Source organism: Molossus molossus, unplaced genomic scaffold, assembly GCF_014108415.1.
Source record: "Molossus molossus isolate mMolMol1 unplaced genomic scaffold, mMolMol1.p scaffold_m16_p_8, whole genome shotgun sequence".
NCBI classification, from domain to species: Eukaryota; Metazoa; Chordata; class Mammalia; order Chiroptera; family Molossidae; genus Molossus; species Molossus molossus.
The window spans coordinates 7,609,042-7,680,165 of NW_023425402.1; the positions used below are offsets into that span (position 1 = coordinate 7,609,042).

Here is a 71,124-nt window from a genome sequence, read left to right on the forward strand (position 1 = left end):
ACCTAAAGCAGAGTAGTCCACAGTGAGTGGAGTCTTGAAGATACACCCTAATACACACCAAACACACACACCTCTTGGCAAAGGCTGGAAGATTTAATTCAAGGCATATAAGGAAATATCTGTCCGTTCATTACCTGATCAAGCTAATCAAGGAGAGACTGTAGTGGCCTCACGACAACATAGGCTACAAAAATCAGTTTAGGAGAGTCACTAAATAAAAAAATAGCAGCAGCAGCAATAACAATAAACAGCAACATCAACAAACTCTGGACAAACAAAAGAAGAAAAAAATAAATGAGACTACATCAAACTAAAAGGGTTTTACACAGCAAATGAAACCATCAACAAAATAAAAAGACAACCTACTAATTAGGAGAAGATATTCACCAATGATACATCCAATAAAGGGCCAGTATCTGAAATTTATAAAGAACTCATAGAACTTAACACCAAAAAACAAACGAACAAACAAAAAACCCCAAACAATCCAATTTTAAAAATGGGCAGAGGACCTGAACAGACATTTCTTTAAAGAGGACATACAGATGGCCAATAGACATATAAAAAGATGCTCAATGTTACTGATCATTAGAGAGATGCAAATGAAAACCTCAATGAGATATACCTTACACCTGTCAGACTGGTCATCATCAATAAGTTAACAAATGACAAGTGTTGGTGAGTATGTGGAGAAAACTGAACACTTCTGCATTGTTGGTGGGATGGCAAACTGGTGCAGCCACTATGAAAAAAAATTTTTTAAAGCCCTGGCTGGTTTGGCTCAGCAGTAGAGCATCAGCTTGTGGACCAAAGAGTCCTGGGCATGTACCTCGGTTGGAGTTCAGTCCTGGGCCCTGGTCAAGATCATGCAGGAGGCAACCAAAGAGTCCTGGGCATGTACCTCGGTTGGAGTTCAGGCCTGGGCCCTGGTCAAGATCATGCAGGAGGCAACCAATCGATGTACCTCTCTCACATGGATGTTTCTCTCTTTCTCTCTCTCTCTCTCTCTCTCTCTCTCTCTCTCTCTCTTTCTCTCTCTCTCTCTCTCTCTCTCTCTCTCTCTCCCTGCCCCTCCTTCCCACTTTATCTGAAGATAAAAATGGAAAAAAGTATCCTCGGGTGAGGATTTAAAAAAAAAAATTAGCCCAGCTGGTGTGGCTCAGCGGTTGAGCATTGACCCATGCTCCAAGAGGTCGCCGGTTTGATTCCCAGTCAAGGCACAAGCCCAAGTTGCGGGCCTAGTCCCCAGTGGGGCTCATGCAGGAGGCGGCCAGTTGGTGTTCTCTCTCATTGATGTTTCTGTCTCTCCCTCTCCCTTCTTCTCGCTCTAAAAAAATTAGATAGAATTACCTTATGACTCAGCAATAACACTTCTGGGTATTTATCTGAAAAAAATCGAAAACAATAATTTGAAAAGATATATGCACCCCTATGTTCATTGCAGCACTACTTAACAATAGCCAGGATTTGGAAGCAACCTAAGAACCCATCAATAGATGACTGGATAAAGAAGATGTGGTACATATGTATGCCAGGAACTTTTACTCTGCCATAAAAAAGAATGAAATTGTAGATGACATAATATTGTATATAGAAAACCCTAAAGCCCTGGCCGGTTTGGCTCAGCGGTTAGAGCGTCGGCCTGCGGTCCTGAGAGACCTGGGTTCGGTTCCCGCTAGGGGCGCGTACCTCGGTTGCAGTTTGTCCCCGGCCCTGGTCAGTTGTGCGAGTGGCAGCCACTCGATGTGTTCCTTTCACGTCGATGTTTCTCTCTCTCTCTCTGTTCCTCTCTCTCCCTCCCACTCTACCTGAACAAAAAATGGAAAAATGTCCTCGGGTGAGGATAAAAAAAAAAAAAACCCTAAAGATTCCACCAAAAAACTATTAGAACTAATGAATGAATTCAGTCAAGTAGCAGGACACAAAGTAAATATCTAGAAATCAGTTGTATTTTTATAATCCAATAATGAATTATCAGAAAGGGAAACTAAAAAAAATCCCATTTACAATTGCATCAAAAAATAAAGAAATAAGCTCTGGCCGGTTTGGGTCAGCAATTAGAGCTTCGGCCTGTGGACCAATGAGTCATGGGTTCAATTCCGGTCAAGGGCACATACTTTGGTTGCAGTTCGTCCTTGTCCCTCATTGGGGTCATGCAGGAGGCAATTGGTCTATGTCTCTCTCTCATATTGCTGCTTCTCTCACTCTCTCTTGTTCCCTCCCACTCTATCTGAAGATAAACGGAAAAATATCCTCAGGTGAGGATTTAAAAATAAAAATAAATAAATAAATAAATAAATAAATAAATACAACCCTGGCCAGTGTCGCTCAGTGGTTTGAGCGTCAACCCAAGCACAGAGGGGTGGTGTGTTCGATTCCCAGTCAAGGGCATGTACCTGGGGAACAGGTTCAATCCCTGGCCCTGGTCCAGGTACATGTGTGCGGAAAGCAAATAAATGATCAATGTGTCTCTTTCTTTCTATTTAAAAAAATCCTCACCCAAAGATACTTTCCATTTATCTTCAGATAGAGAGGGAGGGAGGGAGAGAGACAGACAGACAGACAGACAGACATCCATGTGAAAAAGACACATCGATTGGTTGCCTTCTGCACGACCCTGACCAGGGTCAGGGACTGAACCACAACCAACTTATGTGCCCTTGACCAGAATTGAACCCATGACTCTTTGGTCCACGGGCTGTTGCTCTAACCACTGAGCAAACTGGCCAGGGCTCAATGTCTTTTTCACATCCATGTTTTTCTCTCTCTCTTCCCATCCCTTTCCTCTCTGCCTTCCACTCTCTATTAATCAATAGAAAAAATATCCTAGGGTGAACATTAACAACAACAAAAATAAATAAAATAAAATGAAATACCTAGCCCTGGCCAGGTGGCTCAGTTGGTTGGAGTGTCATCTCATACACCAAAAAGTTGTGGGTTCAAGTTCTGGTCAGGGCACATAATATAACTAGGTTGTGGGTTCAGGGCATGTATGGAAGGCAACTGATAAATGTTTTTCTCTCGCATTGGTATTTATGTTCCCCTCTCTCTTTCCCTCTCCCCCCACTTCCTCTCTCTAAAATCAATAAACATATCATCCTCCAGTAAGGATTAAAATAAATAATAAAATAATAAATAAAATACCTTACCTAGGATAAATTTAACCAAGGATGTAAAAGACCTATACTCGGAAAATTATAAGACACTGAAGAAAGAAATTGAAGAAGATACAAATAAGTGAAAGCATATATGGTGTTCATGGACAGGAAGAATTAACGTTAAAGTATCCACACTACCCAAAGCAATCTATAGATGCAATGCAATTCCTATCAAGATGCCAATGGTAGATTTCACAGAACTAGAACAAATATTCCAAAAAATTTATATGGGACCACAAAAGACCCCAAATAGCCAAAGCCAACTTGAGACGAAGAACAAAGTTGGAGGCATCACACTACCTGATATCAAACTATACTACAAGGCCATAGTAATCAAAACAGCATGGTACTGGCATAAAAACAGACATATAGATCAATGGAACAGAAGAGAGAGCCCAGAAGTAAACCCATGCCTTTATGGTCAATTAATATTTGACAAAAGAGGCAAGAACATACAATGAAGTAAAGACAGTTTATTCAATAAATGCTTTTGGGAAAATTGGACAGATACATGCAAAAAAATAAAAATTAAATCACCTTCTTATACCATACACAAGAATAAACTAAAAATGGATTAAAGACTTAAATGTTAGATTCGAAACCATAAAACTCCTAGATGAAAACATAGGCAGCGGCCGGTGTGGCTCAGTGGTTGAGCATAGGCACATGCATCAAGAGGTCGCCAGTTTGATTCCCAATCAGGGCACATGCCCAGGTTGTGGGGGGCATGTGGGAGGTGGACAATCGATGTTCTCTCTCATGAATGTTTCTATCTCTCTCTCCTTCTCCCTCAATCACTAAATCAAAGAAAAAAAATTAAAAATTAAAAAAAAGAGAAAACATAGGCAGTAAAATCTCAACTATTTCTTGTAGCAATATATTTTCTGATATATCTCAGGCAAGGAAAACAAAAGGAAACATGAACAAATGGAACTATATCAAACTGAAGAGTTTTTGCACAGCAAAGGAAACCATCAACAAAATGAAAAGTCAACCTACTGAATGGGAGAACATACTGGTCAATGATACATAATAAAGGGCTAATATCCAAAATTTACACAGAACTTATAAAATTCAACACCAAAAGAACAAACAATCCAATTTAAAAAATGAGCAAAAGACCTGAATAGACATTTCTCCAAAGAGGACATACAGATGGCCAACAGACATATGAAAAGATGGCCAATATCACTAATGATCAGAGAGATGCAAACTGAAACCACAATTAGATATCACCTCACACCTGTCAGAATAGCTATCATCAATAAATCAACAAACAACAAGTGTTGGTAAGGATGTGGAGAAAAGGAATCCCTCATGCACTGTTGGTGGGAAAGCAAATTGGTACAACCACTGTGCAAAATAAAGCAGTATGGAGTTACCTCAAAAAATTAAAAATGGAACTGCCTTTTGACCCAGCAATTCCTCTTCTGGGAATATATCCGAAGAAACCCAAACCATTAATTTGAAAGCCTATATACACTCCTATAATCATTGCAGCATTATTTACAATAACTAAGATGTGGAAGCAGCCCAAGTGTCCATCAGTAGATGAGTGGATAAAAAAGCTGTGGTGCCCTGACACAGTGGAAGGAAGGTAAGAAGGAAGTCTTACCTTTTGCAACAGCATGGATGGACCTGGAGAATATTATGCTAAGTGAAATAAGCCAGTCAAAGAAAGACAAGTACCATATGATTTCACTTATATGTGGAATTAAAAAAAAAAACAACTTATAAAATAGAAACAGATTCACAGAGACCAGACTGACAGCTGTTGGAGGAGAGGGGTTTAGGGCACCGGGTAAAAAAGTGAAGGTGCCTTGGCTAGTTTGTGTCAACAGTTAGACCATCAGCCTGAGGACCAAAGAGTCTCAGGTTCGATTCCTGTCAAGGGCATGTACCTTGGTTGTGATTTGATCCCCAGCCCTAGTTGGAGTTGTGGGGGTGGGCAGCCAATCAATGTGTCTCTCTCACATTTATGTTTCTCTCTCTCTCTCTCTCTCTCTCTCTCTCTCTCTCTCTCTCCCTCCCTCCCTCCCTCCCTCCCTATCTGTAAATCAATGGAAAAAAATATCCTTCAGTGAGGATTTAAAAAAATGTGAAGGAAGCCTGGTCAGTGTAGTTCAATGGATTGAACATTGTCCCATGGACTGAGGGGTCCCTGTTTGATTCCCAGTCAGGGTACATGCCCAGGTTATGGGCTCAGTTGCCAGTACGGTGCGTATAGGAGGCAGCCAATCAATGTTTCTCTCTCACATTGATGTTTCTATCTTTCTCTCCCTTCCTGTCTCTCTAAAAAATCAATAAAAACATATTTTTTTAAAGTGAAGGAATTAAGAAAAAAAAAGAAACTTGTAGGCACACACCAGAGGGAGAAGGGTGGGGGGACGTAAAAGAGGATAAAGGGAAGATAAATGGTGATGGAGAGAGACTTGACTTAGGATGGCGAACACACAATATAATATACAGATGATGTATTATAGAATTGTACACCTGAAACCTATATAATTTTATTAACCAATGTCACTCCAATAAATTCAGTAAAAAAAAAAAAAATCTCGACATTTGCAACAATGTGGATGGACTTAGAGGGCATTATGCTAAGTGAAATAAGACAGAGAAAGACATACAATATGATTTCACCTATATGTGGAATCTAAAGAACAAAATAAAGAAACAAACAAAATAGAAACACTCACAGATACAGAGAACAGACTGATAGTTGCCAGATTAGGAGAGGGGGCCTGGGAGACTGGTTGAGAAAGCTAAAAGGATTAAAAAGTACAAATTGGTAGTTATAAAATAGTCACAGGGATGTAAAGTACAGCATAGAGAATATAGTCAATAATATTGTAATAACTATATACTTTATTGTGCCAGATAGGTACTAGATTTACGGGGGATCACTTCGTAAGTTATATAATAGTAACCACTATGCTATATAACTGAAACTAATATAAAATAATAATGTCAACTGTAATTGAAAAAAAAAAAAAAACCCTTGGAAGTGAGGGAATTTTGATTTCCAGAGTTGTCACATTATATTGTTTAATATGTCTAGTTTTCAGCAAAAACTATGAGACATGCAAAGAGGGGGGCGGGGGGGGGGTAACATACACAGGGTGGGGGGAAGGAAGCAGTTAACAGAAACTGTCTCCCGGGAGCCCAGGTGAATAGACTTTATTAGACAAAGACTTTAAATGAGCTATTATATATATATATATATATATATATATATATATATATATATATATATATTTATGTTCAAAGAACTGTTAAAAAGTAACAACTGGCTCATAATGAAGTCACTTGTTCTAAACCCCACATCAGCAAACCAAGACTTAATACCTACCCTAACTGTAGTTTCAGCCTCTCTCAGAAATGTAACCTTTAACCAATCATCCTAGAATTACCTGGTCAGCATTAGACAGGTAATCCCCAATAAGACCCCTTCTGTCCCCCATAGGTAGGTCACCTAAGCCTGAAACAATGTACTCTTTGTTAATAAACTTCCTTTTCCTGCCTCCTGCCTGCCATTAAAAACCTTTCCTTTGCTGTAGTCCTCTGGAGTACCTCTCTATTTGCTAGATGGGGTTCTGCCTGATTTAGGAATCATTGACTAAAGCCAATTTAATCTTTAAATATACTTAGTTGAATTTTGGATATTTAACAGAACTAAAGGAAATAGTGTTCAAATAACTAAAAGAAAGCATGAGAATGTTCACCAACTATCAGTAAAGAGAAAGAATTATAAAGGAGAACCAAATAGATACTCTGGTGTTGAAGGGTATAGTAACTGAAATTTTTAAAAAACTACTAGGGAGGCACAACTGTCGATTCAAGCTGGCAGAGAGAAGAATCAGCAAACTTGACAGGCCAGTTGAAATTCTTCAGTTTGAGGAATAGAAAGAAAAAAAGAAGAAAAAGGAACAGAGCCTCAGAGAACTGTGAAACACCATGAAGTGTACCAACATATACATAATGGAACTCCCAGAAGGAGAGGAGACAGAGAAAGGAATAAAAAGAATATTTAAATAAATAATGGCAAAAAATCTTCCAAACTGGGCAAAAACCATTCATCTACACAGTCAAGAAGCTCAACATGCTCCAAATAAGATAAACTCAAAGTGATCCATATCTAGACACATCATAACCAAACTGACAAAAGCAAGGACAAAGAGAGAATCTTAAAAGCAGCAAGAGAGAAGTGAATCATCATATATAGGGGATTCTCAGTCAGATGAATAGTTGAGTTCTCATCAATATCAATATCCTGGTTGTAATATTTTCTATCATTTTGCAAGATGTTACTACTGGGGAAACTAGATAAAGTGTACATGGAATCTCTTTGTATTATTTCTTACATTTGCATGTGAATCTACAATTATCTCAAAATAAAAAAATTAATTAAACACACAGTTCAAAAGCAGTACTTGGGTCCAAGATAAAATCATAATAAAAATGCAAAAGATATTTAGAACTGAATAATAATAATAATAATACATATCAAGACTTGCGAAACAAACAATAGTGGTAAATGCAATGTAAACTTATAGATCTAAATGCTTATATTAGAAATAAAGTCTGAAAATTAAAGAACTAAACACCCAACTTGAATTAGAAAAGTAATAGAATAATATCAAAAACAGTGGAAGGAAGCAGACAAAATGATTAGAACAACAATCAAGAAAATATAATAGAGAGGATCAACAAATAAAAAAAAAAAAGAAGCTGTTTTATGGGAGTGGGGGGATGGATAATAAAATAGACAGGGATGAAGAAAGAGGAGAGAAAAGAGAGAGTGAGAAGAAAATATATTAGTCATAAGAAGGACATAACTACAGATGCAGCAGAGATTTAAAAGATAATATTTTATAAAATTTAGGTGAATAGATCCTAGAAAAATATAACTCAGTAAAGATCTCATATAATCCTATGCCCATTAAAGAAACTGAAGATAGTTAAAATTTCTTCTAAAGAAACCATCAGGATTAAATAATTTACTAGGTGAATTCTACCAACTTTTCAAGAAAACAGTTTATTTCAATCTTATATGAACTCTTCCAGAAAATAGAAAAAGGGGAAATGTTCTTAATTCATTACATAAGATTAAAACTTAATTCCCAAAGCAATAACATTACAGTCAATCTCACTTGTGAACTTCTATGCAAATATATTAAAGTATTAGCAAACCAAATCAGTGATGTATAAAAGAGGCAATAAATCATGACAAAGTCAGGCTAATTCCAGGGATACAAGAATGCTTTAATATTAGAGAACCAATTATCTAAGAGTAAAGGAGAAAATCAATTATCATCTTAATAGATGCAGAAAAAGCATTTGATACAATTCAAAACTCATCATGATGAAACAACTTTCAGCAGAGTAAGAATAGAAATGATCTTTCTCAATCTGTTAAAGGGTATCTAAATATTCCTAAAGCAAATATCATTCTTAATAGGGAAATGTGAGAAGCATTCCTTTTATTTATTTATTTATTTTTATCCTCACCCGAGGACATTTTTCCATTTTTTGTTCAGGTAGAGTTGGGGGGGGGGGGGGAGAGGAACAGAGAGAGAGAGAGAAACATCGATGTGAAAGGGACACATCGAGTGGCTGCCACCCGCACAACCGACCAGGGCCGAGGACAAACTGCAACCGAGGTACATGCCCTTAGCGGGAACCGAACCCGGGTCTCTCAGGACCGCAGGCCGACGCTCTAACCACTGAGCCAAACCGGCCAGGGCGAGAAGCATTCCTTTTAAACAAGACAAGGATGGCTACTATAACTACTATCCAACATTATGCTGTGTGAGAGAGAGAAAGAGAAAGAGAGAGAAGAGGGGGGAGAAAGAAAGAGAATAGAGGCAGGGAGGGGTCTAATGCTTGAAAAGGGAAGATCAAAATTATTATTCACACAGATATAATTATCTACAGAGAAAACCCTTAAGAACCTCAAAATTATTAGAAATAAGAAAGTTTAGCAGGTTGGCTAAATATAAGATGAATATACAACAATAAAGAATATTTCCAATACTAACAACTAACAGAAAATGTTAAGATACTATTTACAATATAGGCTCTAGTGGCAATGATCTGGCTACATTATATTTGATTTCTAGCTTGCTCCTTCAGTCTCCTGTCAATCTGTGAGCCCTCTAAACCCTTCCAATAAATGCTTTTTTTTTTTTTGCCTGAGACAGCTAGAATTGGGTTTTGTTGCTTGCAAACACATATTTTGTAATTACACTATCATTTTAATTGACTATTTGGAGTAAGGTGTGTGTCAGGGTCCTCAAGATCACCCCCAAATCCAATGATTCCCTAGGAGGAATCACAGGACTCAGCATGCAGCCACATTTATGGTTATGATTTATTACAGTGAAAGAATACAGAACAAAATCAAAGAGAAAAGGCACATGGGATGCTGTCTAGAGGATGTCTGGTAATCTATCCATTCCAATTGTTCTAATATAAACTTGGCTCTCAGTGTTCTGAAATGTGAGGGGTGAGGAGAACAAGGGCAACTGAGGATTTTGATCTCATGAAAATTTTTTTTTGAATTCCCTACTGAAAGGATGGATTGGCTAAAAATGTTTTAATTGGATTTTCTCTCACCCATCTCTGGACCACCAGATTCTAGCAATTTGTACCAACCTCCCCATTCCTCCTCTTCAGCCCTGAGAAGGAAAATGGTATCTCTCTTTTTAGTATGTAGAATTTTGTTTTAATTCCCATTTTCAACTTGGTCTCTGACATCCCCAAGTCCAAGATCTCCTTAGTTCTATTTCTTGAGATGGTAAATCCCCAAGGAAGGAATAGTGAGGTGATCTGACAAGATCCAACTGCCCTTTTTACAGATTTTTCAGCCAATCCAACTTTCAGATCCACTCTCCATGTCCCACCCTCCTTTTCAGAAGTACCTGCAGCCTCCTACTTTTAAGCCTTTTTAGCTGTCTAATGTGAATCAGCTGGCTCTTAATGGTCTTTTTTGCAGACTCATTTTAGCTTTCTCTGACTTGTTCATCTATCTAATTTCATTCTCCAATTTGACTGACAAATCTCATCGGCTGTTGTTTCTTTCCTCCATTCTCTTTGTTCCTGTGGATTTTATTAGTTTGTGTTTTTAATCCTTTACTAACATGTTAGTGAAGCTTAGGGGATAAATGCATGCTCAATCAACATATTTTAACCATCTATCATAAAAATTTCCCATTATATGTAGATTGAGTTTAAATCTACTATCATTTCATTGCTTATTTGTTCCACCTTTACTAGGTTCCTTTTTCTTTCCTCGTCTTATTTCTTTGTCCTCTCTGTGAGTTATATCTTTTTTTTTTTCTCATTGTCTTATTGATCAGTCTAAAAATAACAACAGGTATTCTCTTTTTATCAACTTAACTGTGGTTTAATTTATGTAAAACAAATTACAGTTATCCAGTAGTTCAATGAGTTTCGACAAATGTATATACCTTTGTTTCTCCATACCAGAATCAACTGACAGAATATTTCCATCATCCCGAAAAGTTCCCTTATGCCCCTTAAGTAAGTTTTCTCCTCCACCTCCAGGCAACCACCAATCTGTTTTCTGTCACTATAGATTAGTTTGCATTTTCAGGAATTTCATATAAATGGAATCATAAATTATGTAACAATGGGTATTCTTGACTAATCAAAACCTAATGTTATCCCTAGAACTTTACCCTTTTCCCAGACAATGCAAGGATCTTAAAACACATTAGTCCTGGAATTCTCTAATTATTCTCTAATCTACCCCTTCTTAACTTTAATATGCATGTTGTATTAGTCAGGGTTCTCCAAAGAAACATGTATTATAGATAAAATGTGTGGACTGAGCACATGTAATTATCCCTCAAACTTCATTATATCTATAATGAAGATATTTATTATAGGAATTGATTCATCCAATCATGGAGGCCAAGAAGTCCCACGACCTGTCATCTGCAAACTGGAGGACCAGAAAAGTAGGTGGTATAATTCATTCAGTCCAAATCTAAAGGCCTGGGAAACAGGAGCACCAATGTCCAAGAGTAGGAAAAGATGCATGTCCCTGTTCAAACAGAGAGCAAATTCGACCTTCTTCTACCTTTTTGTTCTATTCAGGCTCTTGATGGATTAAATGGTGCCCATCCACATTGGTGAGGACCACCTTCTTTATCCAATCTACCATGCAAATGCTAATCTCTTTCTGAAACACCCTCACAGACACACCCAGAACTGTTTTACCAGCTATTTGGGTAGCTTCTAGTTCAGTCAAGTTGGCATATAAAATTAACCATCATATACATGGATCACTTAGGGGGGAGGATCTTGTTAAAATGCAGGTTCTGTTTTAGGAGGTGCTATTCTTTTTTTTTTAATCCTCACCTGAGGACTTTTTTTTTTTTTTTTTTTTGCATTTATCTTCAGATAGAGCGGGAGGGACAGAGGGGGCAAGAGAGAGAGAGAAAGATCGATGTGAGAGAGACACATCAACTGGTCACCACCCACACGACCCCAACTGGGGCTGGGTATAAACTTCAACTGAGGTACATATGTGCCCTTAGTGGGAACCAAACCTGGGACTCTCAGGTCTGCGGGCTGATGCTCTAAGCACTGAACCAAACTGTCCAGGACTGGGAGGTGCTATTCTTTTTGTGGTTTTTTTCTCTCTTTAGTCAAATTACTCCAAATAGATGGCTACTTACAGGGTCAGTTCTTTTGCCAAAACATGGAAATAACATATTTTATAGTGTTCTAAATTCAATCATAATTAAGAGTTTAGGATTTAATAGAAGTGCTAATTAAAAGTTAAAATGAAAGTCATCAACTCAGGTTGAACAATTTACACTTGCCACAAACTATTTACAGTGATACCTCGGTTCTCGAACATAATTCGTTCCAGGAGGACGGTCGAGAACCAAATTGTTCGAGAACCGAAGCAATGAAACCAATAGGAAAGCGTGACTCCACGAAGCGTGACTCTCTCTCTGCACTCACACTGATGACGCAAGCAAGGCGCGCTGGGCCGAATGAACGCCATTCGGCTCAACTCGGCTCATTTCGGAAGTTCGAGTTCCAAATATTTGTTCGGATTCCAAGACAAAAGTTTCTCGAATCTTCATTTGGTCGAAAACCGAGGCGTTCGAGAACCGAGGTATCACTGCTTTCAGGCGTGTGGCGTGTTCTAGCTAGAATTCAAGTCCAAAGAGGATAATGCAAGCCATACTAGATGGATACTTTAAATCATGTTGTGTCACAGTCTCTTGCCTGACTAAATCTTAGACCAAGGAACTATGCAAAGCATTTCCCTATTCCAAAAATCATCAGTGACTACAGCCTCTGTGCTCTGATTTTATTTTACTTTTCCAGGCTTTTCTCTCACATCTCCCTTTTCTGGGGGTTAGGGGGTCAAATGGGGTTAGCCACTGTTCCCTGAATCTATCTTAAATAGTGTTACACCTTTCTCTGCTCATGGTGGGTCATCTAGCTCTGGGTTTTTTGTTTCCCCTCAAAACTTTAGCCAACTCCCCTGCATCTGACTCCTCAGATGTTTCTTGCCTTGGAGAATAAGATAATAGTGAAGTATTGACAAAGATACCGTGAGATGCTAACAAAAAAAAATTAATAATAAAATGTGGGGGGAGGTACTTTTTGTATTTATGTTTCCACTTTTAGTTCTAAATGGCAAAACATTCCCCTACTCCAGTTAAGTTAGTTTCTACTTAGAAATGCAGGACTTTAAAACTACCATTTGGAATCAAAGGTCACTAAACTCTGTTTGTTGAACTTAATTATTGTATGGTTTAATGGAAAGGCCAGGGACTAGTGGGTTTAAACTCTTTATAGTAGCTAAAGATTAAAGTGAATTAAATTTAGTGCCTCTGGGATTTTGGATACATGTTTCGAATTTGTTTTTAATAACATAATTGTCCCATGTTACCTTTAAGATTACATCATAGTGAACTGGTTATCTGTGCAGTTACACTAATAGAAAACAATCTCAAATTTCAAAAATAAAAGTGAGGACAACTGTAATGTTACCATTAAAAAATGGAAGTTGGAAATGAAAAACACTTAGATTGAATGTCTTTCTATGAAACCTTTGAATAGAAAAAACTAGGAGTTACATGTATCAGGTTAACTTAATGCATTTTCAATAATATTAAAATCATTATGTTACTTACTGTTACAAGTGGAAACTGATGCATTTTCTCAAGGTATTTATTCATTAATTTTAGTGGGAAAATCTAGCTCCCAATCATACAAATGAAACTGTGTTAAATAAAATTTGAGAAAATACATCAAGAAATAAGTTACTAACCATATGTATTAATGGTTATATTTCGCATTGTAAAAGAAGAAGAAGTAAAATATCCTTGTTTTCACTAGTCTTCAGTGTTTTTTGTTTGTTTTTAACTAAAAGTAATTGTAATATTCTCTTGCCTCTGGGGCTTTTTCCTTCACAATTAGTCCTCTTTTCTTCCTCACCCTCCCTCCAAATGATTATTCCCCTTAGCCCTAGAACACGTGACATTAATTCATACTATTTCATCTTCAGTTTTCAAAACATTGCCCTGCCCTTGCTTAGCTCCACAAGCCCCTCCCTTAAAAAAAAAAAAAAAAAGTTAACAGAAGTATTTTTGCTATCACTTTGCCAGGAGGTGAGACCATGTAATCAGAACAACATCTTTGTAATACAAATTAGTTTCCTTTTATCCAACCTTCAGATTCAAAACACAGTGTATTTACATTCCTTAAGGTGATGAACATCTATACTTCAAAAGGAGTAATACGGTTCAGTTTAAACATTTGGAAGACCTGGGTGCTAAGACTTCATCCTTGGACTCCAGAATCTGTGTCCTTGATCATCAGAACCAAGCAAGTTGTGAAAATTTCACCAAGCTACACCACCGGCGTGGGCAGAGGAAACTTTCAAAATATGTCATTCATCTTCACACTTAAAGGCAGTTTATCTATACATCCTTTATAAACATCCCTAAATATTGGTGCTAAAGACTTCAGTCATAGGAGGTAAGCTTTCTAATTTACAGTTAAAAAGGGGGTGGACAGGAGCCGTCTTCTTAAATTGATCCAAACAAAAGCCAGTCTGAGTACATCTGAAAGCTTAAAGTTGCCATTTGTCAAGCATCTTTTAGAAAGCCGCTTATCGCATTCAGCTAACCGACTCCTAACCCAATGGGGTTTAAGGAGAGCGCGTTTCCCGTCTACAAGTGATCAGCGAGTTACCAGACGTCCACAAGCAGACTGACAAACTTTTGTTGACTCTTTTTACACACAGAGGGGAGACGAGGCACAACGAAGTCAGGTCTGTTTCTACAGGACTTCCCGTGGAGCCAGACGCTCACCTGTACACAACAGGTCTTTCCCGGCTGTCCCCACTGGGGGAGGGGATGGACATCGCTAGATCTTTGTCCTCCCGACCTGGGGGGCAGGACGACGGCGACTTTCTGGGAGGAGTGCAGGCACCTGCACCCCAAGAAACTACAGCCCAGCTTTGACTTAACTGACCGGCTTAACCTTTGGAGGGGCCCTCGAGCTCCGCAAGGGGTTGTTGCCCCAAACCTTAGCCAACACCCGCAGGGGAAGGGAAGGCTGACGACTCTGGAGTGAGGGACCCCGTCTCTCCCAGCGAGACCCGAACATCCCGGCTCTCGGGTTGGGCTCGCCCGCGGCGGGCTGGGCCTGAGTGGCGGGGCCGCGGCGGGCGTAGACCCCGTCTCGGCTCCGCGCCCCCGCCGCGTCCGCACCGCCACCGTGAGGCCGAGCAAGGGACGGTGCCCCGTGGCGGCGGCGGCTCCGCGCTCCTCTCCGCGCCGCCGCCGCGCTCGACGCGGGCGGGGGGTATTTTCCCGTTTCCCCCTCTTTCGCACTCTCGCTCCCCGTGCAGCGGGAGAGCCCGCGGAGCCTGGGAGGGAACGAGGGAAGGGGTGGAGGTGGCGAGGGGAGGCCGGAGGGGCGGATCCTGCCTGGGGGCTGATCCCTCCCTCCCCTCGGCCGGGCTCCGTGGCGGTAGCGGCGGCGGCGGCGGCTCCATTCCCCCTCCTCCCCCGGGAGCGGCGGTGGCGGCCGGGCTGGGGCCCCAGCGCGGGCCGGGAGGGGGCACGCTGTGGCCGCGGAGGCCAGCGCGGGAGGAGGCCGCGCTCCGCTTCCCGGGCCGCGCCGACCTGCTCGACGGCCGGCCAGCCCGCGCCCAGGGTACCCCGAACGTTGGGGTCGGGCCGGCGGCTGAGGTAATGGGGGCGGCAGCGGGGCCGGACAGAGCGGGGCAGGGGCAGCGGGGCCTACGGGGACCAGGGACTGCGCGGGTGGGGGCGGGAAGGGGGGGTCTTTCCGAGAGGGGCGCGGGGGTTTGAAAGCCCTCTCCCAGAGCGAGGGCGGCGGCGGGGAAAAGGAAGGCGGGTGTGGGGGGAGCAGAGAAGCGAGGACCCCCCTCCCACAGCCGCCATCTTGTTTTCCCCCCGGCACTGGAAGCCGAGCCGCCGAGCCCCGCCCCCGCCACGCTCTCCAATTGGTCAGGCCTGCGGAGAGTTCCACCCCCTGAGTGTCCCTGGGCCCTCCGGTTTCTCCTAACCGGCAGCTGAGGCGGCCAATGGGCGCTCGCCTCTCTGACCCACTGGTTCGCTGGTGCTAGCTTTCTGTCCGAGGGTCGGACTTCGCGTCAGTCCGTCTGGCGCGCTCGCCCCCTCCCCTCTGGGGAAGAGATATTATTTCCCTCCTTTCTCCTCTGAAGGGTCAAGATTCTTCTGGAAATGGTGCCCTTTTAAAGGGGCAGGAGCCTTGGCTGCGGTCCTCGTCTCATGAGTATCTCGTGTGGGGCGCAGGGGTACAGTCTAATTGCAGAAACTCCTCATTCTTTGGGACCTGGGTGACGTGGGCCAGTCGGGTTTCGGGGGATTCCGAGAAGACCTCTGGGGGTGGGGGTTAAGAGACATTTGGAGGTGTGTGTGTGGGAAGGGTTGTGTGGGATGAGAAACTCCCGCCAAAAAACTAGACTGTAAGCTTCTTGTGGGCGAAACTCATTTCATTTTCCTCAGGCGCAGCCCTTTCCCCGCTAGAGCTTGCCCCTCCCCCCCCGCCCCCCGCCCCCGAGTCTAGAGGCTGGGGTGGGACGGAAGAGAGGACTCCCCAGATACTTGCTTTTCGGTGGGGAGATACCTGAGCCTGCGGGGGAGGTAGCAGGGAGGGAGGGAGGGAGGATAGAGTTGCATCAAGGGGCCCCAGCCTTTGGAAACTAGCATTTCAAGCTGGTATCGAGGTAGATTTTCACACCTGTGTAAGGGCTCCCATGCCCTTGAGGGGGAGGAGGCAGTAACGCAGGATATTGGCCCAGGCTCCCCCCGGGGAGTTGGCGTTTATGAGGCGTGTGGTGGCCAAGGGCCTCTGGAACCCGGACAGAATTGCTGTGATGATTGTTTCCTTTGGCTCCAAATAGGATGTGTGCCTGCTTGGCACTGTTCCTCAGCCACGTTGTTTTTTATTGTTTCAGTCACACTTTGGGGTTGAAAGGCCTTTTAAATGAGGATCTTAATAATACCATACCAACAAATAGCAACCATTAAGCGGTAGATTTTATTGATTTCGTTTTACTGATGGAGTCTAGAGGCACTGAGAGATGAAGTGACTTTCTTCAGGTCATTCAGGGCCAAGATCAGAACCTAGATTGCCCCAGAGCCTCTTTTTTTACCAGACCAGGGCATCTCGTGGTGTTCTTACATCCCAATAAGTAAGATAAGTTGAGTAGGTCAAAGATCTGGGTTTGAATTGTAGCTTTATCACTTGGGTTGAGTGACACCTTTCTGAGCTTTTGTTTATTCATCTGTAAAATGGAGGTATCTATTCTGCCTCCCAAACATTTGTGGGAAATATTAAAAGTAAAAGGGCTTTGTAGTTTGGTAAAGTATGCTAATCATCACCGCCACTATCTGTGCTTTATCCTTCAACCAAGGTGACAAACTGTTTTTCTCCTTGAAATGCTCTCCCTTGTTCATATCCTTTCAAGTCTGTACCCACACCTCAGGGCAACGTATTCCCAAAGATCCTTCCTGGTAGTGATGGCCTCAGTAATTGCTTACCACAGGTCTTTTGAGCTTGTCATAGTTCTCTCCATCCAGAGAATGATGTAGAAAACTTCAGGGCTTTCTCTTTGCTGCACAAAGGTAGACTAGATGTGAATGTTTTGGGAGACTGGGACTTTTGAAACAGAATGCATTGAGAGTTTACCTCAGATTTTGCTCCAGTCACCTTGGCCTTGGGTCTAATGAGGGTCCCACATAGGTCAGCTTACAACTTCAGTGCCACTTGGGGCCACTTCCAGAGTTTCTGCTTAGAGATGTACGAGCCAGTGCATCCTGAATGCTGCCTTTTGCAGATAAAACCCTGAATACTGTAGTTTGAAATCCTTACTGCATTTCATGTGCCTTCACCCTTTCATCCCTGGGCATGATCAGGGTGATCAGGCTTTTTTTTGTTTTTTTGTTTTTGTTTTTTGAGAGTATGTGCCCTTAGCAGGAATCGAACCTGGGTCTCTCTGGTTTGTGGGCCAACACTTGAACTGCTGAGCCAAACTGGCCAGGGCTGGATAGGGTTTTGATCACAGTAAGATGACTTGGGAGAGGGCTCTAGACCTGTGAATATTTTGATCCTTTGATGGGACCTCTGTGCATGTCCAGAGCTTATAAATGGATGCTGTTCTTGCTTTCTTCTTTTCTAAAGCCATAACCACCCCTCCTTTTCCATAGTTTGCTGTCCCACAGCCTTATGTTGCATTGTAATAATGTTTACTTTTCTGTCCCTTTGAGCACAGCTTCTAGAGGGCAGGGATTATGCATGTTTGATTTCTCCTTTCATTCAACTAATACTGAGTGCTTATTAGGAGCCAGGCACCATTCTAGGTGTTAGATATAGTGAACAAGACAGGCAAAAATCCCTCCCTTCATGGAGCTTACATTCTAGCAGAAGGAAGCAAACATACATGATAAAGAGGTAAATTCCATGGCACAGTTAAAAGATGATGAGTGTTACAGTGAAAAATAAAGGAGGCTGAAGAGTGCGGTAGGGGAAGGGATTTGCTATTTTATTTATTTTAATTTAATTTAATTTTTCTTTATTGATTTTTAGAGAGAGAGGAAGGGAGAGGGAGAGAGAGATAGAAACATCAATAAGAGAACATCAACTGGCTGCCTCCTGCATTCCCTCCACGGGGGATTTGGTCCACAACTGGGGCATGTGCTCTGACCAAGAATCAAACCAGCGACCTCTTGGTACATGGGTCAGTGCTCAACCACTGAGCTACACTGCCCGGGCAGGAATTTGTTATTTTAGATAGAGTTGTCAGGAAAGGTCTCACTGAGAAGTGATGTTTGTGGCAAGACTTGAAGGAGGTGAAGGAGCAAGCCATGGGGATATCTGAGGGGCAGAATGTTTAGATGGGGAATATTCAGTCCTTTTTCTTGGTGGCTGCTTGATCAGATGGTGAATAAGTGCATCCACCTCATGGTATCTTGGCCTTCTCTCTTTAGGCCTGTCCCCTAGTTTCCCAGGTGCCATGAGGAAGCCTCGCCAGAAGTCACGGCAGAATGCCGAGGGCCGGCGTTCTCCATCCCCCTACAGTCTCAAGTGCTCACCTACCCGGGAGACCTTGACATATGCCCAGGCCCAACGGATTGTTGAGGTGGACATTGATGGACGCCTGCATCGCATCAGCATCTATGACCCACTCAAGATCATCACGGAGGATGAGCTGACCGCCCAGGATATCACTGAATGTAATAGTAACAAGGAAAACAGTGAGCAGCCCCAGTTTCCTGGCAAGTCCAAGAAACCCTCATCCAAGGGCAAGAAGAAGGAGTCCTGTTCCAAGCATGCATCTGGCACTTCCTTCCACCTCCCACAGCCCAGCTTCCGCTTGGTGGACTCAGGCAGTCAGCCAGAAGCACCTCCATTGCCTGCTGCCTACTACCGCTACATTGAGAAACCACCTGAAGACCTGGATGCAGAGGTAGAGTACGACATGGATGAGGAGGACCTTGCCTGGCTAGACATGGTGAATGAGAAGCGGCGAGATGATGGGCACAGTTTGGTGTCAGCAGACATCTTTGAGCTGCTGGTAGACCGGCTTGAGAAGGAGTCATACTTGGAGAGTCGTAGCAGTGGGGCCCAACAGTCACTCATTGATGAAGACGCCTTCTGCTGTGTGTGCCTGGATGATGAATGCCATAATAGCAATGTCATTCTCTTCTGTGACATCTGCAACCTGGCTGTACACCAGGAGTGCTACGGAGTCCCCTACATCCCTGAGGGTCAGTGGCTATGCCGCTGCTGCTTGCAGTCTCCCTCCCGGCCTGTGGATTGCGTCCTCTGCCCCAATAAAGGTGGCGCCTTCAAACAGACCAGTGATGGGCACTGGGCTCACGTGGTGTGTGCCATCTGGATCCCCGAAGTCTGCTTTGCTAACACCGTGTTCCTGGAGCCCATTGAGGGCATTGACAACATCCCACCTGCCCGCTGGAAACTGACCTGCTATATCTGTAAGCAGAAGGGGCTGGGTGCAGCCATCCAGTGCCATAAGGTGAACTGCTACACAGCCTTTCATGTGACATGTGCACAGCGGGCTGGGCTCTTCATGAAGATTGAGCCCATGCGTGAGACCAGTCTCAATGGTACCATCTTCACAGTGCGCAAAACCGCCTACTGTGAGGCCCACTCACCGCCAGGTGCTGCCACTGCTCGAAGGAAGGGTGACTCCCCTGGAAGCCTAAGTGAGGCTGGGGATGAGGAAGGGCTAAAGGAAGGCTGTGGGGAGGAGGAAGAGAAGGAAGAGGTGGAAGAGGAGGAAGAAGATGAAGGCAAAGGTGGAGTAAGTGGCCCCCTCAAGGGAGTGCCCAAGAAGAACAAGATTACTTTGAAGCAAAAGATCAAGAGGGAGCCAGAGGAAGTGGGTCGAGACACGCCCTCCACTGTCCCCTTAGTCACCATCCCACAGATACCCTCTTACAGGTAAGCCTGCCCAGGAAGGCGCCCTAGAGACTCATGGTTTCTTCTTGGGCTCATGTTGGCCCTGGGCCAGCCCTTCTTCCCCTTGCACTGTTGGCGAACGTCTGTTCTCTTCCGTGCCCTCAAATTTCTCCTTTGGGCCCTGGGTTTGCCTATTCTGGTTTGTGGTTTTGATTGTGTTCTCAGAACAATATATTTCCTTTGGTTCAAGGTGAGACAAACACTTAAGTTGCTTAGAAGCTCAGGCGACAGGATGTCTAAGGCAGTATTTTTCAGTAGGGTCACAAGTGGCATTTTGGAAAGGATAATTCATTATTAGGACTGTCCCATGTGTTTCTAGATGTTTAGTGTCTGTAGTCTTTGTAAATGCCAGTTGAATCCCCTCCTTCATTGCCTGGTCTTTGTCACAACTTCAAACCCTCCCCACGTTTCCACAGACTCCTACAGTGATACAACTAATTCCAGTTGAGGGGGTCAGTGTGGGTTTCTGCTGTCCAGAAATCTTGGTCCTGGGTATAATGGGGATTTTCTGGGAGGGGGTGGTGGTAGGGGGAGTATGTACTATTTCTCCTCTTGAGAAACTTTTAGATTTAGGATCACTCAGTTCATCTGTGTAACTAAGCCCACTAAATGTGTGAAGAGACCAGTGTACAGTGTACCTGTTAAGCTATCAGAGAGGTCACTGGAGCTGTTGGAGGGATGGGAGGTTGGCAGAGAACAAGAGACAGGAGATTTTCCAGTGGAGGCTCATCTCAAGGGTGATATTCATGAATAAGTATACAGTGTTAGAGCAGGAAGGAATCTTGGAGAGTATTCATCTAATGTAGTCCTTGCACCTTCTCCCACACCCCCAGATGAAGAAACCGCGGCCACAGGAGGTAAAGTTGTTCACTCCTTTATTCATTCAATGAGATATTTATTGAGCACTTACTATATGCCAAGTCCTGTTCTAAGGGCTGGAACCAGGTGGAAAGTGGCAGACTCTGGACCACAGCTGGGGCTCATGACGCCTGTAGGTTCTGTACCTGCTCTTTCTCACTTGATGAGAAGAATAGGGAGAAAAGAGTTTTGGAGGGTAGTTGGGAAAGTTCTCTGAAGGAAACAGGCAACCAGACTTGTCAGTTGGGAAGAAGACAAGAGCGCAGAGCTCAGGAGGGAGAGTCTTGTGTTGTAAACCATGGCTTGAGTTAGAATTCATTCAACTGGAAATGTATCTTCTAGTTACAGAACTGTTCCAGGCTACCCTCTTCCCTGGGATGAGTGGGTGAATGCATAGGGTGGTTATGTCCTGGGGCTAGACTTTTTGTCATGTCTGCTCTTACAGATTAGATGTCTTTTGCAGGCTGGCTAAGAACCAGACAGACCTACATTTGAATCCTGTTTCTGTCACTACTTGTGTGACCTATGGCAAATTACTTAACTTCTTTAAGCCCTAGTGTATTTATTTGTAAGTGAACCTACTTCATAGAGTTGTGAGAAATAAGATAAACCAAGTAAAGCACTTAGCACAGTGCCTGGCAAATAGTAAGCTCTCAATAAATGGTGGCTGCTGCTGCTGCTGTTTTATTGTTATTATTCTTTTTCCTATCTGCACAAATGCTATTGGGACCCTCCATGGCCAAGAGGTTGTAGAGGGAGGGGGCTGCCTGCATCTGGGCAGGTGTGCTTGGCATGGGCGTTGGTGGGGGACCTGTCCTTTGGGAAAAGGCCTAGGCCCTGATTTTGTAAGCTTGGCTTTGGGGCAAGAATGTCTGACTGTGGAAAGGCGCAAGGCCCAGGTGAGTGATGTCTAGTCCAAGATGCCCATCCTTCTTAGATTCTGCCTTCTTGTTTAGCTACGCTTATCTTCCTTTCAGTGGAGTGAGATGAAGAGAAAAGCAGTGGAAACACCACAGGAGCACTGAGGCCTTGCTTACCCGGTGGATAACCAATTATGGAACACAGCATGGTATAGCCAAGAGATTGTGAATTCAGATCTCACCCCAGCTCCATCATCTTATTAGCTGCATTAGTGACGCTGACAATTTATTCAGCCTCTGTCCCTAAGCTGCTTTTCCATCTTTTGTAGCATGGGAATATGTTACCCACCTTTCATTATGGGCATTAGGATAGAGATTGTAGGCTCTCATTAATTCCCTTCCTACCCCTTTCCCTTCCCTCCACGTTACTAGTTTAGACCCTGACCTTAAGACTTCTCTTTCGGGGTAGTTTAGCCAGCTAAGTTTTCAGTTTATCCATTCTCTTATACCTTTAGATCCACATAAATATATATATTTTGATTCAAATTTTGAAATTTTTAGGCTGCTGAGGTTTTTAATGAAAAAACCAGAGGCCAGACAACTCCAAGGGTTACACTTGGGCTCAGAAAGGAGTAGACTGCTGTACTACTAGTTTTTCTTCCAGCTTGGCCGTAGACTACTCCCTGGTCTGGTGGGACCCTTAGCCACAGGAAATAGTGATCACATTGCCCATAGCTTGCTCAAGTTCCTGTTCTCTTTTGCTGCCTTTATCAAGAGAAGTCTGGGGTAATTGGGGCGCAGGCCTGTTTCTCAGGAGTCTAGGACTACAGGAAACAGGGTTTCTGGAAGTGGGTTATTTTGGAGGTTCAGTACTGCAATGCAGGAGGTGGAAAGTCAAGTGAATCTGAGCTGCTTAACTTTGCTGTCCTTTTCAAGCCTTTCTCTGAGGTGAGCCATTTGGCCACTTTATTCTGTCTTCCTTTATAAGGTTCATAAATGAACCAGGATCTGGAGAAGAGGCTATAACTTGGGCTGCCCACTGACCCTGTCTTTCACTTCCCTGTGCCTCTACTCAAGGTTGAACAAGATCTGTAGTGGTCTCTCCTTTCAGAGGAAAAACCAGTTCATGCAGCGGCTTCACAACTATTGGCTGTTGAAGCGGCAGGCACGGAACGGTGTCCCCCTCATTCGGCGCCTGCATTCCCACCTGCAGTCTCAAAGAAACGCTGAGCAGGTAGGTGACACGGTAATTTGGAGGTGGAGGGGTGAAAGAGGAGGAGAGTGAAGGAGAATGAGTGATGGTTGGGGCTCCCCCTCCCCCCAGCCCTCTGTGGAGCCTTTGCCTATATGTGATCACCCCTCCAGGAGGTCTATCCCAGGAATGACCTCCAGCACTATAGAGCTCTTCAGACAAGACAGCAGCTTTTTCTGGATGGGAGAGGCTTGACCTTGTAGCAGATTCTTGGCGTAGTGGAGAGCAAGCCCAACTCTGTATGTGTGGAGAAAACCCTTTAGGTGTGGAAGAAAGGAAGAAGTGAGATGAATGAGAGCCAGGTAGCCTCATTACATGAATTAGGAAAAGGTGTACTTTCTTCAAGACACTGTACTGCCATCTGCCAAAAAATGTTTCATAGAAAATATACAGATTTACCACCTAAGTTGTAATGTGTAGCCTGCCCAATTGTCCTGACCTGTTAGCCACTAGCAACTGGAGTTGCTGCATGTTTAATGTTTTCTGTGAGGATGGAGGCTCCTGAGAGACCTGTAACATCTTTAGTTCTCTCTCCCTCTTCACTTGCTCCATTACTTCCGCCTTTAAATATTCCCATGCTGCTACTCTAGAGACGAAGCAAGGCTTCACGTGACTGTGGTGCCCTCTGTGTTCTGTCTGACTGCACTTTTGCCTTTTGTAGAGTACTGAGGTGCACGTCTATGTCTGGTCCCTCTTCAAAGTGGTCCACGTGCACCCCTGAAGCCTCCGTTGGAACATCAGTGACTTCCTCCCAGCCTGGCAAATCTTTTCTCAGATTCTCATTTTTTTGACTGTTGGGCTGTATTTGACACCATGATCACCTTAGAACTTCTCTCTGGGACACCGTTTCCCACCTTCTCCGCCCCACAGTCTACCTTGTGCCCATCCCACTTCTTACTCCTTAATGGTAATATTCCCAGGGGCTCAGCTGCCTGCCTGTCTGCTTGGAGAACTTGTCCACCTGTATAGCTGTAAATAACTGTGACAGTCACTCCAGGTTTCTTGTCTTGTCCTCATCCTTATTTTCTGCCCTCAGTCTCTCGGGCACAGGAACTGTAGATGAGCATGTAGATGTTATTTCCTGTTACTCAGGTATTGGAAACTGAATTCATTATCTTTCTTCCTCTCAGTAAACATATTTCCCCATTATCGTCATGAAACCATCCTCCTGACCTCAGATGTTCCCAACCTTACAGTTACTCTTGACTCGTCCCTCCATAACAAGCCACAGTTAATCATCCTAAGCTCTTTGGGGAGATTTATCAGTATATGGCCCTTTGTCTCTATTCTCTAGCTATACTGCTCACCCATGTCCCCTTAATTTTAGCAATAGCTTTCTAGGTGGTCACCAGCCTCTATCTCTCTCTTTGCTCTACAGCTGGTAATGACTTACACACAATTTTCTGTCCTGTCACTTTTCCAGAATATATTCCCTTTCTCTAGGCAGGCCAGGTCCAGGCTCCAGGCTCTTTGGCCTGGCATTTGAGACTTCCTGTCAGCTGGATCCTGGGTCTTCCTTGGCTTTTGTGGTTTTCTAGCTTCTGTCCTCTAAGCAGCTTATTTTTCTCACCAAGCAAAGAATCACTAATTCTACCTCCGTACTTTTGCTGTGGTCCCTTCAGTTCCAGAAGAGGCCTCCCTTGCTGCTTTATTTACCTATGTCCATCACTATGTGTCAAAACCTAGTAATGTTCTTCCCCCAGGAAGCCTTCCCTGACCTAACCCCAACTCACTTAAATAGTCTCTATTGTATATCCTCTCAGTATTTTATATTCATTCTGTCTGATCAGTTTTTGTTTTCTTTTTGCTACTGTGCCCTGCCCTTCTGTGTCAAGCCCGAGCTTCTTCCTTCCCCCGAGTGCACTGTAACCTCTTCTAGGGCTAGAATCCTGTATTTGATGGTGGTGGTGGTGTTTAAAAGTCAGTTAATTCAATCTTATAATAAGAACACTTTATTTTCTAACCCAAAGTCGAACTCCAGGGTGAAATTCTTTCCACCCTGAGGTGTCTGTTAGTTCCTTCTAAAATTTTTTCCAGCCTTGAGCGGCACAGGTACTCTCTGGTGTCCCCAAAGGTAAGGGAAGCAGTCCCAGATCTCATCCCATCAATTATTGTATGGCAGTGAAGAAACATTGTTATAGAGTCAGGGAAGCCCAGGAGGGAAAAATGGAGTAGAGAGGGCTGGAAGGGCTTTTGGGGACTGTGGGTCAAGGAAGGGATTGGGACTCTTACTTGCCAAGGCCCTGTGAGGCTTGAACAGGGAGAGGACTTTGGGCAGGGAGGAGGCCTTAGCTCCTTCCTTTTCCTTTCTTCCTGCAGCGAGAGCAGGACGAGAAAACAAGTGCAGTGAAGGAAGAGCTGAAATACTGGCAGAAGCTCCGGCATGACTTGGAGCGGGCCCGGCTGCTGATCGAGTTGATTCGGAAAAGGGAGAAGCTCAAGCGGGAGCAGGTGAGGAGCTCGGAGTCCCGTGGCTCTTGTTCAAGAACTTTTTCTCCACTGTCAATGTATTTTCAGGAGACCTGGAGCGCCTGCCTGGTGTAAATTTTCTCCCCTTCTTGCCCAGCACTGTGGGCTCCAAGGCCTACCTACTCTGTTATGGCTTCTCTGGAGGTTCACCTTCTGGTGGCCTCAAGCATACATTCAGTATCATATGCCTGGGCCCATCTGTGGAGTTTCTGACTCAGACTTTCAGCGGGAGCCTGGCCTTGAGTATTTTAAAAAGCTTCTCGGGCCATTCTGATTGGCATTATCTCTGGCCTGGGAGCTTCTGAGGGTCCTCACTAGGCCCTTAAACACTTACGGTCTTGGGTCATTTAAATTTTTCAACCTATATTCAAGGATAATATAAGCCTCTGAGTCGGGGTGGTGGGGGGTATGTTGAGATAGGTAGTGTAGCATACCGGTTAGGAATGTGAACTATGGCACCAGACTGGGTTTAAATCCTGGCTGTGCCACTTACTAATATGACATTAAGTTGCTTAATTTCCTTACACCTCAGTTTCCTCAACTATGAAATGGAAATGATAATAGAACCTACCTCATAAGGTTGTGAGGATTAGATGACTTGTTTATGTAAAGAGCTTAGAACAGTGGCTGGCATAGAGTAGGGGCTACAGTGTCAGCTGCTATCATCATCATTTTTGACACTCTTTGCCTCCCCAAAGTATCTACTGCAGTGCTTTACACATGGCAGAGAGCAAATACTAGTAATTGAATGAATGATGAGCCAGAACTTCTCTCTGGTCCAGGAATAGCAGCTGTTACTCAACATGTTTCAGAGCTCTGGGTTAAAGATGTTCCTTTCTCTCTTCAAACTCCCACTTCTCTGTTGAGTCCCAGCACGTCTCTGAGACTGGGCAGTTCTTGCCCTATTTAGCTTGGATGGCCCTGGAGGACATCTCAGGACCTTTTCTTGGATTTAGATTCTGCTCTCCCAGACCTGGTTCCGCAGCTGAGCATTTCTTCCTGCCTCTGGTTTGCAGAAATGAAAAGGAAAAGGAAGCAGGCAGGCCTGTTTTGATGTAGCCAAGAAGAAGGATTTTTCATAGTCCAATCCATGGCTTCCCAACCTTTTCACATTAGGGCACACATAGAAAATAACATTTTACAGCCTACTACTATAAATATGTGAGGCTGCCTGAGGGGGTGAGCCTGGAGGCCCCAGACAGCCCACGCCAACCCCGATGTTCCAAAGGCCAGTGGGATCAATAGCTCAGCACATTAGGTAGGAATTCTGGCCCAAGGCACATTTTATATCATCACTGTGCTCCTTGGACTAAGTCAGACCCAGGTTCAGGTCTTGTCTGTTCTTTTCTAGCCAAGTGACCATGGGTTAGTGATGACTCATCTTTCTTCCCAAACCTCAGATTTCATATTTGTAAAATGGGGATAATAAGTTTCTCCTTCAGGGTCATTGGAATGATTAACTGAGATGAGATAAATAGAGAGGCAATGTGGCATAGCCATTAAGAGCACACACTGCAGAACTAGGCTGTCTGCCCCATATTAGCTGTGTGACCTGGGGCCATTCAGTTGCTTAGTTTCTCTGTGTCTCATTTTCCTCTTTGTAAAATATCTCATCTGAACCTACCTCATGTACTCACTTATATTACATACAATGCTTAGAATGTTACTTGGCACTTAGACTGTAAAAGTATTCGTTATTATTATAGTTGACTCTTAAATAATCTGGGCATTAGAGATTCTGATCCCTGGCGTAGTTTAACTTTTAATTTCCCAAAAACTTAACTTCTAATAGCTTATTGTTTATGTATTGCTAACATAAACAGTTGATTAACACATATTTTGTATGTTGTATGTCTTATATACTGTATTCTTATAATAAAGTAAGCTGGATAAAAGAAAATATTAAAATTAAAATAATAAGGAAGAGAACATATATTTGCAATATTTATTGAAAATAAATCCATGTATAAATGGACCCGCTCAGTTCAAACCTGTGTTATTCAAAGATTAACTATAATTATTATTTAAGTTTTAGTATGGTGCTTGATACATAGGAAGCATCCACATAGTAGTAGTTCTTGGTATTTTTTTTTCTTCTAGGCTTTGGTTTAGGCAATAGCTTCTTATAAACTGGTCAGCTTAATAGCCTGTGAAAATTTGTTATACATGATTAGGGAAAGTCAAGTTATCAAGAAAAAGTTCAGTGCCTCTTCTGGGGTGGGGGATGTCCTGATTTCTCCCCACCTTCCCACAGATCAAGGTCCAGCAGGCTGCCATGGAGCTGGAGCTGATGCCATTCAACGTTCTGCTGAGGACAACACTGGACTTGCTGCAGGAGAAGGATCCCGCGCACATCTTTGCCGAACCTGTCAACCTGAGTGAGGCAAGTTCCCCCCACCCCACTTCGTGAACACTGAGCCCCTCCAGAAGAGGAAACAGCCTTGAGTACAAGGCCAGTAGGGGGTTGGGTGATAGAGTGTACAAAACTTGGGGGTGTCTGGCAAGGCTAGTAGACTTGCCATTGGTAAGAGGTCAGCAGGCCAGGGTAGGCCAGGGCCCTGGGGCTCTGAGTGAGCCCAGAATGGCCAAACCAGAAAATGGGGAGGTGAGAGTGCCGGTGAAGGGTGCGTCTGTTTGGCTAGTAAATGGTTGTTGTAATTGTACAGGTTTTATATGTTTAGGTTCCAGATTACCTGGAATTCATATCCAAGCCAATGGATTTTTCTACTATGAGGCGGAAGCTGGAGTCCCATCTGTACCGCACCTTGGAGGAGTTTGAGGAGGACTTTAACCTTATAGTTACCAACTGCATGAAGTATAATGCTAAAGACACAATTTTCCACCGAGCAGCTGTCCGCCTGCGGGACCTGGGAGGGGCCATTCTTCGGCATGCCCGGCGGCAGGCAGAGAACATCGGCTATGACCCCGAGAGGGGCACCCACCTGCCCGAGTCACCCAAATTGGAGGACTTTTACCGCTTCTCCTGGGAAGATGGTGAGAAGCTGGGTTGGGTTGGGAAGAGAGGGCCTAGTAGGAGGCACAGGGACAGAGCCCAGGGAGCCAATGATCAGAGTAGGCCTTGGGGCTATAGGGTAGTCTTCAGGAGCAAAGCAGGGGGTAGGCATAGGTTGGAATATATCTGCTTGTGGCTGGAATAATTCCAAGGATTAAAGTTTAACTAATTCACTGAGTACTTCCTGAAAGGTAGGAAAGGGGAATCAGGTACTAGTTGTCTATTTGAAAAGCTAAAGCCTCACTGGGGTCTTCTCCTCCTGGACCCCTCTGTGGCGTTGGAGCACGGGGTAGTGAAGTACAAGGCTGCTGTATGTCTGGCTCATTCAGAGAGTGCAGGGAGAGGCACAGAAAACGGAATTGCCTTTGAGCCCCGTGCCCAGCCTACCCCTGCTCTCTGCCTCGCAATGGCAGCAGCCAAGCAGTCACTCAGGCTGGGGGATTGCCAAGCTGCCTCGTGCCTGCTCCATGGAGCCCATAATCGTGCCTGTGGACTGCTCCCTGCAGATGTTCCCTAGATTCTGACCTTGTCCCTGTGGCTGCCCTACAGGCAGCAGTGGTGCCAGGGCCACAGCCCCACAATGATGTTGCTGGAAGCCACTGGCCCAGGCCATATTTTTGAATCCGAAGGATTCAGCCCTTTCCCCTTGCCCTGGGCTGGACAGTTCTTTCAGCCCCTTCTTTCCTCCCTTCTCCCTGGCAGTGGACAACATCCTCATCCCAGAGAACCGGGCCCATTTGTCCCCAGAGGTGCAGCTGAAGGAGCTGCTGGAGAAACTGGACCTGGTGAGTGCCATGCGGTCCAGTGGGGCCCGGACCCGCCGCGTCCGCATGCTGCGCCGGGAGATCAATGCTCTTCGGCAGAAGCTGGCACAGCCACCGCCACCACAGCCACCCTCACTGAACAAGACTGTGTCTAATTTGGAGCTGCCAGCAGGGCCCCAGGGAGATGCAGCTGAGCTGGAGCAGGCCCTGCAGGAGGAGGACCCAGAAGATGATGGGGACAGAGGTGAGAGACAGTCATAGGCAAGCAGAATGCTGGGGGGGCAGCATAAGGGACTAGGGTTAAGGTGAAATCTGAGTAAAAGCATCCTTCCTTGAGTTTAGGTCTGATCTTTGTGGGCAAGTGGAAACCTTCGGAGGGGTCACACTTCCACGTGTACCCAGAGATGATATTCAAAATATTGAACAATCAGTAGAAATCAAAGTTTATCAGAGTAGATGTTGACTGTTGTATTGGAGTGGGTTCCTGGTGTGACTGTTTTTTAAAAATAAGTTTTTATTGATTTTTTAGAGAGGAAGGAAGAGAGAGAAACATTGATGTGAGAGAGAAACATCGATTGGCAACCTCCTACATGCCCCCCACTGGGGATTGAGCCCAAAACTCTGGCATTTGCCCCAACTGGGAATTGAACCAGGATCTCTCAGTCCATGGGACAACACTCAGTCCACTGAGCCACACCAACCAGACCTGATATGGATATTTAGTTGCTGGATTGTGGACGGGTTCAAGAAATTCCAGAGGCTGGGGCCCAGGTAGCTGTTGTTGACCGGTAAAGAAGTATTTCAGTATTTTGTACCTGATATGGTCATAATGCATATATGTTAGCTCACCTTCTACCATCATGTAGAGAGGCTCTTAGAGCCCCTCAGGTTATAGTGTGGGGAGATAGAAAAGAAAGACCCTAAAGATAGTCTGAGCTCTCAAGCTGCCTCATGGCTTTGACCATAACTGGCTAAGTCTATAGGCCCATCCCAAACAGAAAGGCCAGATTGCAAAGACAGCTGGGGAAGTGATTCTCAGAGACTCAGTCTTGAAACCTAAGCTGCTTTCCATTCTCCAACTTCACTGGGAACAGAGTTATCTTTCTCCTACCTGTCCTTGGATCTCAGCCTATGGCTTGGGAGGGCCTGTCATCCACACAGTTCAAAAGGTTGGGAATTATTTCTGGAGGGAAGGGGGCAAAATTACAGGGAATGGCTCACTTTATTTTAGGTTGGCAGAGACTGGGGACATGGCTGAGAGGTCACATTTGGCTTTAGAGGGCTTTGTGTCCATTGTGATACTTCCTGACTCCTCATGTGGCAGTCATCTTGCCACTTGTATCCCCATCCCGGGGTGTGGCAGAACTCAGTCATACTCAGAGGCCCAGCTGCAACAGCTTCTGGAGGGTTTCAAACAAAATTCCCAGGGTCTCACAGAGATTTAGATTAGGGCAATCTCAGCTGTGATTTGGAAGTCTCAGTTTTTAAAGGTTCGACTCTGGATGGATAGCTCAGTTAGTTAGAGCATCAGCCTGATACACCAAGATTACAGGTTTGATCCCTGGTTAGAGCATGTATAAGAATTCTGCCAATGGCCCTGGCCGGTTTGGCTCAGCAGTTAGAGTGTCCGCCTGCGGTCCGGAGAGACCCGGGTTCGGTTCCCGCTAAGGGCACGTACCTCGGTTGCAGTTTGTCCCCGGCCCTGGTTGGTCGTGTGGGTGGCAGCCACTCGATGTGTCCCTTTCACATCGATGTTTCCCTCTCTTTCTCTTCCTCTCTCTCCCTCCCACTCTGTCTGTACAAAAAATGGAAAAATGTCCTCGGATGAGGATTAAAAAAAAAAAGAATTCTTCCAATGAATACATAAGTGTAATAACAAATATATATCTTCCTCTCCCGCTTCCTCTCACTCTCTCAAAATAAATAATAAAATTTTTTTAAATAAATAAAAATAGTCCTAGCTGGTGTGGCTCCAGTTGGTTGGGTGTGGTCTTGTGACCGGTTCCATTCCTGGTCAGGGCATATGCTTGGGTTATGGGCTTGATCCTCGGTAGGGAGTGTGCAGGAGGCAGCCGATCAATGTTTCACTCTCACATTGATGTTTCTCTCTCTCTCTTTTTCCCCTTCTCCCTTCTTTTTTCTCTAAAAATCAATAAAAAATATTTTATAAATAAAAATAAAAGTTTCAAGGTGGTAGGTGAACAGACATGTTTGAGAACCACCAATTTAACTTACTTGGCTTCATTTTTTTTCCATATCTGTAAACTTATTCTTTCTGCTTGTCCTATTTGCTCCACTTGGGTGATGTGAAACAAAATACATTGGAAGATGGAAAAATATTTAGTCTAATGAGAGTTGTAGACCCCTAATCTGTGCAGCTGAGACTTACCTAATTATTGATTAAAAGGGGCTTTTGGCTTTCTTGGGTGTGAAGCAATGGTTTGTAACCCTCACTTCATCAGACTTACCTGGTAAGCTTAAAAAAGAATATCCCATTTTTAGAGGTTTGGTTTTAGTAGGTCTGGAATGGGACCTTGGCGTTGAAATTTTTAAGAAACTTATCCTACTTCATAACCAAGGTTGAGGACTACTAGTGTCGAGAAAACTTAGTCCGACATTCTCTTCACCCCATACTGAGACCTGGGATGCTTCTCAGGCCTTGTAACAGCCAGTGCTTTTGGTTCTTGGTTCTTGGTTCTCAGTGTCATTATCTGGTTTGTAGGGTCAGACTTTTTCTAAAATGTTCAAGCAGGTTCTCTTTCTCTCTAACAGATGACTCCAAACTGCCTCCCCCACCAACCCTGGAGCCCACTGGGCCTGCACCTTCCTTGTCTGAGCAAGAATCCCCTCCAGATCCCCCCACTCTAAAACCCATCAATGATAGCAAACCTCCAAACCGATTCCTAAAACCCAGAAAGGAGGAAGAAGATGAGCTTTTGGAAAAATCACCCCTGCAAGTAGGGAATGAGCCCTTGCAACACCTACTCAGTGACAGTGGCATCAACAGACTGTCCCTCATGGCCTCTGAGGCCCCTGCCGGTGCCCCGCTCAGTAGCGTGGGCCGCCGCACCTCAGTCCTGTTCAAGAAGGCCAAGAATGGGGTTAAGCTGCAGAGGAGCCCAGATGGGGCCCTGGAGAATGGCGAGGACCATGGTGCAGTGGGCTCTCCTGCCTCTCCCACCAGCATCGAGGATGAGCAGCATTCCCGGAAGCGGCCAAGGAGCAGGAGCTGTAGTGAGAGTGAAGGGGAGAGGTCACCCCCGCAAGAGGAAGAAACAGGTGACCCTGTCTGTGACTTTTGCTACTTCTCATCTGCTTCTTTGCTTTGTCTTGCCAGCTAGCACCTCCCCCATTGGCTGCCTCCTTAATGGCCCCTGCAGATGCCAGTAGAGGCCTTGAGGACCCCATGGCTCACAGTTGGGCCTGGCACATGATGATCAGTGGCCTGGGGAAGCAGGCTTTGAACAAGTGTTTTGAGAGGGCTGGTTTGTGTCTGGGCTTCTCTTTGGCCCTGAGGGCAAAGCTATATATGGTAAAGTGGGTCCTATCCTCATTTTAGTTAATTTATTTATCAGATATATCAGGCATTGTTCTAGGTACTGGGGCAAAGATCTCCCTTGGAGGGGAGATTGACTAAAAGCAAGTGAGTGAATTGTATCTTATATTAGAAGTTATGGAGATAAAAGCAGCAGAGAAGGGGGATAGGGATGCCGGGGTGGTATTAGGGTGGCCGGGGAGGCCTTCTGAGGAGGTGACATTTGACTAAAGATCTGAAGGAGTTGAAGGTGTGAGCTATTTGGGTATGTGGGAGATGAACATTTCAAAAAGACAGAGATAGAGTTGCAGGTGCACAGTTCCTGGCAGTGGGAATATGCCTGCACCATCTGAGGAATAGCAAGAGACCCCACGTGGCTGCAAGAGAGTGAGCCAGGGGTGGTAAGAGATGAGATCCCAGAAGTAGCTAACAGGGCCTCAATCTCTAAAGAATTGTTACTACATGTCCAGCATCAGCTGGTTGCGGGGAGGGACAGGTAGTAAGTCAGGCTCAGTTCCAGCTCCTGAAGGATTCACAGGCTAGTGGGGAGGCCAGATGGTTTCCTGAGCTGCAGAGCTGTCACTACTGGAGGTGTTCAGGGAATATGAGCTGGAGACGTTCGGAAGGCTTCATGGAGAGTTGATGCCTAAGCTGGCCCTGAGGGATGAGGGCAGAATAGAAAGGAGTAGATGGGACAAAGGGGCCCCATCCAGGTGTGTGGAAACAAAGACAGTCCCTGTGAGGGACAGTTGGGAGAGGGGCTTTCAGAGTGTAAGGAGCCAAGGCTGGATGGTGAGGTAGGCCTGAATATGCAGGGCCCCCATTGCCACCCAGAGTAGTTGAGTCTTGGGATATGGAAGGCCAGCTTGCTTGGTGGGAGGGGCCTGCTCTTGGCTATTGTTACTCATGTCTCTCTCATGTCCTTTTATGTGGTGGCTTTGGGCTGTATGGCCAGCACATGCTTTTTCTGCTTTTCTCTCTTCCTTTCAACTACTTGGTTCCCAGCAGTACCGTCCCTTCCTGTTTGGCCCAGGCTTCCTTGTATTAGGGCAGTAGGTTGGTATACAGAGTCAAGAGCTTGAGGCCTGCAGTTAGGCAGACCTGAGTTCAGATTCTGTCTTACCAGTTGTGTATCAAATTAATTAACTAGCCAAATTGAATGGGCTCTTTTATTGTGATACTGACTTTGCAGGGCTCTAAGGGTTGGAAATAGCCTGGCATGTAACAGTAGATGGTAACAGTATCGCTGTCATCTTCTCAGCCATATCAGGCACAGCCAAACAGTACTGAGACTATTGTGCACAAAAAATGCAAAATCCTGCTACTGGGAAGCTGGACATCAGGCTCATTCAGTGTGAGGGGGCCCACTGCTTGGGGATGCCGCTGAAATCTGTTCCTCCTCAGTAGTCCAGCTGCTTGGCGCTCAGGAATGCCTCCACAGCCTTCGTTGAGCCTCACAAAAACAGGTGTCAGTCCTTTGCAGATGAGACACCTAAGGCACAGCTAGCTTAGTGATTTAAATTGAAGTCACAGTGTTAGATGCAGAGCCAAGTTAGAGTTCAGATATCTTGGCTCAGACACCTGCTCTTACAGGTGTGACTTGCCTCGCAGTTTTCTGGCTAAGGTGACATAGAGCTCTTGACTCAGCTCTCTGACTTGTAGGATTCTGGATTGTAAAGAATTGGGAGAGGTAGGAGAGTTGAAGCCTTCACAGCAGAGGAGTGTCATGTCCGTGAGATGAGTGGATCGTCTTCATTTGCCTTCGAAGGGCTCCCTGCTGTAAACAGACCTCTTTTCATTCATAATTAATAGCAACTTCCATAAATCAAAGCATATTATCTTCACAGAAGGAGAGGCCAAGGCTTAAAGAGGAAAAGGGATCTATATTTTATTTTATTTTTTTTGTGGTACATGCCCCTAGCGGGAACCGAACCTGTGGTCCGCAGGCCAACGCTCAACTGCTGAGCCAAACTGGCCAGGGTAGGGATCTATATTTTAGAGCCTGGTCTAGAACCCAGGGAATTCTGACTCCTCATCACAGAAAGATCTGGTCTGCTTTAGTTCTGCTGAAAAGTCCCCATCCTCAAGTCTGATGAGCCCTGCTAGAAATCTCCGGGTGTGGTTGACACAGCCCTTATCCTGCCCCAACCTCCCCTGACACTATCCCAAAAGAATGAAGCTAGCTGTTGCCAGCTGTGTGATGGATAGGGTGTGAGTGTTTATCTGAAGAGCCAGGCGGGTGGGCTCCCCAAGAGGCAGTGGAGACTCCCTGATAATTGAGGCTTGAAATGAGAAGCAGATCCAGGGACTTGTGAGCCAGCCGGAGTGGGGAAGTTTTGGTATTTCCCTTTGTAGCCAGATGACAATTAACGAGTGAGCTGTGTGCTATGTTTTTCTTACAGTAGAACCAGAGGAAGGGAAAGAAAATGCCATGTCTGCTCATTGCCCCAGCCAACATTTCCCCCAAACCTTTATCAGTTTCTACTACCCAAGACCCATTTTCCACAGGGGAGGACACAGCCATACTCTTCCCCTTCCTTGAGCCCTCCTGAGGTGGCTCACACTGCAGTGAGGGGAAGGGGGGTTTCTGCACTCAGTCTCACTCTGTGTGTCCTTGGCAGGCGTAACCAACGGCTTTGGAAAACACACCGAAAGCGGGTCTGACTCGGAATGTAGTTTGGGTCTCAGTGGTGGACTGGCATTTGAAGCTTGCAGGTAAGAACACTTATCCTCAGAGCTTTGTTGGCAGCTTCACCACCTTGCCCTTTATTCTCCAATCAGCTACAAATTGAACCTCTTTCTGCTTATCAGATTTCTTTCTTCCCCCACCCCTGCTATTTCCTGAGGCCTCTGGTCTGTAACCCTGGTAGTTCCTAGGAAACAGTGTGACCCTTGACTCTCAGGCCTGATTAGGAGGGGAGGAGTGATTCTGATACTTCACAGGGTTTGTGGAGCTGAATTTGGCTCTAGAGGGTGGGGCCAGCCAAATCTCTATTGCCCAGAGAAGTTAACATTTGAGCCAATCCCCCACCCATCCCCCCTCCCCCAACCCGCTCAGATAACCCAGCTCATTACAGACATGATTTCGCTCTTTGCCTTTTGGGACGTTGTAGCTGTGGCCCCTTTAGAGGTGTGTTGTGGGAATAAGAAATGAGCTGATAGGAAATTTGGAATTGCCTTTTATTAGACAAAGGCCCCAGCTCTTCCACCATCGTTGAACTTTGGGGGATGAGTTTCTTTTTCCATTTACCTGAAGGGAGGATTTCTGATACCAGAGCCTTAAAGTTTCTTCCACATCCAAGAGTTTATTGAATCCCTGCCCTGTCTTGTGAGTTCTACAAGAGGCCAGGGAGTGTGGGACTCTTGGAAATGGGAGTCCCTTGGTGCCACAAAGGAAAAACGAGTTGCCCTGAAGGCTGACCTCATAGTCCCTCCACATGGCTGCTGAATGGATTCTGAGTTCAGAGTAGGGGAGATGGTCCCAGGGGAATGAACACAAAAGAATATGTATCTGTGTTTAAAGTACCTCCAAGGCAGGTTGGGTGTTTGTTCTGTTAGGTGCTTGTTCTACCCTGGCTGCTGGGCTCCTGGTGGGTCCATGGGAGGCCCTCAGCTATCCCTTGGGCCTGGACTTGCCCCACTGCGGCAGAGCCCGCCTTTCAGTGGTTCCTTTGAGGTTTCCCTCCCCATCAAGCCTCAGAATTGCCCTATCTTACTCCCCCTCCCCCATGTGGCAGTCTCTAGAGATATAGGGAGTGTAGATGGGAAGGAACACAGTTACCAGAGAAGAGGCAGAGAACTCAGACTCATAAGATGCTTCTTGCCTGGTCCTGGGTTAGAGTTCCTGGCTCCCTTCAAAGATATGGTGCCTGGAAACCCAGTTCATTGGGGGAAGGGTAGGAGTGGGTTACCAAAGTGTCCCCTCCTACACCTTGACTGAAGGTCAAAGGTGTGTTGGGCTCTTCCTTCTGTGAAGGGCACTCTTCCCACAAGAAGCAAGCAGAGCCAGGCTCTAGTGTGTTTGCCATTGTGCATAACTCCAGTCCAGTGCCACTGATCTCGCTGGGGCCCTCCTCAGCGTGGAAACAATGCCCTTGGAAGGCATTTCCTCTTTAACTTAGTGGTTCTCAGTGGAATTTCAAGGTTTGAAATAGGAGATTTGGGGGCTCCGATTGCCAGGGTTTTTTCTTTCTATGCTGTGGTGATAAGTATATAAAGGACCATCTTATTAATTCTATTGGAATCATATAATCCGAGAATTAGAAAGAACCTTGAAAGAACTTCTGGTCTCTAATCCCACTCCCCGCCCCACATGCCCTTTGGTTTATCTGTTCTGATGATTTTCTGAGCAGGTTAGGGCTGCACCATCTTTCTCTGGGTCATTTCTTCAATTATTAATTGAGCATCTATGAGCCAGGAACTGTTCTAGGCACTGATAAGGTGTCTGTTCTCAAGGAGCTTATCTTCTAGAGGGCAGAGTTGAATGTTAAACCAGCAGACAAAGTAATTATAGGTTTGGTTGTCTGCTTAGGCCTGGGTAACTTGGGAGAGAGGGCTGAAATGCAGGCCATGATTGAGTCACTTGTGCTTTTTTCTTTTCTTTTTCAAAAATTTTATTTATTTAGAGACAGAAAGGAAGGGGAAAAGGAGTGAGGAAGGGGGGAAGGGAGAGAGAAACATCGATTTGTTGTTCCACTTATTTATGCATTCATTGGTTACTTCTTGTATGTGCCCTGACTGGGGATCAAACCTTCAACCTTGGCAAATCAGGTCAGCGCCCTAACCAACTGAGCCACCTGGCCAGGCACACTTGTACCTTTTCCTATGAAACAGAAGAACACAGACCTAGTCTGGTGTTGCATCTCATGTTGTTGAGCTCATCCTTCTCAGAGCTCATCATTTGAATAGTATGACAGTAGTTTATAATATTTAAAGTGAGATGTTAAAATTACTGACCTTCATATAATGTTTATTATAAAACTGCATATTTATTGAGTGCTTGGTGTGTGCCAGCCATACTGAGTGCTTCCTGTGTATTAATCCATTACATCTTAATAGCAACATATGAGGGACACAAGCCTCAAAGAGGTTAAGTAACTTGCTCAAGGTCACACAACTACTGAGTAAAGAGCCAAGTTCTGAACCCAGGAAGTCTGGCTCCACAGTTTAATCTCTTAACCACTTTGCTGGGCCCTCTTCTGTTGTATTTGAAGATGTCTTCCCAGATCCATGATGTGAAGTTAGGCTTTCCTAACGAAACTACTGGTACCTTACATTGTATAAGGCCTCAGAGTCTCTAAGCTCAGTGGCAGATTTTTGTTGGGTAAGTGGGAACTGAATCCTAAATGTGAACTGGGTATTTTTTGTGTTTTTCCAAATGAACCCTAATATTGAGTAGCAGGAAAAATGCTCCCAACCTACTAGTTACTGAAGGATTATGATTCATTGGGTTCTGGTTGTGCAAGTGTTCTGTATATGACCGTGATAGAGTCAGTTATGATTCAATAAAACAGGAATATCCTGCCCTGGCCAGTTTTGCTCAGTGGTGAGAGCGTCAGCCTCTGGACTGAAGGGTCTCAGGTTTGATTCCCAGTCAAGGGCACGTATCTGGGTTGCAGGTTTGATCCTTGGCCCCGTTGGGAGTCGTGTGGGAGGCACCAATCCATATCTGTCTCTCACATCTATGTTTCTCTCTCTCTCTCTCTCTCTCTCTCTCTCTCTCTCTCTCTCTTTCTCTCTCTCCCTCCCTCCCTCCCTCCCTATCTAAAGATCAATGGAAAAATATCCTTGGGTGAGGATTAACAACAACAACAAAAAACAGGAGTACCTTGCTCTCCGACGAGTCCTAACTCTGGCCTCCTCTTATCCCACCAGAAGTTTCTTAAGCATTTCTGTTGTGCAAATTGTTGGCCTGTCTTTTAAGCATTTTTTCAGTTGAAAAATTATATAGTGGTAATATTTTTTAAAATTTGGATGGAAAGAAAACCCTAGTCACATTATTCTTGCCCAGAGACTCCCACTTTTGGTTGTACATTAGAGTAGCATTGGGAACTATTTAAAAATACTGATACCTGTGCAGGTTCAAGTTATACCATTACTCTGGTTTTAGTATTCTCACTTTTGCTTACTGTCTTCTAGACATTGTCAAATATATATTTTTTTACCTCCTTGCAGTAGCCATGTAAAAAAACAAATCCATCTTTGTCTAAGAAAAATTCACACACATGAAGTGGAAGTGGGAAGTGGATTTTTTTTAATTTAAAAATGTCTTTTCTAATTAAAGAAGTAAGACATGTCCTTTATAGAAAATTTGAGAAAGAGGCAGATTTTTGTACCTCTAAAAAATAAATCAGTTTCTAAAGAGCAAGCAGTTTGAACCACAGAGCAAAGAATTCTGGGTGATTATGAGATGGGCCCTCCTCAAGCGCTTGGCATGACCTTTCCTCTGCATGAAGTTCAAGGTCCCCGAACAGGGGAGCGGGCATTTCTTGCCAGGTTCAGTCCTCTCACATAGATAAAATGGTTCCTTGAAATCTCATGGGAACTTTCTGTAGTGTATCATGGGTTAGGGTGAGTTTTTAGAGGAAGATGAGAAACCATTCTCCTTGAAGGGTTTATGCAGCTCAACTCCTGTCAGCCATAAGAGCAGGAGTGGGGGTGTTAGTCATTGAAACGCCTCATTTCTCCTCCCTCCCTGCTCTGTATGCAGTGGTCTGATGCCCCCCAAACGCAGCCGTGGGAAGCCAGCCCTGTCTCGAGTGCCCTTCCTGGAAAGTGTGAACGGAGACTCTGACTACAGTGGCTCAGGTGAGGAACAACGTGCAGGTGGATTTGGGGGGTGGGTTGCAGGCCTTCCAAAGAACCAGCCCTCTGGTCTGGCTAGACCCTGAGCTCCTCCAAACCCTACTGGGTAGGGAGATGGTCTTCCTTTGCAGGTCATTCATACTCTCCCCCACTCTCACCCCCACCCCAATTTGAATTGGTAATATATGTCCATGGTAACAAAGATCAGAAAGATACAAAAGGGTGTAATATTGAAAAAACCAGTGCTCTCCTCCCTGGGACAACCACTGTTAGCAGTTTCTTTTGTGACTTTCCAGATATAATCCTTGCACACACAAGCCAAAACTCACATGTATATGTAGGAGAGTGACTAGAGAAGCCTATTGTACATGTTTCTCTAAACCATGCTTTTTTTCTTTTTAGTTAATATATCTTAGAGATCCTTCTGTGCTTTTTATCATCTGCCGAATGCCCCATTATAGTGGAGTACCGTTATTTACTTACTTTACAGATCACATTTCGATTGTTTTCACTGATTTATAATCTGTGTTGCAGTGAGCAACCTTGTACATAGATCATTTTGTGTGTGGGGGTGTGTCTATAGAAGTGGAGTTGCGGTGTTGAAGGAAGTATGCATTTGTAGTGGACAGATGCTGCCTGTCTTCCCTCCCTGGAGTCATTAGTGACACTGAAGCTTACATGTGACTTGTCATTTCATGTGATCCAGTCCTTTCAGCCCTCCCCTCATGACACATGCCAACTGGTCAAAACAGTGAAATACGACGTCTTTTCTCCTTATACCAAGGAAATAAAGGGGCCAAAGGAGAGGCTTGGCTGGTTCTCAGGGCAAGCGGATGCAGAACTGGCTGTTCTCTGAGCATCTGTCCAGCCCACCTGTGGCGAGTGTGTGCTCTCTGGATGCCTATCTTGGAAACTTTCATTTAAAGACTTTGGGACTTTTCTTCTCTTTCCTTTTTTCAACTGTGTTATCTTCCCTTAGCATCACTTTTTGTCTTGTATGTGTGTTAATGAATGCAAGCCTGTGTGTTTCATTACTGTCTGACTGACTGTCAGTGCCCAGGAGGCAAGACTCACATCTAGATACAAAATCGGGAGTGGACTGGCATGTACTTTGTGCTTCTGCTGGTGACATTTTAATATTTTATTCTTATTGTAAAGCTACATCCTTCTTAAAATGATGCTGAAGGAAATTGACCTCCCATTGTTTCATCATCTTAACATAGTTGTCTTCATTTCTGTGTTGCCTTCTGTTCGTTTTGGACATGTTTTTTAACAATGCTAATCTAAAACACTTGCTCTTTTGTATTCTTTTTTCATTGTTATCTCATACTTTCTTCATGTTGACATAATCTTTATATATCTTCATCATTAGAACAGTGTATCTTTCCATCAGTGCATTACAATTAACCATTCTATTGTTAGACACTTGGTTATTTCCAACTTGAACATTATACATAGTGAACCCAAACTTTTGTTCAAAATTATTTTATTTGTTTATAAAGTTATTTTCTTCGACTAAGTTCCCAGGGAAGGAATTTACTGGAGCAGATGGTTCATACTTTTTTTTTTATGGCTTTTGAGACTTACACGCAGTTGCGTTCTGGAAGGATTGGCCTGCTCTGCAGCTGCCTCGGCAGGCAGAGTGTGACTGGTTTTTCTGCAGCCTGCCTCTCCGGTATTGGATTTTATCTTTTTGTTGTTATTGCTGTTGACGCAATAGGTAGAAACAATACGTCATTATTAGTAGTACATTTTTTAAAAAGTATAAATGAGGGTGGTAATGTTTCCTTAGAAACATAATTTCCACTCTGTGAGATTTGGGCCTTTTTTCTTGGTTGAGTGTGGTAACCTCCCCATTTCCAGGTTATAGATGTGCAGAGGGGAAGGGCGGGAGGTTCCTCTGTGTGTTCAGAAGCTTCTGTGAAGCACCCATCCAGGTGTGCTAGTGATTAGGGTGCAGAACAAAGGAAACTGAAGAGGCGGAACACCCAGTGTGAGGTTTGATAAAAGTAGGCAAGGGAAGGCCCTGTAGACCTGCTTGGCTCTGCTGAGGGCTGTGCACCCAGGTGACCTGTGGCCAGGTGTGCCCATGTCAGAAAGAACTTATCAAGTGGTTTCACCGGGAACTCCGCTCCAGGCATCTTTTTCCACGAAGCCTCCATCATGAGGGCTCTCCACTTGGGGAGGCCCAGAGAGCAATCTGGGTGATAGGTCTTCTCCCAGGGGCCCTGACAATGAAGCAGTTAACATTTTTCCAGGGAATGCCATCCATAGGTCAGCAAAGTATAGCCTATTGCCTGTTTTTGTAGGGCCCACGAACTAAGAATTGTTTTTCCATTTTCAAGTGATTGAAACAGAGAAAATCAAAGAATGTTTTGTAATGTGAAAATTACAAGAAATTCAAATTTCAGTGTCCAAAAATAAAGTTTTATTGGGACACAGCCACACTCATTCATTTATAGATTATCTTTGGCCCTTTCCTGCTGCAAGGCACAGTTGAGCAGTCGCAGCGGAGACCAGGTGGCCCACAGACCTCAGACATTTACTCTTGGCCCTTCACAGAATAGGTGTGCCAGCCTCCTCTAGTCTGAGAACTTTAAGGAAGGGGCAGGGAAGTGGAAGGGTGGAGGGGGTGGTCTGACTCATTCCTAGACTGCCCCAGCCAAATGGAGGCCACAGGCAGGCCTCCTGGGCACCATTCCAAGTCCCCTTTGGGCACTGTCTCCTCCCCTCCCCCACCCCCAGGCAGAAGCCTCCTGATGCCCTTTGAAGACCGTGGAGACCTGGAGCCCCTGGAGCTGGTGTGGGCCAAGTGCCGAGGCTATCCCTCCTACCCTGCCTTGGTGAGTCTGCCCCAGATGCCACCCTCCCCCCTCCCCTGGGCGGTTCTGGCCCCTGCCTTGCCCCAGGGGCTTATCTAATTGGATCAAGCCATCAGAGTGTGGTGGGAGTCAAGGTGCCTTCAACTTCAGAAGGGTTTTAGCCCAGCCTTGGGTGGATCAAACCAGCAAGGCTCCCAGCTTGGGGAGGCAGAGACTAGAGCTCTTAGGGATTTATTTGCTAAGGCATAAAAGTAACATGTGTTCATTGTAGATAATTTTTAAAGCTGCTAATCATGCTTAGATGTTTTATTAAACAGTTGTCATGCTAAATTCTTGAAATTCTGAGGAAGGTATGGTTTTTTCATTTTTGTAGGGGGAAAAACTGAGGATCCATTTTTTTACCCATGTCATCTAGCCTATTACGTGGCAGGGTTGCCATTTGAACCAGGGCTTAAAATGTGTGTCGCCTGTGTTCTTAGCCGCCGAATTAAAAGTCATCCGTCGTCCTATCTGTTCAGAAATGACCTTGCTATATATTCAGTCAGTCTATTTTTTGTTTAATGCATAGATATGCGTATTTATGAGACAGTACAACCTCCCTTTCACTTAACAGCATACCATGCACTTGCATGTCCTGTGCCATCAAACAGTCTTCATCAACTCCACTTTAATGACTACATTGTCTTCAGTTGTGTGCATGTATTTACCTTATTTTAACTGTTCCCTAATTGCATTTAAATTGTTTTGAATTTTTCAGTATGATAAATAGCAATATACATCATTGTAGCTTTGCCTTTGTGCACATCCTCGATTATTTCTTTACAGGGAATTCTTAGGAGTGCCTTTTAAGGCAAAGTCTATTCAAATTCTGATACAAATTGCCAGGTTGCCCTTAAGAAAGTTCCCACCAGCAGTAGCTAAACATTCCATTTTTATTATGTTGATTGTCATTTCTTAGATTTCTCTTTCTGTGTTGGGGAGGAGATGTCTATCTAGCCATGGAAGATGCTGATTCTAACCTTTGGGGCATGTCGGAATCATCCAGGGAAATTTTTTAAACAATGCAGATATTGGCTCCATCTCAGAACTACTAAATTAGACTCTCCGAGGTCAGACTGACTCAGGAATATTTTTGTTTGTTTAGAGAGAAAGGAAGAGAGAGAGCGATAGAAACATCGATGTGAGAGAGAAACATTGGTCAGCTGTCTTCTGTACGTCCCCCCACTGGGGATCGAGCTCACAACGTGGGCATGCACCCTGACTGGGAATCAAACTGGGACCTCTCAGTCCATGGGACGATGCTCAGTCCACTGAGTCACACCAGCGGGGCAACACATGAATATATTTTTAAAAGCTTCCCAGCTGATCTGTAGCCAGGTTTGAGAACCACCCCCTACTTCATGCATGCACACAGAGCTCTGGGCTGCTCCCAGCTCATTCATGTCTGTGGCTCTTTCAAGCAGCCTCTTAGGTAAAGGAGGGCAAGAACACTGACCCTTTTAGGACAGGTGAGGAAACCACAGCTCCAAAGGTTATACAGTTTGCTGGAACCATATTGGAACCCAGGTTGCCTGCCTGCCTTTTTTAGCAGTGGCAGGTGGCAGAATCCATGCTATTATCCAGCCACTGAGGGAGGTTGGACCCAGGGCTATCTTCCCAAAGCTCTGTGCCCTGCTGTTCCTGAGACTCCCAGTTTTGTCATCGAAGAAGGGATTAAGGTTGTGCAGGGGTTTTTTTTTGGGGGGGGGGGGTTAGAGAGAGAGGAAGGGAGAGAAAGATAGAAACATCAGTTGTCTGCCTCCTGCACTCTCCCCCACTGGGGATCGAGCCCACAACCCAGGCATGTGCTCTGACTGGGAGTTGAACCAGGACCTCAGTCCATGGGATGCTCAATCCACTGAGCCACACCGGTCGGGCGTGGTTTGTTTGTTTTTTTTAAATCTCACTGCAAAACAAGCCTCTAAAACAAGTCTTGTTTTTTTTTTTTTTTCTAATTATCTTCTTAATGATACATTTTATTTCATGATTAAAGGAATTCAGCTACCACCTGAAAATCCAGTCACATGAACACAACCTTTGTTTTTATCTTGGTTTATGTTCTTCTGTGCTTACTTAAATATGTACAGTTGACCTTCGAATAACACAGGTTTAAACTACGTGGGTCCACTTACCCTCAGATTTTTTTCACTAAATACACACTTAGCCCTTGTATCCCCAAGTTTTGCACCTGGAGATGCAGAGGGCTGACTGGATAAGGGACTTGAGCATCCACGGATTTCAGTCACCGCAGGGTTCTTGGAACCAATCCCTGTGGATACCAAGAAACAATTGTAGTTAAGTTTTGGGGGAGTCAGATGTTACGTGTTTTTGCTTTTTCTATAAAAGTAACATATCTACATTAAAATAGTTTTGGAAAAATAGGGGAAAGCAACATAAATCCCCTTCATTCTAACATGCCAACTGTAAATATTTTGTATTGTTCTTTCTGTTTACTATGTACATATTACAGTTGTAATAGTGTTTGTACACATTTATTATGTTACAAGTTTATCGTAAACTTTATTTCCATCTCTTTTCACATCTGCCTAACACTTGAGTGAATGGACCATTATTTATTATTTTGGGACCCACTTGCCTCTCTTTTCTTTAAGAAAGGAGGCACGCTCTCCTTAACTGGCAGTCTTCCCTACCTTGCTTCTGCCCTTAAGGGACGTTTTTCACTATTCATCCACCTTGCAAGAACCAACATGGCCGAGTCAAGAGGAAATGTCAGAGTGGCCTAGGTGTCTTGTTCAGTAATTGAGGGAGCTCAGGAAGGCTTGTCTGTTGGTTTCCATTAGGATCCCTAGTTTCAGTCCCAGGAGGGACAGGCAGGCTAGGAGATACAGTTTTGACTGAATCACAGCTGGGGGCAGGGTAGGCATGACTCTTCCTTGGAGTAAACTCTTAACCAGAGCACCTGCTTTCAGCTGGTTGTCTTGAGAGGGATGTAGAGAGGCTGGCAGACACCCAAAGGTAACTAAAAGAGCGGTTTATTGTGAGAAGAGGTCCCTGGGACAGGATCTGTAAATTATGATAGCTCCATCTCCGGAGAAAGCTGCTCCTCAGTCGGTGTCCATATCTCTCTGGCCTCAGCACACCAACGCTGATCACCCAGCGACTCGGGAAGGAGGCCATGCAGGAGGCAGCGGGCCGCAGAGGCTCAGGGGCTTGGTTGTAGCCCCAGCCTTGGCCTCGAGCAGCTACATCCTCCTCCTGTGCTTGGCATTTTTCTCTGTCAGCTAATACCTATCAGAGACTTCCCATCATCAGCAAGAGGGTGAACTGAGGTGGTGATGTGTGACTAATTAGGAACTTTGGTAACTGTTAGTGCTCCACAGAGCTGGAGAATTATTGTTGTTGATAGACCGGCCATTTTGCAGAGCCCCTGCCCTTGTGGAACAGGCAGTCTTGAGGATTCATGCCTCCAGTGGCCCTCGTTTCAGCCACGTCATTCTCCCCTCTCCAGCAACCCTCGAAGCTCAGTCTTCTAGCTTCTCTCTTATCTTACCGTGGAGGTGGCGCCAATGTACCTGTCTGCACACCAGGAAGAGGCCAGACGGGAAGGGAGTGGATAGGGTAACCAGAGGCTCTGTTAGGTTAGAACTGAAGGACGGGCCCTCCTGCTGATGCAGAACCTCTTCATAGCCATGGTGTCTGGGAAGCCCCTGAGCATTTGCAGTGAATTGCAAAGGTTCTTAAGAAAAAAATGGCCTCCAGTCCTCTCCCCTAAGGGTAGTGGTTCTCAACCTTTCTAATGCCGTGACCCTTTAATGCAGTTCCTCATGTTGTGGTGACCCCCAACCATAAAATTATTTTTGTTGCTACTTCATAACTGTAATTTTGCTACTGTTATGTCTTAGGCGACCCCTGTGAAAGAGTTGTTCGACCCCCAAAGGGGTCGCGACCCACAGGTTGAGAACTGCTTCCTAAGGGGCATTGGGAGGAAGGAGCTTGCCTGTCTGACCTGGCTATCAGAGACACCCACTCAGTGAGACACCCCACTCAGGATGACTCCCCCATGCTGGTTTCCCATTACTTCTGTTTCAGCTCTGGGCCCTGACAGTTCATGGAGCAAGTGTCTCTTGTCTGAAGGACTGGTTAGGCTGGACCAGAGGATTAGGACAATGAGCTGAGGAAATAGTAAACATTTCCATTTTGGAGTACTGAGTCATGGAAGAAGTCCACCTCTCCGTCACTTGGTGGTGGGCCTAGCTAAGGCCCTGCATAGCTTTGGTGGGAGGTGGTTTAGTGGTTAGTACTGGGGCGGGCTGCCCTGCTCACCCCATCCACCCCTAGCTGAGTGCTGTCTCCTTTTCCTCCCTCTAGATCATCGATCCCAAGATGCCCCGGGAGGGCCTCCTGCACAATGGCGTCCCCATCCCTGTCCCCCCACTGGATGTGCTGAAGCTGGGAGAGCAGAAACAGGCCGAGGCTGGAGAGAAGCTCTTCCTTGTCCTCTTTTTTGACAACAAGCGCACCTGGTGAGTGGGCGCTGCTGCTGGGAAGGTGTGTCAGGGTTCAGACTGAGGGGTTGTGCAAATTCTGACATGCTGGAGAGGTGCACGGAGAGACTGGGCTCAGTCACCCTGCCTCCACCAGGGGAAGAGGAGGCATTGCTTGCCAGCAACTGGCCTGCACTTGGCAGGTTAGTAGTAACTTAGTGTTACTAGCAATACTGATTAGTAGTGTTATTAGTAACTGAGATCAGATTTCCTGGGAAAACCCTGACATGGAAATTTGATTCAGGAGGCTTACTGGGGACGAGGGCCACGACATTGCAGTAGAGCCATGGGGACCAGGGACACCGTACTAGGAGGAGAGCTGGGGGACCGGGGTCGCAGCACTAGGAGGAGAGCTGGGGGACCGGGGACGCAGCACTGGGAGGAGAGCTGGGGGACCGGGGTCGCAGCACTAGGAGGAGAGCTGGGGGACCGGGGTCGCAGCACTAGGAGGAGAGCTGGGGGACCGGGGGCGCAGCACTGGGAGGAGAGCCGGGGGACCCAGGACGCAGCACTGGGAGGAGAGCCGGGGGACCCAGGACGCAGCACTGGGACCGGGGACGCAGCACTGGGAGGAGAGCTGGGGGACCGGGGTCGCAGCACTGGGAGGAGAGCCGGGGGACCCGGGATGCAGCACTGGGAGGAGAGCTGGGGGACCGGGGTCACAGCACTGGGAGGAGAGCTGGGGGACCGGGGTCGCAGCACTGGGAGAAGAAAATGTTGAACTGTGATGCTCTTGCTACAGAGACCTCAGCTGATCTTATTGGGAGCTCTGGAGCTGGATGGCTCGTTAGCCATGTCAGAAATTGAGACTGTGCCTTTGTACCTCCATGGGAACTAGTCACTGAATGTTGGCTGCCCCTGGGGAGGAGCGACCTCGGGCCAGGCAGCTCCCTTGGTGGAGGGTGGTTCCTGGAGAGAACTTGGCTGAGAGCTTGTCAGCTGCCAGAACATCCAGTGACTGCAGGAATTGGTGTCTCGGTCCTGGGGCCAGGGCTCTGGGCCAGGCAGGGCTCATTATAAGGGGCTTGCTCATTGTTTACGAGCACCTCAAGGCTGCTGTTAGCACCAGCTGGAGAGTTCTTTCACCTTTGCTTCTACAGAATAAGGAGGTAGGAGTAGCTAGTAAAAATGATGAGAATAGCTAACATTTATTAAGTGTTCACTCTGTGTCCTTAATGTAAATTACTTTACATGTATGATCTCATTTAATCCTCATTTAAATATTCATTGATTCCCCACCACACCCCCCAATCCTCTTTGCAGATGAGGAAGCGGAGGCTCAGAAAGCCAAGACCCTGTAGTCAGAACTGGGATACATACTAAGATTTGACTCCGAAGGCTGGGCTCTTAGCTACACGTTAGATTCACTTGGGGATATTTTTGTTGTTACTCCTCACCTGAGGATATTTTTTCATTGATTTTTAGAGAGAATGGAAGGGAGGGAGGGAGTTGGGGTAGGGGAGAGAAACATGCATGTGACAGAGACACATTGGTTGCCTCCTGCACGTGCCCTGACTGGGGCTGGGGATCAAACCTGCAACTCAGCTACGTGTCCTTAACTGGGGATTGAACCCGAAACCCTTAGGTGCCCAGTTCGACACTATGATTGCTAGGCTACACCAGCCAGGGCACATGGAGATATTTTTTAAACACCAGGTTTATGCCCCACAAGGGATCATTTCACTGATGCCTGGCATCAGCCCCTTCCTAGCCATAGCTTCCTGATTCTGCAACACAGGGTGTGCCTCAGAGCCCTTCGGTGGCTCAGCCAGTCCCAGAGGGCAGCACATGGCCTTATCTTGGCTCCTGGGCCCTGATGATCCCCTAAGCAGAGTCAGCACCCTAGGGCACAGAGAAGGGGCTAACTGCAAAAACAGGTCCCTTGGTGGCCTCCTGTCTGGGGTGTCCCAATCTGCCTCCCTCTGCCTGTCCCTTCTCCACTGTTTGGCTAGTCTTGGGAGCACCCTTGTGGGACCACCTCACCAAGGCCCAGGTGTCTTACTGTGCTTGTATTTTAGGCAGTGGCTTCCGAGAGACAAAGTTCTGCCCCTGGGTGTGGAAGACACCGTGGACAAGCTCAAGATGCTGGAAGGTCGCAAGACTAGCATCCGCAAGTCAGTGCAAGTGGCCTACGACCGAGCAATGATCCACCTGAGCCGTGTCCGGGGGCCCCACTCCTTTGTCACCTCCAGCTACCTGTAAGGGCGGGGCCTGGCCTGTGTCTGCCTGCCCTGCCTCTACCCCTTTCATAGCAGGCCAGGGACTGACTGGGCCCAATGCTTTCCAAGGGCAAGGCCCCAGTTTTGAAGAACTGCATGGTTCCCCTGGCAGGCCTGCTGTGTGCCAAAACCTCCCACCTGCACTCCCTCGGGCTGGCCCACTGAAGGACCAGTTAGAAGCAGAAATGGCCATGAGGCCCAGCGAGGAGATGGACCTGGCCCTAGAAGGCAGGGGTCCTGGGCTCTTTCTCGAGGGTGTGCCTGGCCCCCTCCACCCCACTCCCAGTTAACTACACCTCAGAGCGAGTGAGGCTTTGACGTTGACCCCAGGTGCTGTGGGCACACTAGGGTTCCTCGGGGAATCTCACTGAGCTCACCCTCTCTGCCCCCGCCACCCATTCTCACACCTCTTCCCTGGCCCATCTGTACACCTCCGCCCAGTCTTTCCCATGTTCCTTTTCCTTTCTCTGTGCCAAACTGACAGAAACCATCACCAAATTGGTCTTTTTGTTTTTGCGTCTCATTCCTTTTGAGGCCAGCTGCTATGCTAGGTGGGCGCCTCCACCTGGCTCCTCAGGGCCCAGAACAGAGGCCAGCCTGCCTCTCGGTGACCCCTCCACCAGCACACGCACTCCTGTCCCGTGCTGCTCCCCGCCTGCCAACCTTCGCATCTGCACACACCACTGAGGCCAGGCTGAGTGCTTGCCCCTCAGATGGAGACAGGTCCCTCCTGCCCTCGTCCTGTCTTGCCAAGAGGCAGCTGAGGCTGGACGGGCTCCTGTCAGCAGACCATGTGCCCATGTGGATGTTGAGGGTCGTTGAGGCGGAGCTGGGTCTGCCCCTTCGTTCTTCCTCTCCGCTCCTTGTGGGCTTTTCCTCCTCTGCAGCTGCGGCCTCCAGCCTCCCTGCCCACCACCGTGGACAGAGCGGGCCTGCGGTCCAGCAGCTTTCTGTCCTGGGCCCTGCCCTGCCCGCGCTGCCCTGCTTCCCGACCGCAGGGAAGCCAGCGCTTTCATTTCACCTCTGTCCGCTTCCCTCTCTTTCCCCAACCCCTCCCCACCGTCACCTTCTCAGAAACGGAAGGAAAAAAAGCTGTGAAACGGGGAATGCTGACTGACAAACCACAACTTTCAGAGGCTTTGGCGTCTGTTCTCGGGACGTTTCCTTCCCCTCCTAAGCACCAAAGTCGTAGGGCCAGGTCACAGGCCACTGATTGCCGTGTTGGTTTTTAATCTGATGTTCTTTTTAATGGTTTTAAATTTTACAGGGGAGTTTTGGACAAAATGAAGTCACTGGGGAGATCACTGCCATTTTTACATACACGAGTTTTTAAAAATACAGTCAACCAACCTCCGCAACTTACACATTTGGGACACGAGCCAGAGTTTTAAAGGGCACCAGCGAAACTAACAAGGATGGGGTTTTGGATTTTGTACTAAAAATACAATACAGCATACGGCTAGGGAAGGACATGGTGTATATAATTGTAAAATACTGTTCTAAATTATTCAGGCCTATAGTTTCCATTCCTAGAGCCCTTCATTGTGTGGCTGAAGACTCTAAGTGCACACAGTGTGGTTTATTTAAAGGAGCCAACGCATCCCCTCTCCCCAGGTAGTCAGTCGGCTGTGGACTCTGTGACCTTCGTCTCAACCTGTGTTGTAAGATCTCGGGGCTTTCTCTATTTCTCCTCTTTGTGTCTATCTTCCCTCCAACACTTTCTCTTTCTTAGTCTCTTTTTTCCTCTCTCTGAATTTTTCAGTCTCTCTGAGGCTTATTTTGAAAACTCTTCTTTTAGGATGGAAAACGGCTCAGATCCTGCTGTGGCGTGGGACATGTGTGTCTCGGTCGCGTCTGCTGTGAAGCACACGATGCTCTATTTATTGTAGAAAGTGACTTTATTTGCTTTCTAGAATTGTTTATAACAGATGGTATAAGAGAGGTAATAAACAGAGAAAAATCTATGCTTGTAAAGAATACAAAAGTTAATTTTACCTACTATAATATGACTGTCTGAAATTATTTTCTCTCTGAGAAATAAATGTTCTAATGGGCAGCAGCTGCTGTGTTGTATTTGGTGTCATTGGTGGGCGCCTGCCCCTCTTAATTCCTACAGCCCCCGCCCTCCTCGGGCCAGCAGCGGCTGACTGGGCTTGGCCAGCTGCTGCCGCTCCCAGCTGGAGAGGGCTCTGTCTCTTGCACCCCTGGCCCCGGTGTAGGCTCTGACCTTCTGGGAACTCCAGAAGGCCAGCCTGGCTCCGGGGCCTCCACTTTCCTGTGGCTGTTGTCCCTTAGGAGCATCTCTCGTTTAGTGGGAGAAGGGGTCCTTTGGACACCTCCAGCACCTCTTCACCACCTGGTGGGATTCGACTCTGGGGTGCTCATGCCTCCTTTGCCATGGTCTGTGTGTCCACCAGGGTTCCTTGAGCCTATCGGGTCTTCATTCTGCTTATGAGGAAAACTACCAAGATTAAAAAGACTTGTCCAAGGTCAGCCAGCCAAGAAGTGGTGGCAGAATCCTGGGACGAGAGTGTCCAAGGTGTTTCTTGTGGGCTGTGTACATTTCAGGCTGCGCTGGCTTCTGCTCCTTTGACCCCCCCCTCAGTGGCTGTGGCACCAACATTTCTGGAAAGGCCCATCTCCGAGAACAGAAGCCGGGGAGGATTCCCGGGGACAGACTGCTAGTGGCTGGGCCTGGTATGGCTGGAGGACACGGGTCTCCTGATCGCCTCCACAGGACCTTTGTCATTGAAATCACTAAAGTGTGAACGTTCTCAATTTGTTATTAACAAAGTACAGGCTCTGCCAGGTGGCTCCGCTGGCTAGAGCGTCGCCTGATGTGCCAAGGTCGAGGGTTTTATTCCCTGTCAGGGCACAAACAAGAATAAGTGGAACAATAAATGGATGTTTCTCTCCTCCTCCTCTCTCTAAAATCAATTAAAAAGAAAAAAAGTACCTCCACTGTGCTGGTGGTCCTTGTATTACATGTCGCAGGTGCAAAACTATACACCTAGGATGCTTACATTGCAGACAACTGAAGGAGGCAGATGGGAGGAATTTGGGGGAGAGAACACATTTGGGGGAATAACAAAAACTTTCAGAAGAATCAATTAGTTCAACCTTGAAAATGGGATCAAAAGTTCCTCTTTATAAATTTATACTTTGAATTGCAAAGGCAGCTTAGAGCAAAATTACAAGGTCACCCTATAAAACAGTTTGAAAACAAATTAAGGTGAAATGACCGAATGGTGGGGTTTGGTGGCAGGGATAGAGAGAAGGCAGCGTTCGGAGATGATGGTGCATATTCCACTAATGTGCCCTTATCCCTACACTGGAAGCCACCGAGGGGGCCAGGCAGCATGTCGGGATTATGAGCCCTGTTACTGGCTGTGACCACAAGCATGGTCTTCGACTTTTGCGTCTCTCAGAGACTGTCTTATTAGAGGACCCCACGGCCAGGGCAAGGCATTAACGCATCGTAGGCAGCAACATCTATTGAAGGAATGGAATAGGACTGGGACTTGGAAACTAATTAGACATCAGAGTAAAAAAGGAGCCCAGCCGGTGTGGCTCAGGTCCCAGTTCAGTTCCTGGTCAGGGCACATCCTCGGGTTGCGGGCTCGATCCCCAGTAGGGGGTGTGCAGGAGGCAGCTGGTCCATGTTTCTTTCTCACATCAATGTCTCTCTCTCTCTCTCCCCCCCTCTCCCGCTCCCTCTCTCCCTCCCCCCCTCCTTCCCTCCCTCCCTCCCTCCCTCAAAATTCAATTAAAACATAAAGAAAATAAAAGAAGGAATGTTAAGGCAGGGTGTTGGGGTGGCTGGAGGGATCAGCAGTGGGTTTGTGGGGAGGAGGAAGAGTTTAGTTTTTGATGAGTTTGCGTACAGGACATCTGAGAAATAGCCCCAGCAAGCAGAAGGGCCTGGGCCTGGCATTGGCGAGGAAGGCAGGGGCAGATGACAGGAATGTGGAGGCACTGGAGCCCCCACCAGGAGTTACGAGGATGGCCAAGGAGAGAGGGGAAGGACAGACCCGAGGGTAGCCCCTTGCATTGAGAGTCGGAGGGTAGGCACAGTGGCTGCAGAGGGCTCTGGTCCCCGGGGAGGGCCTCACACAGTGTCAAGCTTCAAGTATCTAGGCACACGGACTCACCTCCCAGAGCAGGAAGAGGGGTGCTGGACCAGAACCCAGCATTGCCTACTCTGCAGGCCCATGACTCAGCCCTTGAAGTGAGCAGAAGTGTCCTTAATGAGTTTTACTAATGCTGTGATTAAAATTTGTGTACTCCAGTCTAAAATATGACATGGGGGCACTCCAACTAGGAATAGAAAATCTCCTTTTTCTAACAAGTTTAAAATATACCATTAAAAGCATTTGCCAAAAAACCTGAGGTCAGCTTGGCCGCTTCCATTAATGTGTCAGTTTCCATTAACACTTGAGTGTGAATTTGCCTTTCAGATGGATCCTTCTCACGGCTGGGTTGTGAGCTTTGAGAGAAAGAAGGCGGGTGCCTGGCAAAGCTGCCCGGCTGGGGAGGGAGATGCGCTGGGGGCCTTTCCACCCCCGGGCTGCAGGCCTCCCGCCCTGGGACAAGGGAAAGAGGTCTTTGGAGGACACAAATGGTTTCTCCTAAAGAGGGGGCAGAAGTTTCTGCCTCACTGTGTGGTGGGAAGTGGGGCCACAGGTGTGTGTCTGCTGGGCCAGAGCTGGAGGGGAGCTCTGACTCCACCTGGGCACTTGGGGCGCCCTTCTGTTTGCCTTTGCCCTTCAAGGGTGGCAGAGGGCACTAGGGTGGGGAAAAAAAGAATATATATATATATAATTTATATATACGTTAATATTCACTACAATTTTAATGTTCCTAAGAGGGCTGAGATTCAGACACACAGAGTATAAAACGGGAATTTTCTATAGTTAACACCATAATAATATAATAATAATACTATAATTAATAATACTATACAAAATATCGCACACTTCAGAATAGCCCAGTGTAGAAAATCTTAATTCTCATCACAGGAAAAATCTATAACTATGTAGGGTGATGGATGCTAACTAGACTTACTGTGGTGATCATTACAAAAATAATTGTTGTACACCTGAAACTAATAAAATGTTGTATGTCAATTATACCTCAGTTAAAAAAAAGAAAAAAAAAGTGAATTGTCCCCAAATGTCAGCAGAGTGGTCATGTTATTTCAGAGAACACTGAGTCCTTGACTTGCTGGTTGGAAGTGGCGATGTCTGTCCAAAGTCCCTCACTTCTGAAGCAGGGTCTGAGTTCCTTCCTCTTCCTCTCTGCTCTGTATGGGCCCCTTCGGGGACACAGAGGCAGGATTGGGGACACAACCTTGTTAGTTCCCGCTGGGCAAAGGGGCCCAGGGGAGAGCCTCTCCCCCGGCTTCACAGTCCAGAAAGACCCCTGAACGATTTTTTCTGAACTGGACATGAAAGATTATAAAATTTGTTCTTTGCTATCTAATTTGGAAACTTTTTTTTTTTATCCTCACCTGAGGACATTTTTCCATTTTTTTATTCAGATAGAGTGGGAGGGAGAGAGAGGAAGAGAGAGAGAGAGAAACATCGACGTGAAGGGACACATCGACTGGTTGCCACCCGCACGACCCAACCAGGGCCGGGGACAAACTGCAACCGAGGTACGTGCCCTTAGCGGGAACCGAACTGGGGTCTCTCTGGACCGCAGGCTGACGCTCTAACCGCTGAGCCAAACCAGCCAGGGCTCCCCCACTTTGTTTTACTAAAATGTTGATTGTCTCCAGCAGTTGAACTGAAATGGGAGCTACTATGTATCTTCCTCCCAAGAACGTTGCCACTGGGGTGCATTTCCATGGAAACAAGCCCTACGCCACAGTCTGCCCCTGTTCACACATCTGCGAGTGAGGAGGCTCCCAAAGGACCGGTCCTTTCTCCCTCGGCTCCAGAAGCTCTGCCCTCAGGCACCGCTACTGGTCCAGCACAACACTCTGCCCAGGGGCCAGACAGGACTGCGGAGCTTTAGACGTGGAGCATTATTGTTGTTTTAGATACAACTTTACATATAGTAGTTCAGATACACAAACCTTAAGTTTAATGTCCTTGAATTTCTACCACCACCCAGATCAAAATACAGAACATTTCCAGTGCCCTAGAGGGTTCCTGGTGTTTCTTCCCAGTCACCAGCCCCCTCCAAGGGTAACCACTGTCCAGACTGTCGCCAGAGAGCAGTGTTGTCTGTTCTTGACCATCACACAGATGCAGTCACACAGTGCGTGCTCCTTCGTGTCTGGCTTCCTTCATCCAACATCATGTCTCTGAGCCCCTTCCCTGTTCTGCAGGTCCCTACAGGTTGTGTCGCTACTGCTGAGTAGCATTGCGCTAAGTAGCACCCTGGAGTTCGTTCAGATCTGGTATGGGGCTGTCAGGAGTGACACTGCTGTGGACATTCTCGTACGTGGCCTCAGTTTACCCCCAGGAGCAGAATTGCCCGGTCACGGGACAGGTGTATGTTCAGCCAGAGCAGACTCTGCCCAACAGCTTTCCATCGGCTGCACAGCCGACTCCCCCACAGCCGTGTGCACAGGTCCTGGTGCCACATCCTTGCCAACACTTGGTATTGTCAGCCCGGGATTTGCTCCACACCTGCTTGCTGAGTGGCTTCCTCTAAGCTTCATTATACAGCAAGTCTTCTCCCCGCCCCCCCCCCTTTTTTCAAAATCCTCACCCAAGGATATTTTTTTATTGATTTTCAGATAGAGTGGCAGGGGGTGAGGGGGAGAAAGAGAAAAACATCAATGTGAGAGAGAAACATCAATTGCTGCCTCCTGCACAACCCCAACCAGGGCCGGGGAACAAATTGTAACTAATCAATTTCCCTTGACCAGAATCGAACCCGAGACTCTTTGGTCTGCGGGCTGACACTCTAAGCGCTGAACCAAACCGGCCAGGGCTCCCCTCCCTTTCTTTTTTTTATTTTATTTTATTTTACTTTTATCCTCGCCCGAGGACACTTTTTCATCTTTTGTTCAGATACAGTGGGAGGGAGAGAGAGAGGAAGAGAGAGAGAGAGAGAGAAACATCGACGCGAAAGGGACACATCAAGTAGCTGCCACCCGCACGACCCAACCAGGGCCGGGGACAAACTGCAACTGAGGTACGTGCCCTTGCGGGAACCGAACCTGGGTTGCTCTGGACCGCAGGCCGACACTCTAAGCGCTGAGCCAAACCGGCCAGGGCTCCCCTCCCTTTCTAATGCCACTGGCTCCTGAGGGAAGCTATGCAACGGGGAGGTTCTTGTCAGCCGGAGGCCCTTGGAGGGGGGTGAGGTGGGAGAGCTGCCCTGTCCTGGCCCAGCCCGCCCCTCAGCACCAGCCTCCATACTGCCCCGCCACCAGGCCCCTGCACTGACTCTTAGGGAATGAGGTAGTTCTGAGTTCAGAGTAACACAGCCCTCCCAGGCCCTCCTCGTCATCTGTGACATTGGGCTTGGGGCTCTGAGCCAGCCTCAGGGACCCACGCTGTCCTACAGCCTAAGCGCCACCCTTTGTCCTCAGCATCCTGACAGCAAGAGGGGGAAGGCGCCCCTGCACAGGGGTCCAAACCCTTCCCTGCCTCTTGGCCGATGCCTGAAATTCCATGAGTACTTCATGCGTTTATCCTCGGAGCCGTGCCTGTAACCCTGCTGTCCTCCAGTCACTGGTGTCCCGTGCGAGCGAGCAGTGTGGGGCAGGCCTTGGTGAGGCGGACGGACAGGAGAGGAAAGGGCCCGTTTGCTGTTGGCTGGCCCTGGTGCACAGGCACACGCCCGAGGGGAGGATGAAGGCTCGGAGACCCTGATGTGGCTCGGAAGGAACTGCTCAGTTCACCGCGGGGTGAAGGCCCGAGATGGGAAGGCGGGATCAGGGGGAGGCTGCAGCGCCCGCAGGCAGCTGTCTGAAGTGGGCGCGCCCTCAAGGGCGGGCAGGGTCTGGGTCTGGTGTGAGGTGAGCACCGGGCTTTCCTGGGCGGGGCGGGCTTCTGGCTCCATGTGGTTCCAGGCGCAGCTGCAGGTTGGAGGCCAGAGCCCAGCCAGCCCTCCGCACCCCACCCCTGTGCCTTATGTCGTGGGCCTGTCCCTCCCTCCTGCCCTCCTCTTCCTTCTTCCTTCCCCTCTCTGTCTCTCTCTCAGTCTCTCTCTCTCTGTGTCTTCAAATTTTATTATTTTTCATTTGAATGGTTTATGTGATTTGAATTTTTAAAAATTCAGGAACATCTCCCTCCTCGTCCCCAGCCTCCTGGTGTTCCTCCCAGAGGCAACTGGTTTACCAGCTGCGTCCGTAACTTTCCAGATACTTTAATGCCAGCACGGGCGTTCTTCCTGCCTCCGCTGCCGCCCTGGCACCCCGAAGCGGCTCGTGGCGAAGGAGGGGCAAAGACAGAGGCAGGTTCTCCCTTGACTGCAGAAGATGGGATCACTGAGGCTGCCGATTTTTGAGCAGTTTCTGCGGGACACAATCGAAGTGAACGGAGAAGCTGGGAATCTCGCTGGAGCGGCTGTGACCACTGAAAGGAACAAAAGCAGATCGAATCACTAACTTCGGAGGGACCTCTTTCCAAAAGCTATTTGAAATATCTCACCCAACTCTGTTTGAAGAAGAATAAGCTACGTGATGGTTGCACGTAGCTGCCAACAGTAAAGAGGCACAAATTCCTTTACTTCCAGATTAACCAGGATGGAGAGGAGGAGGAGGAGTTAAGGCAGGGTGTTGGGGTGGCTGGAGGGATCAGCAGTGGGTTTGTGGGGAGGAGGAAGAGTTTAGTTTTTGATGAGTTTGCGTACAGGACATCTGAGGAGGAGGAGGAGAAGGAGGAGGAGGAGGAGGAGGAGGAAACCAAAAAATACCCCAACAACTTATGTTGTGCGTATGAGTGTGTGTGAATATATGTGTGTCCCCTCTTCTATACAAGTGGTGGCATACTGTTCATACAGGTCTAGGCCTTATTTATAAAGCTGTTTTCTTTGCCCTGGCTGGTACCTCAGTGGGTTAGAGCATCGTCCCACTACACCAAGGTTGTGAGTTTGGTCACCAGTCAGAGTACATACAAAAATCAACCAATGAGCCCTGGCCAATGTGGCTCAGTGGTTAGAGTGTCGGCCCATGCACTGAAGGGTCATGGGTTCAATTCCTGGTCAAGAGCATGTACCTGGATTGTGGGTTCCGTTCCTTGTCTATAGGTTCCATCCCAGCCCTGGTCAGGGTACATTCGAGAGGCAACCAAATGACATATCTCTCTCACATCGATGTTTCTCTCTCCCTCACTCTCGCTCTTTCCCCCTCCCTCCCTCCCTCCCACTCTTTCTAAAAATCAATGGAGAAGTATCTTCGGGTCAGGATTAACAAACAAAATAATAATAAATACTAAGTAGATACAAAAATAGTAGCTATACTATATATATATATAAATTTTTTTTAAATCTTCACCCAAGGATTTTTTTCCATTTATCTTTAGATAGAGTGGGACGGAGGAAGTGGGGGGGGAGAGAGAGAGAGAGAGAGAAACATTGATATGAGAGAGACACATTGACTGGCTGCTTCCTGCACGACCCTGACCAGGGCTGGGGATGAACTGCAACTGAGGTATGTGCCCTTGACCAGAATTGAACCCTTGACTCTTTGATCCATGGGCCAATGCTCTAACTACTGAACCAAACCAGCCAGGGCTATTATTCATATTTTTTTATCTTTTTCTTCTTCTTATTCTTCTTCTTAAAGAAGTCCCTTTAACATTTCTTGTGATACTTGGTGGTGATGAACTCCTTTAGCTTTTTCTTGTCGGAGAAGCTCTGTATCTGACCTTTTGATTCTAAATAATAGCTTTGCTGGGTCGCATATTCTTGGTTGAAGGTCCTTGCTTTTCATCACTTGAGTATTTCATGGCTCTCCCTTTTAGCCCTGAATGTTTCTGTTGAGAAATCAGCTGACAGTCCTATGGGGAGCTCCCTTGTAGGTAACTAACTGTCTTTCTCTTGCTGCTTTTATTGTTTGCTTTTTTATCCTCACCCGAGGACATTTTTGCATTTATCTTCAGATAGAGCCAGAGGGAGAGAGGGGGGAAGAGAGAGAGAGAAACATTGATATGAGAGAGACACATCGAGTGGTTGCCACACACATGACCCCAACTGGGGCGGGGACAAACTGCAACTGAGGTACGTGCCCTTAGCAGGAACCAAACCCAGGACTCTCTAGTCCACAGGCCGACGCTCTAACCACTGAGCAAACTGGCCAGGGCTAACCTTTGGCATTTTAATTATGATGTGTCTTGGTGTGGGCCTCTTGGGGTTCATCTTGTTTGGGACTCTCTGTGCTTCCTGGACTTATGTGTCTATTTCCTTCACCAGGTTAGGGAAGTTTTCAGTCATTATTTCTTCAAATAGGTTTTCGATGCTTTGTTCTCTCTCTCCTCCCTATAATGTGAATGCTGTTATACTTGATGTTGTCCCAGAGGTCCCTTAAACTATCTTCATTTTTGAAATTCATTTTTCTTTTTACTGTTCTGATTGGGTGTTTTCTGCTACCTTTTCTCCCAAATTGCTGATTTGATTCTCTGCTTCATCTACTCTGCTGTTGACTCTATCTAATGTATTCTTCATTTCAGTTATTGTATTCTTCATTTTTGACTGGTTCTTTTTTATGGCTTTTATCTCGTTGTGTAAGTTCTCACTGAGTTTATCTAGTCTTCCCCTAAGTTCATTGAACATCCTCATAACTAGTGTTTTGAACTTTCCATCTGGTAGATTGCTTGTCTCCATTTTGTTTAGTTCTTTTTCTGGAGTTTTGTACTATTCCTTCCTTGGAACATGTTTCTTTGTCGCCTCCTTTTGGCTGCCTCCCTGTGCTTGTTTCTATGTGTTAGGCAGAGCTACCGTGTCTCCTGGTCTTGACAGGAAGGCCTTACGTGGTAAGCGTCCTGCGGGCCCAATGGTGTGAGCTCCCTTGCCGCCTGCGCTGTGGCTCCAGGGATGCCCCTCGTGCGGGCTGTGTGCCCTCCTGTTGCAGTTAGCGCATTACTGGGTGGGACGGACCTGGCCGACTGGCTGTAACTAGGCGAACAAGCTTGTGTACGAGGACTGACCCCCCAGAGCAGGATTCACCTTAGCAAGGCTCTGGTGCCCACCAAGTCCATCCTCTGGGTGTGTCATCTGTGGAGGCGGTTGGATGGTGCCCGGGTATGGTCTGAAGCCTGCCACACACGTGTTGGTTCTGGGGCCTCTTGGGAGGGGCTGTAGTGCAGACCCAGGTCAACCACTGCCTGTGCCCAGCCTGGGGCCACCTGGTAGGAGCTACACAGTGATCTGTAGTTGGTAGCTGCCTGTGCTGGACGTGGAGGTGCCTGGGAGAGACTATGCTGTGAACTAAGACAAACTATCCCTGGCGCAGGGGCCGCTCAGCAAAAGGTACAGGGCGCACTGAGGCCAGCTGCTAGCTGTTTGGGGCTTGTGGACCTTTGAGAGATTTAGGAACATCTACATCATGGGTCGAAGCTGACTGCTTGTGAAGGTGAACAGCTGCTGAAAGCGGTCCAGGCTGGTGTGCCGGGTGGGTGGGGACGGGCTCGGAACCGCCTGGGTGCGGTAAGCGTGGTGTGAGCCTGGTGACGGAGACTCGGATGTGGTGTCCACCTGTGCCTGCGGCTCTGGGCGGGGAGGGTTTAACAAAGACGATGGCCTCGGCCACCACTTCTGTTTGGGAGAAAGCTGCCCTTGCAGCTCTTGCCCTGAAGCAGGACAACTCAGTTCCTCCCCATATGTCCCTGCTGCTTTTCAAACTGCCTTCCCTCCCTGGAGCTTAGAGAAAGTGTGTGTGAGCGAGCGAGTCTTCGCACAAGCCCTTGAAGAGGATGCCTGGGTCTACAGCAGCCCTCTGTCTCACGGGACAGAATCCCCACGGATTTTCACACCCAAGAGTGTGGGGACTCCTCTTCCCAGCACTGGTGCTCAGGGCTGGGGAGCCTGGTGTGGGGCTGGAACCCCTTGATCCTCGGTGGGGACCTCTGAGATCCCTCCTGACTCAGCCCATTTTATGTCTCCACCCCTCCTACCAGCCTCCGTGTGGCCTCTTCTTATCCTTAGTTACAGTTCTATTCAGCTGATCTTCAGGTGGTTCTCAAGGTTGTTCTGTGATTTTGCTGTGGTGGGGAAGAGGCGATACCATGCTCACCTCGCCCATCATCTCGGCTGGAAGCTGCGGATGTGCTTAATCGTCCCCCTGGTGTGTACGTTTTGGTGGTGGTGGTGGTGTGGGGGTTGGATAAGAATTTTCCTACCGCGTGTGCAGAGCTCTCGGGAGTGTACTTCGCCAACTTCAGTGGACAAAGCCAAACTGTGCACAGAGTGGTTGTGTCGACACACACACCTACCAGGGTGGGCTCTACCTCCTCATCAACAGGTGGAATGACCAGTGTTTAAAATTTTCCAGACTGAGACGTGAAATTGTAACTCACGGTGATTTAAATTTTCATTTGCCCGATTATGCACATCACTTTTTTACTTCAAATGTTTTGGTGATGGTTGCGTATCAGAGCGATGGAGACGTCCTCCTCTTTCCCCCAGTTTTAATGAGAAATCACTGACACATCCGTGTGTAAATGTAAGGAGTGCAAGATGTGGTCTCACTTAGATACATCGTGAAATGATCACCACAACAGGTTCCGCTAACATCTATCACAGGTACAAGGAAAATAAATAAAAACTTCCGGTCAGGATGGCGGGTAGGTAACCGTGGAATCGTGTCCTCCCACAACCACATCAAAGTTACAACTAGCCCTGGCCGGTTTGGCTCAGCAGTTGGAGCGTCAGCCTGCGGATCAGAGTTCCGGGGTTCGGTTCCCGCTAAGGGCACGTAGCAAAAAAAAACAAAAAAAAGTTACAACTAAACTACAGCACAACCATCATTCAGAACCACCTGAAATTGAACTGAATGGAAGTCCTACAGCTACGGAATCAAAGCAGCAGCCACATGGAGACTGGTAGGAGGGCGGAGGGGACGGGCTAGGCCCACACCCACGTGTGTCAGATAAAAATCAGGAGGACACCTCGGCTGGGAAGGTCCTTCCTGAGGACTGAGGGGTCCCTGTCCCACACCAGGTGCCCCGCTCAGGGTTCCAGTGCCAGGAAGAGAATCCCCATAGCTTCTGGCTGGAAAAACCAGTGGGAACTGAGGCTCAGGGAGGCTGAGGCGGCTGGAGCCCCAGGCAGCTCCTTAAAGGGCCCGCGCACAGACTTATCAGACTCTCTCCCTCTAAGCTTGGAGGGGAGGCAGCCCGAGGGGCACCAGAGACATACAGGGAAGAACTGAGCTGTTTGGCACTGGAGCGAGGGCTGGAGAGGGGGCTTTCTCCAGGACAGACGTGCTGTCAGAGGCCTTTGTTCCTTTGGTGAGCCCTTCCCTGGGGCGGCAGACAGCTGCCAAATCTGGGACTCCAGCAACCTGGCTCACAGTGGTAGCCCCGCCCTGGTGACACCCTGAGGCCCCGCCCCACCCAACTTTCAGGCCCAACCAAGCTGCAGCCAGTTGCTTAACCATAGGATTGGCCTGTCTTGGATCCTGCTTCAGGTTTTCCTAAATTCTTTCAAACAAGCAGCATCTGGTCTCAGCTAGCCCCATACCTCTCATTAAGTAATACACAGAAACAAACAGAGGATTACAGCCAAAATGAGGAGACAAAGAAACAGGTCCCAAATGAAAAAACAGAATGAAACTCCAGGAAAAAAATTAAGTGAAATGGAGATAAGCAATCTAACAGATGCTGAGTTCAAACACTGCTTATAAGGATGCTCAATGAACTTAGTGAGAACCTCAGAGAACTTAGTGAGGACCTCAAGAGCATGAAAAAGGGCCAGTCAGAAACGAATGATGCGCAGTCAGAAATGAAGAAGGCACTAACTGAAATAAAGAATAATTAACACAGATTCAATAGCAGAGTAGGTAAAGTCAAGAAGCAAACCATTGACTTGGAATATAAGGAATAAAAAAATACCCAATCAGAACAGCAAAAAGAAGAAAGAATTCCAAAAAATGAGGATAATGGAAGGAACCTCTGGGACAACTTCAAGCATGCCAACATTCGCATCTTGGGGGTGCCAGAAGGAGAAGAGAGAGAACAAAAAATCGAAAACTTATTTGAAACAATAATGGCAGAAAACTTCCCTAACTTGGTGAAGGAAACAGACATACAAGTCCAGGAAGCACAGAGAGTCCCAAACAAGATGAACCCCAAGAGGCCCACACCAAGACACATCATCATCAAAATGCAAAAGGTTCAAGACAAAGAGAGAATTTTTTTTGTTGTTTGTTTTGTTTTTTTATCCTCACCCGAGGACATTTTTCCATTTTTTGTTCAGGTAGAGTGGGAGGGAGAGAGAGGAACAGAGAGAGAGAGAGAGAAACATCGACGTGAAAGGAACACATCGAGTGGCTGCTACCCGCACGACCGACCAGGGCCGGGGACAAACTGCAACCGAGGTACGTGCCCTTAGCGGGAACCGAACCCGGGTCTCTCAGGACCGCAGGCCGACGCTCTAACCGCGGGGAGGAGGGGTCAATGGGGGAAAAATGAGGAACATCTGTAAATACATTCAACAATAAAGATAAAATTTTAAAAAAAGAAAAAAGAAAAACTGTTTTCTCCTTGTGATAAGAACTCTTAGGATTTACGCTCTAACCGCTGAGCCAAACCGACCAGGGCCAAAGAGAGAATTTTAAAAGCAGCAAGAGAGAAGCAGTTAGTTACCTACAAGGGAGTTCCTATAAGACCATCAGCTGATTTCTCAAAAGCAACTTTGCAGGCCAGAAGGGAGGGGCAAGAAATATTCAGAGTGATGAAAAGCAAGAACCTACAACCAAGATTACTCTATCCTGCAAAGCTGTCATTTAGAATCGATGGCCATATAAAGACTTTCCCAGACAAGAAAAAGTTAAAGGAGTTCATCACCATCAAACCATTATTATATGAAATGTTGAAGGGTCTTTTTGAAGAAAAAGATAAAATATATGAACAAACAAAATGGCAATAAATACATACCTATCAACAATTGAATCTACAAACAAAATGAACAAGCAGAACAGAAACATTCTCATAGATACAGAGAACATTTTGTTGGTTGCCAGATGGGAGCGGGCTTGGGGGATTGGGTGAAAAAGTTAAAGGGATTAAGACATACAAATTGGTTGGTATACTAACAAACCTCAAAGGGAATGGGGTTGGGGGTGGGTGGGAAGAAATAAACTGAAGAACTTATATGCATAACCAATGGACACAGAAGACAGTGTGGGAAAAGGCAGGAGGGGGGCGGGAGTGGGGAGGAGGGGTCAATGGGGGAAAAATGAGGAACATCTGTAAATACATTCAACAATAAAGATAAAATTTTAAAAAAAGAAAAAAGAAAAACTGTTTTCTCCTTGTGATAAGAACTCTTAGGATTTACTCTCTTAACTTTCCTGGGTATCATACCGCAACGCTAGCTGTAGTCATTGTGTTGTACACTATGGTCCTGCTACTTTTTACATCTTTCTGTTAAAAGCTTATTGATATTTAGAGAGAGAGGGAGAGAAACATCTGTATGAGAGCACAACATTGATCGGCTGCCTCCTGCACACCCGCCACTGGGGATGGAGCCTGTAACGCAGGCTTGTGCCCAACCTGGAATCCGATGGCCACCTTCTGGCGCACAGGACCATCAGAGCCACACCCGCCAGCCCTGCCTTTTGTCTTTTACCTGGAAGTTTGTACCTTTGACCACCATCCTCCACTTCCCCCTCCTCCCACCCTCTAGTAACTACAGTCTGATCTCTTTTTCTGTGTGTTTTGTTCTTGTTTTTGTGTTAAGACTTCACATACAGTACTTCTCTTTCTCTGTCGGACTTGTTTCACTTAGCATAATGCCTTTGGCTCCATCCATGTTGTTGCAAACGGTAGGATTTCCTCACTGTTATTTTCGGTGGCTGAAAAATAGTCCGTTGTGTGTGTATCGCAGCTATTCGTCCATTGATGCCCACTCGGGGTGTTTTTTTGTCTTGGCTACTGTAAATAATGCTGCTGTAAACATGGGGGCACAGATATCTTTTCCAGTTAGTGGTGTGTTTTCCTTTGGATATATTCCCAGAAGTGGAATTGCTGGATCATATGGTAGCTCTATTTTTAATTTCTGAAGAACCCTCCATACTGGTTTCTACGGTGGCTGCACCAATTCCCTCCAACACTGCACAAGGTTCCCTTTTCTCCACACCCTCACCAGCATTTGCTGTCTCTTGTAGTTTTTGTTGTTGCTGTTGTTAATCTTCACCCGAGGATATGTTTTCCATTTTTAGAGAGAATGGAAGGGAGGGAATGAGAGGGAGGGAGAGAGAGAGAAAGATGTGAGAGAGACACATTGATTGGTTGCCTCCCACATGCACTCCAACCAGCTGGGGATCAAACCTGCAACCCAGGTATAAACCCATGACCCTCAGTGCGAGGGCCGATTCTCTAACCACTTAACCACACTGGCCAGGGCGTATCTTGTATTTTTTTTTTTTTATCCTTACCCGAGGACATTTTTCGATATTTTGTTTAGATAGAGTGGGAGGGAGAGAGAGAGAGAGAGAAACATCGACATGAAAGGGACACATCGAGTGGCTGCCACCCACACGACCCAACCAGGGCCGGGGATAAACTGCAACCGAGGTACGTGCCCTTAGCGGGAACCGAACCCGGGTCTCTCTGGACTGCAGGCCGACCCCCTAACCACTGAGCCAAACCGGCCAGGGCATGTATCTTGTATTTTTGATGATGGTCAATCTAACAAGTATGAGGTGATATCTCATTGTGGTTTAATTTGCATTTCCCTAATGGCTAGTGCTATTGAGTATCTTTTCATGTACCTGTTGGCCTTTCGTATATCTTCTTTGGGAAGTATCTGCTCAGGTCCTTTGCCCGTGGTCCAGTTCCTCCTGTACAGAGCCCGCCTCCTTTGCTGGGCTGGAGAGTGTTCCCACCGATGGTCTGACCCACTCGACCGGCTCCTTAGCGATAGACCTTGGGTTCGTTCCGGTCTTTTGCAGCCAGTTCTGCAACGGACAGTGAGCCTCTGCCGGGGAGCCCAGCAGGCTTCTCAACACGGAGCCTCCTGAGACGTTCAGATGAAAATGGGAGACAGTTCTTGCTTCTCTCCGGCCCTGAGCCTATTTCCAGCAAATTTGCTTAATCCCCCAGCCCCCAAGGTAGGAACAGGACCTGCCTCACCTGTTTCAGCACCGTGCTTTCTCTCAGGCGATGACCTTCACCTCCCCCTTTCCCTCTGCACCACCCAGAACCAACCCATCACCCCTACACTGCCATCCCAGCTCCACATGACCCCCGGGTGCTCCCTACCCTGGCATCTCCTCTGTGACCAGCCCCATCCCAACACTAGTGTCCCCTGAGGGGCGGGACTTGGCCTGGTCCTGAAGGAGGGAAAGGAGCTGCCCGACACCCTCAGAGAGAGTGTAGTCTCGGTCGTGGGGGGACACGGACACAGACCCCACCAGCGTGACGAGCTCACGTCCCGGCGCAGCAGGGCGCACCCATGTCCTGAGCCTCCCTTCCTCTGGGGTCGGGGGAAGTGGGGCTGGTGTTCACAGAACACCTCACTCTCGTGCACGTGCAAGTCAAAGCCTTCCTTGTGGTGAGGATCCTTCTAATTCCAGGAAGCCGTGATGGTGTGTACGAGAGCCGCTAACGGGGTCTGCGAGCACCCAGAGGAAGGGGAGGAGGCTGGAACCGGGGGGCTTCCCGGGGAGCAGATTCTGTGCTGGGTCTGTCTAAACAGCCATCATTGGAGCAAGTGGGCAAATGTCTCTGGGGAAGGCGAGACCCTGGAAGTCAGAAGTGTGGAGGGGGAGGGGAAAGGCTGCGGTGTGCCGGAGGATGGTGAGCAGTTTGAGGAGGTACATGGAGCGTGGAGAGCATGGGACTGAGCAACGGACATGAGGCTGGAGCTCTACCTTGAAGGCTTAAGTGGGCCAAGTGAGGCCCTAGGGTGGGCCCAGGAATCTGATTTGCAGCAGTAATTCAGATGCACACTTGTGTTTGCGAATTGCTGTTTCCCACGGTGTGAGGAGGTGCAGCCCAGGGTGAAGAGATGTGGGGTCAGTAGAGCTGCACTTGGTTACAGACAGCAGCTGGCCGCCGGGCCCTTCCTCTGGGAACAAGCATGAGGGGAACACTTCATTGCATTTGACTAAGGGCACCCCCGCCATCCCACCCCCCATTGCCGTGGTACTGAAGACACAGGGACCCTGGCTGGGTCATTGCGTGTGAGAGGAAAGGGTGGACCACCTGTACCCTCCGGGAAGTTTGGAAGCGGATATGGAGCGAGGGACGCCCTGGCTGCCAAGCAGCTACAGCAACCATTTTCCATCTCGATGCTTCACACTTGCCGGACTCCATCTCCCACAGTCCGGGTGGGACGGAGGCGTCATCATGCGCTTTCATGCAGAAACCGAGCCTCAGAAAGGCTAAGTAACTTGTGTGGTCACCGGGCCGGGAGGTGGTGCAGCTGGGAGTCGTGCGGGTCCACGCGAGTCCAGGGCCCAGCTCGGCGTTCCTCTCTCCCTCCCCCACGGTACCGCATTTACACGTCTCAAACCAGGAGGTTCAAACGGGTGTGTAGTAATATCCCTCTCCCCAGCCCTGGGTCCCAGTTTCTCTTCCTAGAGGGCAAATTAATGGAGCTAGTTTCTTCTAACTAGTTCTAGAGTATGCTCTACATATATAAATACAGATATTCTACAGATATTCTCCCCTGTTTTTTTTTTTTTTTGGATAATAAAGGGTAGCATCTTATAGTCCTGTTTTGCACCCCATTTTTTTTCTTCACACAGTGTCTTTCCAAGTCAGTTCACAAAGAGCTTTTCTGTTTCCTGCTTCCTGGCCCATCTGTCCCGCCTCCCCTCTCTGGGGGTTGTGCAGGGGCTTCTGAGCCTGTGGCTACAAACCATTCTGAACCGCCTTGACCTCAGGTCACGCGGCACGAGCAGAAACCTCTGTTGGATAGCTGCTGACCACACTCGGCACCATTCATTATATTTGCCCGAATTTGCTCATAGACTTAACTGTAAAAATACTTCTTCCTTCTGTAATCTGCCCCCACACACACACCAGCACTTTCTCCACAGACTCTGGTTACCTGGTAAATGTCCTGTCTTTGGGAACTGCTCTGGGCAGGGGCAGGCCGAATGCAAACCACGGTAGGCCACCCCTCAAACCGCTGTGTTACACACCTGTCCAGCGAGTTACCATTTACCTTCATGGACATTTCTGCCTTTGGTCCTCCAAACCACCTGCATGGGCCTGGCGGAATGATTGCCCCCACTTTGCGGGCAGGCAGGCTGAGGCTCAGAGACACGCTGCCTTGCCTTTGGCCTCCTGGGCCGAGAGGAATGGGAACCCAGGGCTCCGGGCTCCCAGCAAACCCCACTCCCCCTGGGCCACACTGCCTCCCAGCGGCTGCTGAGATGCAATTCCAGGAGGAAGGAACCACGTCTCAGCGTTACTCTCTGGCTGGCTCTCCACACAGAAGTACTAATGGCAAAGGGCCTTCGGAACCTGCTTTTGCCAAGAAAGATCACAACACCTAGCCAACAATTTCTGAGTCCTTACACATCCAGTTTCTACATGTATTAGCTCATTTACTTCTCAGAAACGGGAGGGGTGGGGCTGTTATTATCCCGGTTGTGTAGATGAGGTTAAATGAGTAATAAATAGCAGAGCTGGGATTTAAACCCATGTTCTTAACTCCTCTGTACATTGCCTCTCAATCAATGGCTTTTGATAGATGATACTAATAAATTATCATTAGCCTCTTGAAATAGTGGCTATCTCCTTGGCATTTCAGGGATGACAAGAAGTTCCTTCACCCTTAAAAGTCTAAATACCTGCCCTGGCTGGAGTGGCTCAGTTGATTGGATGTTGTCCCATGTGCCAACTGGGGAGTGCATGGCGGGGGTGGGGGCAGAGGTTTGGGGGGGGTTGCCACTTTGACTCTTGGGCTGGAGATTTGGACTTGATATTTTGCTCTCACGTGATGTTTCTTTCTCCCTCTCCCTTCCTCTCTCTCTAAAAATCAATAGAGAATCGTTGAAAAAAAAAAAGCTGCACGCCTTCCCAGCAGCTCAGGGCTGCCCACGGTTGCACAAGCAGAGCTCTGTGCCCGCTGCAGCTTTGATCTCAGCGAAGAGCACGCCCAGGCTCCCCAGCTGAACGCGCAGGCCTGCTCGGCCGGAGGTGCACAGCTCTCCCCCTTTCTGCAGCTTTGTTATCAAAACAAGAGGTTTTCCCCAGATGACACATTACATTGCACTATTTTTTTTTTTTTTAATCCTCACCCAAGGACATTTTTTTCCATTTTTTGTTCAGATAGAGTGGGAGGGAGAGAGAGGAAGAGAGAGAGAGAAACATCGATGTGAAAGGGACACATCGAGTGGCTGCCATCCGCACAACCAACCAGGGCCGGGGACAAACTGCAACCAAGGTACATGCCCTTAGCGGGAACTGAACCCGGGTCTCTCTGGACCACAGGCTGACGCTCTAACCGCTGAGCCAAACTGGCCAGGGCACATTGCACTATTAAATGTCTTCACAAACTCTGCGCTTACTGCTGTCCCTGCATTCATGACACATTCCCAGAGGGTCCCAGTTCCGCCTCTCTCTCCCCAAATCATCCTGCCACCCTGCTAGGTGCCCCTCCCCTGCCCCCCGCTCACCTGGTCCACTTGTCCACCGACGCCCTGGCCTCCAGGTTCCTTGCCCTCCTCTTCCCATATGATCTCATCTTCCCTGGATCAGCTTCTCCACCCACGGCCAAGTTCCAGGCCTCCCGTGATCAAACTTCTTTCTAGCTTGTTCCCTCAAGCCTACACCCCAAGGGCCCCACAGTGTGCAGACCTCACCACCTTTCACTGCCCCCTTCAAATCCCTCCTCCCCTCCTGTCCAGCCTCATATCCATGGTCAGTTATCACAGCTGACGACACCCTCCCTTCCCTCCCCCCGAGCTTGCTAGATCGTACTCAGTCAGCAAAACCCCAACCCAGTTAAGTCCTTCTCTCAGCTGCGCCACCTGCTCTGCGGTGTCTCCTGCTTGTCTGTTCTGCGTCAGTCTGTCCCTGCCCCCCCCCCCCCCCCCGGGCGCCTGGTACACAGCGCGAGCACATTTGGCGAACGTGCATGTTTGCTGAGAATCTCAGAATGTGGAGAAGGGGCTGAAAGCAAGTTTACGGTAGTGTCCTGGGGGAAAAGGTGGAAAATGGAGTCACACTGTGCCCAAGGGGTATAGAGAAGGGTGGGAAGGCAGGATGAGAAGGACAGGCTGGGACCCCTCTTTTTGGCCCAAGGGGAGGCTGCTATTTCCCCCTAACTGGCTCTTCTTGGTCTGGGAAGAGGTCTTGAAAAAGTTCTTCATTCTCAAACGCAAACGACAGGATTCTGAACCTTTACTACATTATTGCCAATCTTGGTGACATAAGGCTTCCGAGGAGATGTTTGGGCAGCTGTGATTAGCAAGGACATCAAGGCCAGGAATGGCCAGACCGGTCACCTCTTCCACCCCCGGACTGTACAAGCAGGGAATCGAAGCCAGAGGAAGAAGGACACATGGCGCCAGTGGCAGAGCCAGGCTCGAACCCAGGTCTCCTGCCCCGCAGGCTGGGCTCTCTGCTACTGCCTGCTGTGCCACCTGGCTCTGCGGTCACATGCAGTCATTCGCCTGATTGTCCTCACCGTAAAAGAAGCAGAGAAGAT

At 47.1% G+C, this 71,124-nt stretch overlaps 1 protein-coding gene across 6 annotated transcripts; it reads left to right on the forward strand.

Annotated features, from left to right (window-relative positions):
* The first annotated feature begins 14,173 nt into the window (after positions 1-14,173).
* BRPF3 (bromodomain and PHD finger containing 3) lies at positions 14,174-51,387 on the forward strand. Of its 6 annotated transcripts, none has more exons than XM_036247843.1 (13): positions 14,174-14,192; positions 18,701-20,177; positions 22,991-23,147; positions 25,485-25,616; positions 27,889-28,017; positions 28,316-28,628; positions 29,350-29,655; positions 32,184-32,690; positions 35,568-35,661; positions 39,656-39,753; positions 42,496-42,593; positions 46,941-47,095; positions 49,135-51,387. In XM_036247843.1, exons 2-13 carry the CDS (start codon positions 18,727-18,729, stop codon positions 49,316-49,318), a joined length of 3,624 nt encoding a protein of 1,207 aa, XP_036103736.1. In that variant the 5' UTR covers positions 14,174-14,192; positions 18,701-18,726; the 3' UTR covers positions 49,319-51,387. The 6 variants fall into 6 exon arrangements, with proteins under 6 accessions (XP_036103736.1, XP_036103733.1, XP_036103738.1 ...); XM_036247840.1 differs by lacking the exon at positions 14,174-14,192 and adding an exon at positions 14,382-14,487; XM_036247845.1 differs by lacking the exons at positions 14,174-14,192; positions 22,991-23,147 and adding exons at positions 14,382-14,487; positions 21,029-21,052 and having other exon boundaries at positions 18,701-19,179.
* The last annotated feature ends 19,737 nt before the right edge of the window (positions 51,388-71,124 follow it).

Bases quoted from the DNA above. Each gene is read 5' to 3' on its own strand.
- BRPF3 (XM_036247843.1), top strand. From the start codon at position 18,727: ATGAGGAAGCCTCGCCAGAAGTCACGGCAGAATGCCGAGGGCCGGCGT. The intron at 23,148-25,484 runs GTAGGTGACACG...TTCTTCCTGCAG, and splicing joins CTCAAAGAAACGCTGAGCAG to CGAGAGCAGGACGAGAAAAC. The intron at 29,656-32,183 runs GTGAGAGACAGT...TCTCTCTAACAG, and splicing joins AGAAGATGATGGGGACAGAG to ATGACTCCAAACTGCCTCCC.